General features: G+C 38.7%; 4 protein-coding genes across 4 annotated transcripts in view; 1 reads left to right on the forward strand and 3 right to left on the reverse strand.

Moving 5' to 3' along the window:
* LOC137193385 (phospholipid phosphatase-related protein type 5-like) overlaps window positions 1–212 on the reverse strand; it is a 6,299-nt gene extending 6,087 nt beyond the window's left edge. The window contains exon 1 of the mRNA XM_067604626.1: window positions 1–212. This exon is cut by the window's left edge and continues 553 nt beyond it. The gene's annotated coding sequence lies outside the window, so the exon portion shown is untranslated.
* A 1,994-nt stretch (window positions 213–2,206) lies between these two features.
* On the reverse strand, window positions 2,207–7,251 carry tyw3 (tRNA-yW synthesizing protein 3 homolog (S. cerevisiae)). Its single transcript, XM_067604844.1, has 6 exons — window positions 6,899–7,251; window positions 6,619–6,699; window positions 6,412–6,510; window positions 4,418–4,489; window positions 4,106–4,239; window positions 2,207–3,942 (listed from the first exon to the last, which is right to left on the reverse strand). Exons 1-6 carry the CDS (start codon window positions 7,064–7,066, stop codon window positions 3,681–3,683), a joined length of 816 nt encoding a protein of 271 aa, XP_067460945.1. The 5' UTR covers window positions 7,067–7,251; the 3' UTR covers window positions 2,207–3,680.
* A 6,188-nt stretch (window positions 7,252–13,439) lies between these two features.
* Window positions 13,440–55,624, forward strand: LOC137193612 (phospholipid phosphatase-related protein type 4-like). Its single transcript, XM_067604845.1, has 11 exons — window positions 13,440–14,029; window positions 26,142–26,327; window positions 29,414–29,543; window positions 29,797–29,992; window positions 39,845–39,902; window positions 40,122–40,295; window positions 43,056–43,191; window positions 44,917–45,145; window positions 48,673–49,285; window positions 50,618–50,768; window positions 52,394–55,624. Exons 1-11 carry the CDS (start codon window positions 13,946–13,948, stop codon window positions 53,266–53,268), a joined length of 2,832 nt encoding a protein of 943 aa, XP_067460946.1. The 5' UTR covers window positions 13,440–13,945; the 3' UTR covers window positions 53,269–55,624.
* A 14,627-nt stretch (window positions 55,625–70,251) lies between these two features.
* LOC137193613 (zinc finger protein 625-like) overlaps window positions 70,252–72,089 on the reverse strand; it is a 5,754-nt gene continuing 3,916 nt past the window's right edge. Inside the window, 2 exon segments of the mRNA XM_067604847.1 lie at window positions 70,252–71,333; window positions 71,335–71,676. Of these exon segments, the coding sequence (XP_067460948.1) occupies window positions 71,028–71,333; window positions 71,335–71,676 (648 nt within the window). The 3' untranslated portion in view covers window positions 70,252–71,027.

The raw sequence follows: 72,089 nt of genomic DNA on the forward strand, positions 1-72,089 counted from the left end.
AATCATCTGACTGCAGTGAACCAGGGAATTTGTTCTATGTCACTGAACAATCTCTAAAGAGCCACTTGCAGTCTACTGAACACATACCCACATCAGTACTGAGCAAAATTGGTGAATAATGGAAAAAGGAGGGCTGACAGACAGTATGAGCTCTTGTACTTGCATCAGGGTTTAAAAAAAAAAAAAGGTAAAACATGGTAAAATTTGACTTCTGGTTGTAGCCTATATTATTAAAGAACTGATGGATTTTTTTACAGCCACTTGGGGGCAGCAGAGCAAGTTAAAATCATACCATTGACAGCTAACATGTTAGCAAACACTTCCCTATTTACACATCAGACACAGTCCAACATTAGTATTTATTTGGACTGAATACATGCTAATAATGCAAATAATTTGGAGCCATGTTTATGTCCACCTGCTAAATGTAAGTCCAATATTAATTCTTCTTTTTTCTCTGTTTTGCTCCCCACCAACTCCTGAGAAACAATATCTGGCTCTCTGGCTAAATGATCCACTATAATCACCAGCTAACAAAATAATTACCTAAAAGATGCTAAAGAGAGAGTTGGGTGGTAATTCTCTGGGTTTATAACTATACACTATAAATTAGACACTTTCCACAAAGCTGGATTACCAACAGTAATCATGTAGTGAACTATATGTATTTAATTTATTTTATTTTATTTATTTATTTTTGTTTGTTTTTTTCTGGTAATTCAGTTCATTGCAAATTTGTGACAAATGTTCCACATTTGCACTTACATTCATCAGGTGGACGTAAACATGTCTAAATAAATGCTAATGTTGGTCTGTGTCTGATGTGTACATAGACAACTGCTAATTTTTAACAAATGTTCCAGATTGGCACCACTCAAGTACACTAACAACTAACTTGCATTATTACCTTTTGACCCTGTCTTGTAGTTTTAAGACTCTAATGATTTTAATTTATATTTTTTAGTTTAATCAAAACACCAGGTTGTCAGAGGTTGTCTTCACTGTAATCATTCCTCCTGTTCATACTGGCTATTAAAAGGTCCCCTTCAAATGTGATTTCAATGTAAGTGATGGAGACCAAAATCCAGTGTGTCCACACAGTCAAAATGCATTTAAAAGTTGATGTAAAGCTTATATGAGGCTTCAGCAGTCTGAGTTAGTCATATCCAGTGGATATCTGCCACATTTACAGTCTTTTTAGCATCAAATTCCCTCTTTGTGTTCCCTCAGACAGTGTTTCCCTGTTGAGCTGCAGGTGGAAGTATAGTAACAAAAAGAGGGACTTTGGCACTAAAAAGACTGTAACGTTGAAAGATATCTACTTGATTTGACTCATTTGGACGCTGAAGCTTCATATTAGCTTCAGATAAACTCTTAAATACATTTTTGCACAGACGGAGGACTGTGGATTTTGTCCCCCATCACTTACATTGTAAGTGCATCATGAAGGGATCTTCTAATGGTCAGTATGAACAGGAGGAATGATTACAGCAAGAAAAACATGTTTCAATGTTCATTTGGGCTCCTGACTGTTTTTAAGACAGACCTGAAAATTTGTTTCATGGGGTGGACAAAATATTTGGAATTTTTGTATTGGATTGTACATGTGTAGTGTACATGTGTAGTCTATACTTAGAGGTGACACAATACACATACTGCACAAGTATCAGTCAGTCAGTGAATGTCGTAAAATATGAGTAATACAAAGTGAAACCAAGCAGCTTGTAGCTTCTGTGACGATACAATAAGCACTGCTGCCCTCCAGTGGTATTACTGTCATATGACACTGATGACATAAATTCTAAAACTTCCAAGAGTGATTTCTGACCTTTGTCATCTGATGAAAATAGACTAACGTAACATTTAAATGTCAGTGCTGCTGACATCGCCTTAATTTTTTTTTTTTTTCAGTTTCATTTTTGAAGTCATGGAAAGTAAAGTGATTCTACTGATATATAAAAATGTCTTTATTGCTCTTAATTCAATTGTCACTTCATTGTAGACGCAGCACTTTTGTCCATGTTGGGATCCTGAGGAAATGATGCTCTAAATTATTCCAGAAAGCTGATTGGATAGTAGTGAGTAATAGTAACTTCTGATCCCATCCTCCTCATGCCTGAACCTGCTCCGAAGCAGTTTAGTTATGCAACATAGGTTACCATGGTGATATAAAGACCCCTGCTCTCTCAACTAAAGCACACAAACATTGACAAAAGAAAATAAAATCTCTATTTTTTCCAAGCTTGGTGATGATTTACAATTTTAACGGATTGTCCTGCAAAATGCATGGAGATTAAAACATGACTGAAACATCAGATTTTTAGGACTTCATGAGCAAAACAGTTGAGAAAAAACATAAATCTGCACCACCTGTAAAGCTGTCATCATTATGCATATTCTACACAAACAGCTTATCCTACACACCTCTGGACCGTCACATTCACTCTAATAATCAGTTTCAGCTCAGACAGGGTCTTCTCATAAATTCATCCTCTCCTGCTGTTTGTGTGTCTTGACATCAGCCTGATACCTGCAGACAGCTGTTAGCTAGCATTAGCTATCTGGCAGGACAGACAAACTAAAAGTAGAATGAGCACACTGTTCAGTCAGCTCCCTTCAGCTCTCATAAGAAGAGTGCAGATCAGTGTGCAGAGTCTTTTTCACTCTGTTCCTCTCATAGATGTGGCTGTTAAATTTACTACAAGATATCTAGAGCTGCAACGATTAGTCAATCGACACAAAATTAATTGCCAACTATTTTGATAATCAATGAATCATTTTGACTCCTTTTTTAAGACAAAATGTCAAAATTATCTGATTCCAGCTTCTCCAAATGCGAATATTTTTGGGTTTCTTTAGTCCTCAATGATAATTAACTGATGATCTTTGGGTTGTGAACTGTTGTTGACAAAAAACATCTGAGGCTGCATCTTGGGCTTTGAGAAACAGCTATCAACATTTTTCACCATTCTCTGACATTTCAGAGACCAAACAACTAATCGATTTAGAAAATAATAAACACATTAATCAACAATAAAAATAATCATTAGTTACAGCCCTAAAGATATCCAGGAGATACCTATGCCAAGTCCCAGATCCATACTACGTCATTGCAGTTAGCATACACCTAATGAAGCCTACAAAAGGTCTCATGCTGAACAAAAATGACACAAAGCCTCCTGTGAAAAAGAAAAAAAGACCCAAAAAAATCATCTGTGACCTCAGACAACCAGCTTATTTGAAAATGGAAAGAGCTGCTGCCATTTTGTCCAGCTGTTCCCTCCTCCATTTTTATTGTGATGAGATTCCAGCATGTTGAACACTATGAGGTGTGTAATGCTGCCTTCTACGTGTACAGTTTTTCCCTTCATCTGTTTCCACTGTGCTGCATTGTGGGATTCAAAAACTGACCATATTTAGTATGCGGTGTCTGGTTTGAGTATACTGAATTCTGTCAATTTTCCCTTATAAACACAATACATACTCACCCGCTCACAATTAGTGTGCAGTCTGGATTTGGGACACAGTGCTAGAATCACTTTTTGACTAAAAGTGACCTTGATTTTCAAGACGAAGACATTTTACACAATTCGCCCTGCACTCGATCAAAGAAACATTATCATCCATTCAGTGTCACACTGAGCATGTCAGTGCATGTGCAGAGCTCCAGAGCCACTAGTTCATGTAAACAGATCCAGACAATCATCCAGCTCTGGCACACTGCTGTCTCTGTCACTACGGCAAACGTCAGTCTGATGTTGCTGTCCTCGTTTCCGCCTCCGTTTGTACACACTTGATTTGCTCCTCTTCTCCTCCTCCTCTCCCTTTTCTGTTTCCAGTCTCTGAGAGGGATCTTTAAGTTCCTGTGAGCTGGGAGGATCTGGGATTTGTAGTTTTTGTAGTTTCTCTGCAGTCAAAGCAGACTGGAGGTTCTGGTAGAACCTGGAGATGACAGGAAGAATCAGGATTTCCACTCACATGTTTCAAGTGAATCTTAAAGTATAGAATTGGTGAGGACTCTTGTGTGTTTGTGTTATTTGCACTGCAGCTAACAGGCAGACAATGTTAGCTTCACTAAACGTCACTTAAGAGGATACAGACTGACCTGTGGATCCGTCTGAGGTTCTCTTCCATCTTCTGATTGGCTGTCTGAGTTAGGAAATTGATGTAGTTGTGGTCTACCAGGAGCCTTCCTTGTTGACTGAGAGGAACCTCCAGGCCATGGGTGCTACGGACTGCCTGGAGGGACAAAATATAACACAGATACTGTATATTTATGCAAGCAACACATGCAGCAAGGCAAAGGACTGTTCACACTGCGTGTACTGACAGTTCAAACTCTAATGGTAAAGCAGTGGCAGCCAATTAAAGCAGCACAGTCCTGGACATGCGGTTCATGTTTCAAAGTGTTCAGTACCGTGATGATCTTTCCTGTCTTGCTGGCGGTGAGACCAGAGTTCCTGAAGCCTGAGTTGACGGCCACTGAGTGCTAGACGGGAGACAAGAGATGTAAGACAGAAGCCTGAGCAATCTCTGATAGCACTATGACTAAAGTCCACGCCCCATGTGGAGTTCCACTGAGACAGAATATAATCAACCTCCTCCCAGGCCAACCTATTTCAAAACTAATAATCCTGCTTTAAAAAACGTAACTTTTACCTGTTCCACATTCCAAATGCAGTGGTAGTAGTGGACTCACAGTCTGTATTTAAATGGAGAATATGAAGAATGACTCTACTACATACTGTGCTGCAAACTACATTGACTGGGATGGTGCAGTGAAAATTGAAGTGTCTACCCGTCACAGATTGAGGCTTTAATTACAATCAAGTTTGACAACTTTTGAGAGCACAGAGTAAGATTTTAAACAATTTCCTTTCTTCCAGGCACCTTTAGTTTCAGATCATTTTAGTGAACATCACAGTCAACAATGGATTGCCTTTTTTTGTCAAAGTTACGTCATCATCTTGGGGTAATGGGGATGAAAGCAGAGGCAAAAACTCTCACTGTTGGTGCGTTCGATGGCAAGAAAGAACCATGTTTAAATGTTACGTTTGACAACATTTGCTTTTTGTTTGTCTTCTGGTCATAATTTTCCAGCTACATGATTAATTCATAGCAGCCTCACTGGATAAATAACAAAGGAGGGCTCTTGCACCTGTATTACCATGTAATGGTAACGTAACTGATAATAAAGGAATTGTTCACTGACATTACCTGTCTCAATCAACTTTCAAGTCTCCCTGGAGGGAGGAAAGGAAGGAAATCAATTGAAAAACCTAAAGTGAGGCAAGCTTTGGAAAATGTTTGGTCATAAAGTGAAGGATGTGAATTATTAAATAAGTTAATAAGACTGTCCTGCCTACTGCTGGTACATTTCTTAACAACTTTCATCAGGTACATTGACAAGCATCAGATCAGTTCCATGTACATAAATGCTGGGTAAATTATCCAATCAGAGGACCATAAAAGTTAAGTCAATTGGTGAACCTAAAACCAACCATCATATGGGCACAATAATGCATCTGTTGTGATACTTGTCCATATATCTGATGAAGGTCAAACATACAGTATACAGCATAAATAAATATACCAGTAAGTAACTAAGTGTAGGAGGATTTTTTTCACTTTCAAGTTTAGTTGTGATTTTTGTTCAGTTCTTTAATAGATTTAAGGACAGGTTCACAATTTTTTCAGGTTTGTCAGAAAACAACAGTCAGGAGCCCAAATGAACATTGAAACATGTTTTTCTTGCTGTAATCATTCCTCCTGTTCATACTGACCATTAGAAGATCCCTTCATGATGCACTTACAATGTAACTGATGGGGGACAAAATCCACAGTCCTCCTTCTGCGTAAAAATGTATTTAAAAGTTTATCTAAAGCTTCAGCGTCCAAATGAGTCAAATAAAGTAGATATCTTTCAATGTTACAGTCTTTTTAGTTTTTTTAAGTTCCTCTTTTTGTTACTATACTTCCACCACAGCTCAACAGAGAAACACTGTCTGAGGAAACACAAAGAGGAAATTTGATGCTAAAAAGAAAATGTGTCAGATATCTACTTGATATGACTAACTCAGACTGATGAAGCCTCATATAAGCTTCACATCAACTTTTAAATGACTGTGTGGACACACTGTGGATTTTGGCCTCCATCACTTACATTGAAAGCACATTTGAAGGAGATCTTTTAATAGCCAGTATGAACAGGAGGAATGATTACAATGAGGAAAACCTCTTTCACTGTTCATATGGACACCTGTTGATTTAAGACGCACTTGAAAAATAGTGAACCCGTCCTTTAATGCAAAACGACTGCTATGGCCCTTTAATATCAAGTTGTTCACACTGTGCACCAAACTCCACTGTAAAGGATCAACAATATAGAGACAAACAAACGGTCACTCTCACCATCAGCTGAGCATCTTCCAGCCTCCGACACTGAACATGGAGCACGAAGGGCTCAAACTTCAACACAGCATCTCCACTGGACCTGGCTAGAGCAGACATCTGAAGAACACCAACACACACACACAATGCTGCATTATTAGCCAGACTAAATTCAAGAATTGAGTATTTGGTGGAATATCAGCAGTACAATAATCAATCATGTCTCACCAGGTCGTCACATTTGCATTTATGATGTGAGACAAACAGCCAGACACAGTTCTGTTTCTGGACAGCACTGCTCTCTGGAGCCTGGAGGGGACGACATTAATAATCAGTCCAGATGGAGCTGCTGTTAAACAATATGTGGTAGTATGCAATGTCTGTGAGTTATTTTAAACAGTTCCGTATTAATTCATGATAAAGGAATACTTGACAGCTGTGTGAAAACACACTTCTGATCACAGCTTCCGGCTGTCTAACAGGACTTTATGTGAGTCCAGTGTCTCACCCCGTCAGTGAGGATGACTCGGCCGGAGCAGGAGCTGGTGGTGAAGTACTCCTTACAGCTGTTGAGCAGAGACACCACATGCACAATATCTTCATCCACACTGCCTTTCTTACTCAGGTCCAGCTTGTTCAGGCACTGCTTCTTCCACTGACTGAAATTTTTCTCCATGACGTCTCATTTAATGTGGCTACAGGCGATACTGCGTCACTCTGTTTTTCCCGTAATGTGAATGGACAGAGCAGCAAGGAATAAAGAGGTTAGATATACAAGCGGGAAACTCTGAAACGGGTTTCTACTTTATAAATATTAGCTAGCTTGACTCTGATCAACACACAGTCTTCTTCTACTTCTGTTAGTGGCCGAGTTACGACTCAACAGCGCCCCTGCTGTAGTGGAGAGGACACTGCTTCTCTCGGTAGAAGAAGTGAAGCTTGAAAATACAGTTAATTGTAAATGGGGGTTTTATATGAAGGAGAATTAGGGCCACACTGAGAGGGAAGAAATTTTCGAGAAAACGTCGTAATATTACGAGAATAAAGTAGTAATTTTATGACAAAAAAAGTCTTAATTTTATGAGAATAAACGGTTATTAGGCTGTGAGAAAAATGTAATAGCCTATTGAAGGGGGGAATAGAGAAGCAGTAGCTTTCACAAATAACAAAATACTTCATCTTTTGGCACATCAGCACCAGATTATTATCAGGACTTTGAAGCGATTGTGTCTATTCTGAAGAGAGAACCACACTGACAAATTGCCTCTTTTGTGGGAGAGGAAATGGCTGGAAGTGGTCGACTGTAAGGCTATCAGTGGTTACATCTGATATTACCACCACACCATATTACCACTTTTTTTCTTTTTCCTCGTAGAATTACAAATTTTTTCTTGTATCTCAAAAAAAAGAAAAAGAAAGAAAAAAAAAGTCTCTCAGTGTGGCTCTAATACTGTCATATATCAAAGACTTATAATGTTTCAGATTTTATGAATAAAGAGTCAATGAAGTAAATAAGCAATAAAATATATTCATAAGAAATTAAATGAATAAATATATAAAAGTAGATTATGGACATCCTAACACAATGGATACAAAACATATATATATGTAAGTTTAGTTCAAGTATGTAGCCTACCAGCAGACTGATGGAGAGACACAAGCATGACGGAGTATTAGGCCCCATTGAGGAAAACCCAAGTCCACCTGTTTTTAAATAATTGTAATGATTTCATTCTGACTCACTCAAGGTATTTATCTGCAGGTTTTAATAGTCTTAAAAAGCATACAATGAAGTTCCCTCAAAAAAGAGGCCTTAGAAGGTATTGAAAGGTCTTCAATTTCATTTACAATAAATCAGAGAAAGTGTGCATGAAAGAGAGAGGGAGGGAGAGAGAGAGAGAGAGAGAGAGAGAGAGAGAGAGAGCATTATCCCCCATTGGACTGGCATGGATTTGCTGGCCCAGAATCTATAAGTGACAACAGTCAGAGTAGAGAACAGTAGACTCTGAGAGCAGATCAGAATACGATGACACATTACAAGTACAGCGTCTCTGCCATGAAGACATCATGAGGATCAGACCACAGGTCAGTCTCACTCTTCTTCTCTTGCTCCATTTACATGTCTTGTCTCAGTGAAGTGTCAGGGGGTCACAGCAGAGATCACAAAGTACTCAGATATGAGTCAAAATACATCAGGACTGAGGGAAGAGAATGAGAGGAGTTTTTCATCTCATGGTTTCTCAGTTTATGTGGGAGATATTGCAGTCATGTTAAATGCAGCTGCCCATGCTGAATCAACAACATAACTCACTATAAGTATTGTTTACACATGTAATGTTCCTGTGTTTGGTGACAAGTTGCAATGTACAGACACTACTAACAGTGGGTTGTGCTTCATTTTAACAGCAAGGTTATGGGATGAATAATGTACCATGGTTTTCAGATAGATTCACCTGCCTGTCCCTTTTCTTGAGGGCTGATAGATAGTCTGATAGTTTTAGACAGAGGGTGTCAATATTAATTACTTACAGTAGGTATTTTAACATTATTTGTCATTTGTCATTTTTGAATTGTATAATTTTGAGGTAAAAACTAAGACATATCGTCAAGTGTTTCCCTTCTTGTGGAAATGGTTCTGAATCTGCATGACGCCATTATTGAACACTGGTCAAGATGTCTCATTCATCAGATTCAAAGATAATACTGACTTTAATCTATATGTTTCTTCGTATGAACAAATGCAATAAAAAGACAAAAAAAACCCCAATGTGTTAGTCCAACTCTAAGTACCTCCCCTACCCTGTATGTGGTGCTAAGCCCTAAACTCATTGGTTCCTTCTGAATGCCTGAATCTTTAAAAACAACTCACAAATCTATAGTTTCATCTTTAAAAAAGGCCCAGTCATTTCGTAAAACAGCTGGGCACTTGAGATTTTAGCCACTGTTTTTAGCTGTTTTTGACTACTGACCTTGTTTCCAACATGTAGAAAATTTGATAGTGAAATCAAAAGGAAATTCAATCTAGTATCTGTATCTTTTTGCATAACACGGACAACATGTTTCATATCTTCCAGCTGGTGTAAAGCCTGTCACTTTGTTGCCCGAAGGGATTTAGTCATATTTGATGAATAATTAAATATAATTAGGAAGTGTTCCTCCCCATCCCCACATACTGACATTTGTCAGCAATTAGCCAGGAAGTAGTATTACAATCTATCACGTATTAAAGGGGACCTTTATACTTTTCCTTATTGTTAGTCATATATATATAATGTTACAATGTCAGATGTTCATATTGAATCTGGCCAAAGATGAGGTGAATGTATGTAGAAGTAATCCCTATGAGCAAAAAGCACCAGCTTCAGACTGCTCTGAGCGCTCGGTTTCCAACCTTTTTTTCTACTTTCAGCCCGAGCTGACGTCAGCTGTGTCCGATTTCTTTATACGGTCATTTGCTCAACGCAGAGTTTGCAAGTTCACTGCTCCGCTCCGCTAACACTATGGCATTTTCCATTGTTTTCGGGGTAGTCACGCTGAGCCATGACTTGCGCTGAGCTGGCACACTGAGTGTTTTTCCATTACACAGCAGGGCAAAGTAAAATAAGTAGTTTACCTGTTGATGGTGTGCTGGTCATCTGCACCTCTTCATCAAACATCATCATCACCGTGGCTGTCTCTGCTTGTACTATTCCTCCCTGCATTATTTCTAACTGATCCGCTGAACAAAGAGCTCCAAATATCTCCATATCTTGTTGTGTCGATGCGTTTTAAGCGCTGCTAACTGTTATTTAGTAATTTAAAAGCGTTTACTGTGGACCTAAGTAGCAGTGAGCAGGAAATATGTATAGTTGAAGTATAGTGAGAATTTAGTAGATTTTTACAGTCTCAGTCACAGTTAATTTAATACACAACCATCATCCACATCTAATGTCGTGCATTATGTTAAAGCTAATTTTGTGTTATTATCATTTGCACATTCCACATGATATTTTATACAATGAACATTTGCACATTTCTCAGTCAATATTTTTTACATTCCATTCATCCTCATTTTAAACACTGTACAGCTCTTTTCACTTAAGTATATTCTATACATTTTACTTATTTTTACTGTGCTTTTGTGGTACTTGTACTTTCTCTTACTTTATATATTTTGACCGTTATGCACCCCAACACCAGCGCAGATTCCTTGTATGTAAAAACTTACTTTGTCATAAACCTGCTTCTGATCATTTTGCTGACTGCTATATATTTTATTCTCCCATTTTTGAGATTATGTCTTTTTCACAGCAGACATTTTGATTTGTTGTAGCAAGAACAGCACAGGTGTCACTAATAACATTAACAATGGCTCTGTTCTATTCATGTGTACCAGTAAGTCATGACAGTGTGACAGTGAGCCAGCATGCACAATACGAGGACCATGAAACTGAAGCAGCTAAATGGAATTCAGCCATCATTCATTTTATTGTTTACACCTGATTTTCCTGCTGTCACATGTTAAAACATCTTTAGTGTAACTTTCTAATTTCCCTATTTTTATTCCCAATTTCCCCTATTGTCTTTAGGATTTCTTTCTTTTGGCTCAAGTTTTTTGTGAATTACCAATGATGCAATTAGATCACTCTACTGGCTTTTTTTTTTATAATATTGTATTAAGTCAAAATATGTTTGGCAGTCACTTTAGCAATACTCATCCTTCTTCCATACTGTAACACACTGGCTTCACTCTATTCCTCTTCTTGCACACAACTGTACAGGCAAGGAATACTGATAGGCCTGATCACTTGTATGGAAGTATCTATCAAAACACTGACAGCATATTGCAGGCTGTGTCCTGAGGCCACAACATGGCTCAGTGCTCTGTGCCTGCGTGTCCTGAGGGCTGTGTGTCCCACATATTATCAAGAGTGAGGCTCTCTTGTGCTGGAAGGGGGTGTTCACACACACTCACGCGTGCTACCCGTGCGGAAAATAGGTTTTTAGCACACTTATGACGTCACGCCCACCGATCCATTTTGGTTTTCCTTCGAAGGTCGCACATACAGAAGAGGAATCACTCAATAGGTGAAATACAGACCCCAAATAGTGGGTCAAAAAGATCGGTGTTAAAGTGATAGTCCACCTTACCTACAAGAGAACAAGAGAGAAAAAGAAGGCAGTGATAGGTTTAATCAGTGTTGTGTGAACTTGTTTGGCAAGGGCTTGAATGTAATGGATGTTCATTCATAAATTTTTCCCAAAGATGGTGTCTGTCATCTTAGGTAGTTTTTTATCATGCTGATGTTTGTCCAAGTGCTCATTTTTCAGATAAGTTTGTTTTTAATTAGTTATTTGACGGTATAAAAAGGGAGTGTGACATCATGATTGACAGCTGTGACGGCTGCTCTCAAACCTCCGTTAGGCGGTGGGATGGCTGAGGGGGGCGTCCGACTCTGATGCGCAGAGTCTGGCTCCGAATGTTGTCACACAAGCAAGATGGAAGCTCCTGGAAAGGAGATATTGTGGCTTCACTTTTGCAAAGCAACAGGAAGTGGAGACACGTCATCCATATTTATATACAGTCAATGGTTTAAATTGACTTTGCTATAACTGTATGAGCCACACAAACAACGTTAACTAACTTTTACACTACCCACATAAATGATATTCATGCACTGCCATGTTTAAAATCTGAAATTAGCAAATTTAAAAGCAAGTTGGCTTAGAGATTATCTAATATTAGCCGTTAGCTAGCTACCTAGTTTGTGAGCTCACTAATAAAATTAACTACTGAAACTACTGGCAGTTAACATTATGGCTTGTTCTGAATCAAAGTCAGTGTCTGATAACTTCTTCATCGCTAAGCCTTACGTTAAAACTGGATGATTACAGGGACCTTTCTCTACTTTTTGCTTTGCTCTTCTTGTGAAATACTGGATACTTAAAATCATCCAAATGAAATGATCAGAGAAAGGAAAAATCACGCCATATTTGAACTGCTTTCAACTATTGCATACTGGTGGTGATATGATGCTGACGCCTGAGTTTCAGTAATACAACAATACTTCTTTTAAACCTTTCTTTGAGGAATTCTTTTTTTTCTTAGTTGAGCAAAAGAAGACCAAGTTCATGATAAATGTTCACAACATAAGCAGCTGTACAAGAACTTTGCTTAAATAAAATGGTCTAAAAGAGTTTTTTTTGATTCTCACGATGACACGGTGGTGTTGAAACATTGGTCTGTTTGCACTATTAAAGGCTGCATATCAATCAGTGTGCTCCAGTCTTTTCTCATCTGAAGCTTGCTGTCCTTGACCTGAGAAGCACCTGATTCAGATGCATATTGCTGGAAGAGTTACTGTGAACTTCTTTTTACTAAAAATAGTTTAACTGAGTAAATATCTGATTAAAGAATAAGTGAGGAGGTTAACTAATCTGACCAAATGTGGTATGAACACATTTCAATCAGTAGCCTGCCAAAAAAGTTTGATAACCTAGCCCTAGTCCACTCTAAGATTATAAGCTGTGATGAGGTTGGGAGCCACTGGTGTATTTGGTTGCAGATAGAGTATAGCCTACTTGATGGCATACAAAGTATCAGGACACAAATATTTTCTAACATAGCCCTAGTGGATCCATACAGTGATTTCAGTTTCTTAAGTAAACCCAAAACCAATTGAGCTGAATGGAATATGGTTTGAATTTTGGAAATTTGAAAGACTGAAATTCTTTCCACAGACCTCGCTGTTTAGTCAAAAATTCACATTAAGAACTATTTACTTAAAGTAATTCTCAATGAAAACAGTTCATAAGTCACCATATAAACCTGAAACTAGTTTATCAGCCTGGCTAGAGGCTGTAGGTGCAGAATGACACCTCCTTAAAAGATATCTCATCTTAATTCCCCCCCACTGCCGGACACCTGCTGATGTGCGTCAAGTTAGCGTAAATTAGCCTCAAAAAGACCGGATGTTGTTATTGTCAGTTTTGTATTGTAGACTATAATTCTACCGTCACAATAAAAGCAAAACACATCTGTAAATAATAGTTATAACATAAACTTTGCCCAGATGTCATTTGAAAGTGCAGTGCGTGATTAATTGAACAGGAATCGAAAATGCTGAAGCGTAATAATTGGTTTATTTTGAAAATCTTCATAGGAAATGTGTTCGGTTATTGCGGCTTACTTACCGTACCGGCGGTCACCTGCAGCTGCAGAGCTGGAGGAGCATCACTGACACCCGGACTCTCCTCTGAACACCGCATACATATACAAGATGAACTGTCGCTGTAGGTTTAATGTCACACACAAACGGGGCGAGCAGTTTTGGAGGAGACCGTGCCAGTCCTGCCCTGGAGCCCAGAAACCCGCATTTTAGAGGCGACCACGGACAAATCACATTAACAGGCATCGACACGTCCAGCTCTCATCGCCGGGAGATGGAGGTCCAACGTTAAGGGGTTCGGGGGGGTGGGGGGAACCGAAGTGGGTCGGAATTTCGCCAAAATTACGACGGGAATCAAGTACAGCTCCCTGTCTCCCGGTAACGGGAGAGACCACCGGCCGCTCGTGATGTCTCGTGCCAAGGAGCGGCTGAAAGGCGGGAAGGAGACCAAGGACAGCGTTACTCTGTTGCCGTGTTTCTATTTTGTAGAGGTGAAATACCTATCTATCTATCTATCTATCTATCTGTCTATCTGTCTATCTATCTGTCTGTCTATCTACACCAAGCGGCATTATTTGCATTTTTGCAGAGGTGCAAATATGTGTATGTCAAATTGAGCTGACTGGTTGGTTGACTGACTGACTGACTGAACGAATGACTGGTCAGCTGATTAGTAACTGACAGACTGGTTCATTGACTGACAGTCCAAAAAATAATGACATTACAGTCCTCAGTCCTGACATTTAACATCTGACGTCTACAGCAGGGCTGAACGATTTAACGATTATTTTGACTGATATTGCAATTACGATATGATTTGCAATACTAGAAGGAATGATCATTTTTACATCATTACTCTCATTTTCATTGAAAAACATTCAAATGATTACGGTGTGATTTTGGGAGGATCTGTACCAAAAAAAAAGATGTTTTCTTAAGTCTGTAGAATATGATGTGTAGGCCAGGACATCTCTGCAGCAACACAATATTTAATTTAAAATGATATTTTGACACACATTTTGCCTTTTACAAATATTGCACCTTCTGCGATTTGAAAATTGCAGTATTCCATATTGCGATTTCGATAAAATTGTTCAGCCCTAGTGTACAGCCTATGTTTGTTGGGGTGTCTGGTTTTTGAAGTGAGGACAGCACAGAGGGGTGGTTGCTGACAGATGATGGCCGGACATTTGGCAGCTATTTCAGGGAAATAGAGCTGTAAACTCTTAATGGTCTGCAGTCTAGGGAAGAAAGCAACCACACACTGGGGAAAGCTAATGATATAACATAGATTTTGAGTTATCATTCTGGATATTTTAATATACCGAAAGCGTCCTTTGAGATACCACCACCACAACAACAACAACGATAACAGCAATGAGCCAGACAGGCTGTAATCCAGGTATCAAGAATCCCATGCAGGTTGATAGCATACTGAGAATCTGTATTCACCTCGTCCCTGTTTACCCTGTTGTTTTTGCAGTCAGTGACACTGCAGTCTCCACAGGATATTATGATTCCTTGTGCATACAGAAATTTTGTGGGGCAGGACGCAAAGATTTTTCACTGCTTATTCAATACAAGCGGTTATCTCAAGTGCCTTATCATTGACTCACAACACTCAAAAGACAAATAGTAAAGAGCGTCTCAGTCTTTATAGATGGCTGTGAATGACAACAACTGGCCAAATATGGACAAATACTTTAATTTCATGCCACACTAACTCAGTTTAGACACAATATCCATTTAATCATCTGTATTAAGAAATTAATGGCCACATTTATAGCCTGCCCCTGACAGATCATTGTGTTCCACTGACTCTCTCACATTAATTGTTCCTCGCTCCAGGACTAAACCCTACAGTGATGGTGCGTTTAGTTTGCACGCCCCCAGACTCTGAAACAACCTTATTGTAGACTTGGTAATGCATACATCTCTTTAAACGTTTAAAATCATTATTACTATTATTAATAACAATTATAGTAGTAGTAGTGGTAGTAGTAGTGGTAGTAGACCTTGTAGTGGCCCAATAGGGTCATCTTTTTTTAATGTAACCTGAATTTCCAGTACTGTGACAGTATCATATCGCAATATGAACACAATATCAATGCATTCTATATCACTGCAAACTTACTGACAGGTAGCCGTGGTCTCAGGACCCCAGGTCACCCCCACAATGGACTCAAGGCTAGTTTGGATAAAGAAATACTTGTTAAACTAGATGTGACTGTGCAGGATTTTCCTTGTTAAAGAAAGTGCCAGCCTAATATCTATGTACTTATCAGAGACTGCATGCTTATACTACAGTTAGGCCTGGGCGATATATTGAATTAATTCAAATTGTTGTTTGTGCATGATGTGTAAAATGTCAAAATCGTGAAAATTTAGTTATTACAACATGCACAAAAATGTTTGCTTTTATTCAAAAAGTAACTTAGATGATAGCTGCTACATTAGCTATGTTGAGTCACAACAGTCCCATAAACTGTAACGTGATTAGTTACATCTGGCTATCTTAGTTAATTTAACGATTGCATCTATGAGAGGGAGCCTGAAGATGGCTCTGAACGCTGAACTGTGCTATGGTATGCATTTGTTGACGAGGTATCATATCATCTCTGGTTATGAGAGTTGAAGCACTGCTTTGTCTGTGCTGAAACTGATTATTAAACTGGATGCTCGTGCTCTAGTTGAAGCCTCTGGTACTGACAGTCACATAGCTGTGTGTGATAACCTGTATTTCATGCATAATGTTAACAACCTTGCAGGTAGTGTAGGGCTTTTATTATTCTTGATCAACTGTCTTTCATATGATGTCCTATAGGGCTGTACCCAAAGCTTTGGTCATTGCCGTGATATTTAAATGTTAAAATCTATATATATATATATATATATATATGTGTGTGTGTGTGTGTGTGTGTGTGTGTGTGTGTGTGTGTGTGTGTGTGTGTGTGAGTATACACACATATACATATTTGGGACAGCCCTAATGTCCTAAAAAGTATGACATTTTGATCCTGCAGTGTGCATGGAAAAAACTGATTAAAACTGAGAGCTGACTTCAAGCTTGAATGAGTTTCATTTTTTTGGCCATATTGCCCAGCCCTTAACCTGTTGGCCAGATGGTTTGTTGCACAGAACTGAGAAGTCATCCTTGGAAACTGTTTGGAAAAGGGCAGGCACTTTCAAAAAATACTTAGGTGATTGGATAAACCATCTGTCTATCACCGTCTTTCACTGTCTTACCTTGCGAGGCAGCTGGATTCACAAGATCACACAAGAATCCTCATAGGACACCAATTGGTCCGTACCATTGGTGGTTTGGACACAAACACATAACTTGAAGCCTTACCAGATGGATTCTTGTGTGATCTTGTGATGTGGTGATCTCATGAGTCCAGCTGTCTCGCAAGGTAACCCAGCCTTGCCAACCAAGAATCAATAGATCTCAGAGGTTTCAGAGTTTGATTTCCATTTTGCTGTTTTACAGCTTTAAATGGTAAAAAGAATGATCAAAAGTCTTGCTTGCTCCTGCTCGGTGTCTGCTTGCATCATCAGGTGGCATTTGGGGAATTTGGAGGCAGAGTCTTGCTATGACATACTGAGTGAAATGAAAAGTCTAGTTGCAGGTCATAACTATGACAAATACAGACAAATAAGCTAGTTACCAGGCAACCTAGATTAATGAAATTATTCAGTTTAGGCATTCATGTGTTTCACAGTGACTATAGTTTCTTGATAACTTGTTTGATAGTTGAGTTAAGAGAGTACTCCATAGATCTAGTATTGCACTTTCATTAAGTTGGAGGATTCAAAATCAAAGCAGTAGAGATTGAGATGTTGTATCCTGACTTTAAGTCCCTAATATAGGTTAAGCTCATAAACCACTGGATCTTTAACTTCCCACAATGCAACCCAACACTGTCTTTTATTATACCCTTCAGGAAGGGGGTGGGGTGTGTGAAGAAAACCTTCTATCATGGAATGTGTAATCGATATTGATAATTTAGTGGAAACTCAATTGAAAAGCAGTTAAACAGTATAAAAAATACGCAGATGAGAATGTCTGAATCCAATGAATTATATATCTGACAGATCTACTGTAGATTGATAATGTTATTGATACAAAAATCTGGCAAATCCAATATTGCACACTGAATTGCAACGCTGCTCACAATGGCCTAACCAGAGATATAAAAAGGGAACCCTACCTTGGTATGAAAGGGTTGACAAATTTTATATCGTCTAATGGTGTATTGTATATAATCATATCGTCCAACACTCACATCTTTCAAAGTTCACGCCCCCAAGTAGTTCAGACTTTCTGCAAGCTCAAGCCAAGATAACAATGATGACATCACTGTGTTCACGTTTTACTTTACTTCAAATTTCAACAGTTTCAAGTAACAAAAGATATAACTATATAAAATATTTAAGAAGTATAGAAGATTGACATTCAAAGAACTATATCTCCAGGTAGACTATTACTGGACCACACATGGTGCACTTAACATTGTACTGATACTGGCAGTAGGCTCAAGCAGAGCACTTGTTCTCAATTTATCAAAAATGCCACAAGTTCTTACTCTAGCACGATGGACAGAAGATACATTTTTAAGCAAGGGACTTGTTGTCCTCCCCTTCACCATGAGTATCTATGCACAAATATTTGCAGATGTTTCGTTGACTTTGTTGAAGTGTACATTTTGGAATGTTTAGGTCCACCATTCAACTGTGTCTCTGAGTTAGCATGGGTTTGTTTCTGTCATAGTTTTTGTTTTCGTTGCAGACGCCTGCAGTGTTAAAGGAAGGCAAAAGAGACTAACTAAAAAGAGACTGTGAATGACAGATTTGACGAGGGATTTGTTGGCCAACTGAAATCACATTTCACATTCTTTACTTACTTGAATGAAGAAAAAGGGTATTTGAGAGATATCAGAAATGCTCCTTTTTGTCTCTTTTAGCTTGCTGGGGGTGTGTGTCAGTGTCTTGTTTGATTGACAGTAGCTGGCATGCTGTAAGACTGCTGGTCTTACACAGTGCAGAACAAGGGACAAAGTAAACAAACTGCTGTAGTTACATGTAATGGGCAGACAGAGTGTTATTATCAATGGTATTGAAGAGTAAGAACGACACCATCATCTAACGTGTCCGAAGCAACATTTGCAGGTATGTTTACATGCTGTTTAATGTGCTGCAGCTGAGCCGCTAATTAGCTATCTAGCTGCTAACTGACGGTAGTGGTAAATGTTTGTTTGGTGGCTTGTTCAAGAAGCTATGGTGCAGGACAAGATGTGTTCTCATGTTTGTCATTAAGTCAAGTCAATTTTATATGTTTGTAAATTAGATAAGGAGACTTTAGCAGGAAGCTAATGTGAATTGTTCAGAGTCTGTGACTTATGTGTTAGCAGGATGCTATCAGGCTCAGTGTCTCTCTGCCCTGCCTATGATAGAACAACATGTTACTGCTTTATGCTAGATTTGATTTGCTGTATTGAGATAATGTATCCACGTTATAAAGAATATTGAGAATTTAAATTATAAATTTCTCCCTTTTGGATTCTGATTCTTTCTCAAAGAAGAACTCAGGACAAGTGATTTACAGAGCAGATATATTGCTGTAGTAGACAAAAAATGCTATTTAATTTCAGCTGGACTTAAATAAATCCAGGTATTTTACCCACTTTGAACTGGATCCAAAATGGAATTGGTTATTGGATCCCATCCCTAGTCACTTTATATATTTAAACAAAAGTTCCCACTCGGTAATATTTCAGCAGTGTGGTAATAATTTCAAAAATTTGTGGTGTGGCAGCAGAAAAGAGGTTCTTGCAGGGAAAAAGATTAAACTTAACTTTCTGATAAGTTTGAAAATTAGACTGTCTAAACTGTCACACACAGTCTCACTGATTGTTGTCACAACCAGTGTTCACACTGTCAGTCAAAAATCTTGTCCATTGCCTGTGTTGTCATAAGACACAGGCAGCACCACTACAGCAGTCAAAGTGAGCTGAATTTGAACACACTCGCTCAGTGGGATGGAGTATAGAGAGAACACTGACAGTCCAGCTTAGAAAAGAGCCACTCCACTCCTCAGTGCTCCCTCTCCATACCACTTATGTACCCAGTTTTCAAGCCAGTTGATATTTACTTGATATTTTTCTCCTCTGTGATACATTGTTATGTTTTTATATCACAATATATTGGGTCGCAGTATATCTTCACATTGTTGTGAATGTTATGTGCTGATGGGTGATGGAGTGTTTATTGACCAAGCTATAGGAAGTGTTTGACACACTGAATTAAGGATGACTTACTAGTTATGGGGTAAGCCTGTTGGCATGTAGTTTTTGCTGATTTCATGCTCTTCCTGACATTGTGCCATGTTAAAGAGGATGATTAAAGATAGTTTCACCTTGGCCTCTTTTTCCAGAATCAACAACATTGTGAAGTGTGGTGAGAAAACACAACTGCACATCAGTATTTATTAGTTTTTGGTGACAGGGCTGAACCGTTCTTGCCGCCATTGGAGAAACATTCTGAATCTAATAGAATTATTGCTCATTCCTCCTTTCTTTTTCCTGACAGAGCTGCTCTGTGTCTCCTACATTTTCTATCTCACACACTGTCACACCATCCTACCCACTAACTGGCTGCTAGGCAACATGGCCCTCTGAATGGGGTGTATTTTTATATCTGTGTGTTCAGGGCTGGAGACGTTAAGAGAAGAAAAACATCCCTGCTGCAGCCTGGTTTCCTCTGTGTGCACAGTGGCCACTAAGGCTTTCGTCGCCGAATGGTTGATATGTCTTTGAAATTATCATCACGATGCATTCACTTCATCACATATGTGTGATATAGTACACCCCACGGGATTAAACGAATAGATGATGTCATTTACTACATCAGGCATTAACTGGATTCAAACCACTGATGCTACGAGGATATGATGTAGCATTAATGCCTGTATATACACCTGTGTGCAGTGTGATGTCATGCAGCTGTAGCAGACGTGCCTCTAGTTTTGGGGCAGCTATTGGAATCAGTGCAATAGGCTGATAACTATGCTGCACACACGGCTAACAACATATCTTGCCAATGGTGGGAGCGCTACATTGTTGCTGTGAGTGTTGCCTTCCTGATGTTCTGAATATTGCACTGACAATAAAAGCCAAATCAAACTGACAAACAAATGTCTACCTTTTTATTTGAAAAGTCATAGATAGATGCTAACCTACAGTAGCTTGAGTTTGGAAGAAAAAATGCAACAAAAGCTATAAACATGCTGAGAATACACTAAGCTCTTTCAGCTAAGCTGGAAATGAGAGGGAATGAGACCCTTCTTAGGAGTGATTTTGGAAAGTTCTCAAAGACAAGAACTTTCATCTGCCTGCGAGTGTGGCTATTTTGAAGTGGAAAAAACACTTCTGCCTTCGAGCATTTGTTTGAAGCATATTGAGGCCGTAAATAGGTTCAGTTTGTTGTTTTGCTGTTGCAAAATTAGGCCTATATGAGAACTGTCAGTTAGGATAATAAATCAACAACTACCTATCTGTGACAGAATTATAACATCATGATTGTTTTTGTAGATTTTGCTCGTTTATTGAGCTTTTAACTGGAACAATATATCAATATTCACCTTTTTACATAAATATATAACATGAAAATGATGATATGGATCATTTAAATTGTTTATTTAGATTGTGTCTGTGTTCTGGAAAGAGCCCCTCCAGACATGTTTTAAGCTGTGTATAAAATACTCTACTTTGTATAATAATTTGTGTCTGATATGGTTCTTCAAAAAAAGTTAAATTAATCTTGTTAATATTCTTAAAATTACATCTACTCCTTCTTCCTCATTAAAAATCCCAGAATCTATAAATATGCAAAGATATTTTATTTCTGAAGTTTAACTGTTGGACACAAAATGTCTCCTACTTCACTGTAAAGTTCATTCTCAGTGTTTGTGCGCTGGAGGCCTCAGGTTTCCACATCACACTTGTGGAAGTTGAATATTGGACCAGGATTGGCTTCCAAACCAGTTGCGATGTCACAAATCATGCTCATAGACCCGCCCCTTAATACTGGATTTTCAATGAGCACAGAGAAACTTTCCACTTTCAGCCGATGAATGTTAAAACTGTCAAACTTATCATACATCTTTCTGTACAGTGAAGCTCAAACATTCAATTGTAGGAATATAAAAAACATATTTTTGGGTCAAGTTGATTAACCAGTATGTAATATACTGTATATCCCAGCTGAGCTGGCCACAGCAATTTCAGTTTTCTATGAGGGGAGCCCTAATGCCAGAAGCTACAGTTCAGCTTGAGGACCAAATATTTGAAGACATTCAGGCTTCTATCTCATCTGATATTTAGGTCTGTTATTTTTTGTGAAGTGCTCACAAGCTGATGCTTAATCACTTAATTAGTTTGGATACAGTATTATCTTCTTATTCATTTGACATCAAAAGGCAAGGAAAATGATTCAGTATTTCTAGCTCATATTAGTGAGCCTGTTCATTGTGTGTGCTGGAGTTATGTGTCCAGTCAATGACCTTGATAACACCAAGAAGTCTGCGGTATTCATCAATGCTTTTCTGTCGGCTTGTAGGTGCACACATCCATTTAGCATGAAATTACTGAAGCTGTGAAATACAGAGCTGAAGTGCTAATTAGTCAAAGCTAATTAGGGATCTATGACATTACAGAACATTTGTGCACTGCATCATACTTTATATGTCAATGTTGTCTTTTCAGCTTGTTCTGCTACTCTCAAGTGGCCAAATAACTAATGAATGTAGCTTTAATAGTGGCCTTTAATTTCATTTAACATGTCACTATAATAGTTACCATGCATGTTTTGTTAGGACTTGTGTACCTAAGTAAAAGAAATGCAATTTGATCTGTCTTGAGGCTGTTGGATCTCATCATGGCTGTGGTGAATTGAAAACTTTACTGATCTGAAATTAAATTACATTCAGGTGTTATAAAGTTTCATATGTACTGTATTTAACACATAGCTGATACATGGACAACCATCCACAGCTGATTATTTTAATTAGCACCACCCATAGCGATTCTGTCACTCTGCCACACACCTTTTGCATTGCTGAGAAACATTAATGTTTCCTACCCACAAGCTAAAGACTGTAGTGTCCAAACTGTGTTGTATTAACGGGCCACTGACCAGTATGACCAGCATGGATTATTGGCATCTCAAGGTTTCACATGATGATAATGTGATGTGTTGATACAGATTTGAAAACTCTGTCTATTTCCATGAAGAAATTACAAGTATGAAGAGTTCTCCCAGAGTTTTCAAAGCCAGAGTATTGAAATTCTTGTAGGTGGATGAGCAGCTCCTCAGGGCAGGAAGCAGGCTTCAATACAGGTACTATTGACTGATAAGCATGAAACTGTTTTTTAAACCCTCCTACACTTAAATGATTTGTTTCATCTCTCACCTGAAATAAAAACACAGTAGAAACATTTATGAATCCTGTCCAAGCTGCATTTTTTTAGCCACGCACATAGCTCTATGGATCACTTTTTGCCATCAAGTTTTGCACAGACATTCATGGTCCCCAGAGGATGAAACCTAGTTTATTTGGTAATCCTCTGATTTTTCCTCTAGTGCCACAATGAGATTGACATTTTTGGGTTTCAGTGAAATATCTGAAATATCAACTATAGGATTAATTGCCACATAATTTGGTACAGATATCCACGTTGCTCTGAGGTTGAATGCTAATGACTTAGGTGATCTTATTTTTCTCCTCTGGCAGGACAAACCTTTCTCTTACCCAGTGAAATATCTCAACATTTACTAGATAGAGTGGCATACAATTTTGTAGACCTTTATGGTCCCAAGATGATGAATCCTAGTGATTTTGGTAATTCCCTGACTTTTCCTGTAGTGCCAACAGTAAATATCTTGGCAGCAATTGGATAGACTGAAACATCATGTACAGACATGGTTCCCAGATGACAACTCTTAATGACCCACAACCTTCTCTCATTTGTTTTATTTTAGTGAAATATCTTTACAACTATCCAATGGATTTCCATGAAATTTACTATAGAAATTCATGTATCCTACAGTATCAATTGTTATTGCTTTGGTTATCATATGACTTCTCTTCCAGCACTATCATCAGGTCAAAATTTTAATTTGGTTTATGATATACTTGCAAAACTATCAACATTCCTATCGGCCTCAGCTGTACTTTGTGCTTAGTGCAAACTAGCAAGTGTTAGCATGCTAACAGGCTAAACTAAGATTTTGAACACATTATACCTGCTCAACATCCGGATGTTAGCATCGTCATTGCAAGCATGTTAACATGCTGATGTTAGAATTTAGCTTAAATCACTCTTGTGCCCATGTACAGCCTTACAGAACTTCTAGCATGGTCTTGTCATAAAATTACTTAGCCAAATTCACATGTTTGCATACTGCATACTAACATTTAGATATTTGATGTTGTGATGCTGTCAAAAGGGAAGAACTGGTAAATGTGTAATTCTAGTGATCATGAAAAACTTGCAACAACCATGGTGGGTGATTTGGCTTGCAGGCTGTGGAAACAGAGCATTTCACAGTCACTGACAGGTCTTTACGTAACTCTTGCAGTCGGAAATGTGGGCGCCTCAAGCAAAAAGGCAGATCATGTAGTTGATAATTTGAACAGCAGGGAAGCAAGGCAGGCTGCCGCCTCCAACTCCAGAAACAGCCACATTTAGACAATATCCATCATTTTTCAATTTGTAATTGCTCATAGGCTACATAGAAATAAAGTCAACATGACATACTACTCAGGATTGTCATAATGCATTTGTGCAGGGGTCTAGAGAAGAGTTTGGTAACAATCAAGCATTTATTCTTCTTTCAATGTTACCAGTTAACCATGTTTTTAAATTTTCAATAGTTCATTCTATAAGTGGAGTCTGATGTGACATCCTCTTATTGCTTGTTTTGTCTTACCAACAGTTCAAAACTCAAAATATTCCATTTAAAATGATACAAAATTGAGAAAAGCAGCGATTCCTCACATTTGTACTGCTGGAACCAGAAAATGTGTGGCATTTATTTTTGCTTGATAATTGATTCAAAACAATGAATCTGTTATCAAAATGTTGCTGATTCATTTTCTGTTGACCAATTAATTGACTAATCTGTTCGGCTGTACTGTATGAAAGTTCAGATAGAATGCTTTTTAAGTGTGGAGGTGACATTACTACTCTGCATTTAAAGTAGAAAATTAAAAACTTTGCATTATTGCCTCAAGGTTGTCACACAAGGTTGTTGAGATGTAGTAATTTAACTTGTGTAAGGACAAACCACTGTAGGATGACGATCAGATCTGAATCCTATCAAAACTCCTCATGAAACAACCAAGGTGATCCTCTAACAATTTTAACAAAAACTACAAAATGTTATAATCCTTAAAATTTTAGTCCTGGTTGATTTGGTGACAGCTGTGGCTACTGATGGTAATAGTACGTGCATTTTACTGCTACAGGTCCCAGAGTTTTGTTTGAAATGACCATAGACTGTAAAAAAAATATTGGACGTAGTCACCATGACGTCACCCATTGGTTTGTGGACTCCTGTTTTGAAGCCTCGAGTTTGCCATTTTGACTGTCACCATCTTGGATTTTTGGAGCCAGCAGTGACCATATTTGGACGAGAGGGTGGCCCTGACTCTAACGTTAGCTGCTAGTTTGGTTAGCACAGTGTATTTACAGTCTACTGTTAACTATGATGATGCTAACGCTAATTTTCACTAGCGAAAAACCGGCTCAAAACCATTAAAACAAAATGTACATACTGGAAAAACTGAACACCCGACTGCTTAGAGGGTCTCTTAGTACAACCCAACGCTTTAGGCAACCAAAATGTTGCAATTAACTTTCATGAACTGTAAACACACTGAAATAGCGACGGCTTAGGCTACACCTATACTCTGTGAATCTGGGGTTATGCCATAGTTATGTTACCAAACCAACATGTCACCAGTCACAACGTATCCACCCAGGAGGCTGCAGTGAGGACGTAACATCAGGCTGCACTGCTTCAGATTTATAGAATGCTGTACTTGCAAGTGTTTCATGAGGTTGCTGGTGTTACCCCCTTTACAAGCAGCTATCCGTTTACACGTGTTGCATTTAGCTGCATTTTCATTAAACTTTTTAAAGTAAGCCCAGACTTTTGAATGTTTTACCCTGTCAGCCATGACTGGAGAGGACAGAATGCAAGGCAAACATGCAGCTACGCAACGTCAAACATAATCACCTGATGCAGGCAGTTTCATCGTCATTAGGGGACAGTTAGAAATTTGAAAATGCTGGCTATGTTAGAATGAATTAACATTACATAAATACTGATAGCAGCACCGTTTGTCCAGGAGCTTGTCAATATTGCAGTACTGACCAATCAGCAACCGGTATCAATTTAGTACTGGTTCTCAATATCCATCCCTATTCAGAGAGTTGTTTATGAAAAACATGTTTAAAGTCCTAGTACCAAGGCATCATTGAACATTATACTTTTTGGACTATTATCTAATTTATTTTTATTGTTGTTTCTTTACCGCAGCTCCCTATCCTGGCTTCCTCTGTTGTCAGTCTTTACTTCTTGGAGCTGACGGATATTTTCCAGCCGGTGCATTCTGGGTACAGTTGTAATGACCGCAGTCTGTCTCTGCCCTACATCCTGCCCAGACAGGAAGTCTGTCCACTGCCTCTGCTCTTCAGCCTGGCCTTCGCTGCTCCCACCGCCACTGTGAGTAAACCTCTCTTTAGTCTCTTTAGTCTTAACACTGAACCTCACAGTAATTGTCTACATGTGGCTAACATGCTCATTGACTTGGCTGTGATTATATATGTAGAGAGTGACACAGATGTTGTTGATAATGATGCTTAGGTCTTATTGTGACTACCCTTTACCATGAATAAACCAGGTAACAGTGTTCTTCCTCTGATGTAGCTTAATTTTAATACAGGGAAAAATATGATTACTGGTAGGACTACTAAGTGCTATTCGCTATTTTTTTTTTACATCAAAATGTAGACAAATATATGTAGTAAATGATTTTTCCATGGGAAAGCCATCCTCCCACAGCCAGAAGTGTTCTCCTACACATTGCTGTTTTTAAAATGTGCCCATAATGCAGTGGGAGAGAAAAACAAGTGAAAGCACTAAGCTGTTTCCATGCTACACTAACATTTAATGTGAATAAACCAGCCAGTGTCACCATGTTGACTAGAATTCTTTTAAACTAACTGCCATTTTTTGAGTGAAATTGCCTGGTGAAGCTCTCAGTAATGACTTTGTGTCTATTTTCAATTCAGTCTAAAGGTGCTATGGTATGTGACAGAAAAATCCCTCTTTGTCAAGTAATGCTTCAAATACCAGGTTCCTGTCTACCTTAAAAGCTTACTCAATTGATAAAGAAAGTCTAAGTCTGCTGGCCAGTTCTCTTGTTTTCACTACTCACTCTATTCATGAAAACCACTTAAAGACAACCACAAGTCTCTCAGGGCGAGTTAGTCAGGGTTGCATTGGGTTTGAACCGCAGAGCACATTTTGGCAAACAGCCATTTTAACAGCTCAGGTGGTTACCTTTTAAGTAAAGAGCTATACAGCTTCACTCCATGCATTATTTCAAAGATTGCCTTTGTAGTGATTAGGGAAGTCATGCCCACCTGACCAGAGCTTGCGTTGCTGACTTGTTCTTTCTGAGGTTTAACCAGGTATCAGTTCTTTTAGGTTCTATGCTACCAGGAATTGGACTTGGAAGTGACTTTTGCACATTAAATGATAAGTAACCACCATAATATAAAAAAGGTCCAATTATGGTTTATGGGAAATTTGGAAGTATAAGCTTACCCTGCTGATGTCACCAAGTCCCCTGCACTCTACATCTTTGCTATCTTTAAGATTCAGAACCACAATGGAAATAAGTCTTTGACTTCATTATCCTTGACCTTCACAGATGTTTGTGATTTGATATTTCTTGCAATGCCAAATACCTACACTGACCTGAAATCCTCTTGCATGGAGACAACTTCATAAAAATGTTATTATTCCTGTACCTTCGCTTGTCTGAGCACATGAGTTTGTCAAACTTGATTCAATATTAAAACTGTCTGTCCCTTGAGTAATGTTGGCTGTTTGATGTCGATGGCTGCTGCTGTTGCTGCTCACCATGTTGATTGTCATTCTGTGTCCACTGGTGATGACTTCCATTACCATCAGGGCTTCTCCACAAACACCCACATCTGAAAAAGCCAATTAGAAACCAGGTTATGCATAGGCATGGCCAAGAAACTGGGTTTCACCAGGAGAAATCTATCCGTAGAAATCTGGTTCTCTGTTCCCTTTACATGGTGTTTAAGAACCCAGGTTACTTAAACCTGCAGTGCGGAACTTTTATGTATAAATGAACCTCTGTTACATTCAAGCCCTTGCCAAACGAGTTCACACAATGCTGATTAAGCCTATCACAGCCAGATAGATCTCTCTGTATTTCACAGTATACAATTTTAAAATCTCATATTAGGAGGGACATTCCCACGCTGGCTGTTTGAATGTGCACCCAGAGACTCCCGCTGGCCAAGACAGCTACCTTCCAGTTAGCCCACTGCTAACTTGAATGGGGATAAAATAATTGAATTGTACGGCTCATCTAGACTTTCCAAATGTTATTGGACCGAATGGATTAAATTCTGATAGTGAAATGAGTCATTTCGCAGGGGCTGCGTGATGCTCGTGGCAATGTATCCACTGTTTTACAGCTGCAACAGTAGCGATGGAGTAGGCTACAGGGTAGTCTATGACGTAAGCATCTGTCGACAGTGTTTTTGTAATTACTCTCACTGCAGAAGGGGGAGACAAAAGTCCTGCACTCCAGCTTTAAGAAATACGACTGTAACCTACTTGCTGAAGTGCATCAAAGCTCAGTGCTTTGAACGCTGTGATGTGCTTGAAACAAACTGATGTGTACAAAGTGTCATCTGTCATGATTTGGCAAAAGTATTTACAACTGTTCTGAATGGCAAAACTCAAAAGCGGGGTGAAAAGCCCATCATCATAGAGAGGGGCGAGACAAGAGGTGCGGTGCACACTTTCGGACAGTCTCTACTCAGGTGTTGCACTTGGTTGAATGTAAAAAGACCAATCACTGTGTTAAGTGTTCATGATTCTCAGGTTGTTGGCTTCGGAAATTGTTTTAAATTGTCTCCCCAATTCTGACAACGTACAGGTGTGAGGGTTTCAGACACTGTTCGACAATGCAACACGTGCTTTGTTTCAAGTATGCTGGCGGCTTTAGCTTTGATGTTTAAGGCTGGTGTATACTCCCTCAGAACTGCTTGTCGGACAGTTGAATAGCTTCAGAAACTCCCTCCCCCCCACACCTTTCTGAGGTCGGATTAGGGGGGCTGTTTCCAACAATTCTTGCCACGTCCAAAACCAACAATCTGACATTCACACCAACTTCATACCGTGATTGTGCAGAAGTGAGAAAGGAACTAGGGTTTGAACCTCTCCCACTAGCTCTCCTCATTCTCGACACAACTATTGACACAACACTATGACTGCCTTCTAGGAGAGACTGCCTGAAAATGTGCACCATTATCTTATATTTTAACAACATCACCTCTTCCCCCTCTCTATGACAACGGCTTATCATTCTATTTTTTATTTTAATAATTAATAATCAAAACCGGACACTAATTCTGTTGTCAGTCTTGACAGTGTGATATTAATAACAATATATTTGAATAATTTGTCATATTGAATTAATTCAGCTGATCATTGAGACATAAACCTGAATCATTCTTTTCTTTGTCTTTCTCTGTGTCTAGATTCTGATAGGAGAAGCCATTCTATACTGTTATCTATCTAGGAGGTCAACAGCCACCCAGACTGAAGCCAACATCAACGCTGCAGGCTGTAATTTCAACTCCTACATTCGTAGGGCTGTACGCTTCATAGGTAGGAGGACACATATATTATACCCACAGTAGATTATTATATGCATGCTTACAGTAACTGCAATGAACCAGGGAAACAGAAATATACAAATAAAACAGGCTAGTAACATGACAGATAAATAGTCAGGATTCTGTATAAGATGTTTACTGATGAGGCTAGCATGAGGTTAATGTGATAGTGAATAAGATTAAATAAAATAGATATCCAAAATGAGACATATATTTGCTATTGTTACATGTATTGTTTTTCACAGGTGTCCATATCTTCGGCCTGTGTGTGACGGCACTGATAACTGACATTCTCCAGCTGTCCACTGGTCAGCACACTCCCTACTGGCTGGATGTGTGCAAACCCAACTTAACCCACATTAACATGTCGACCTGTGATGAGGCTTTTATTCTGGAGGATATCTGCTCTGGACAAGACATCGGTCTCATCAATGCTGGGAGGTAAAGGCTTTGTTTGACTGAGCGTGGGAGAGTGTGTGAGTGAGCTAGTGAGTGTGTCTGAGGATGTGTGTGGGAGTTTGTGAGTGTGTGTTTATGGGAATCTTTTTCAGTGTCTGGTTTTAGCACACACACACACACACACACACACACACACACACACACACACACACACACACACACACAGGCTGTAATCTTCTTGTAGCTCTCAATCCTAGACTAGCTTTCTGTTGTTGTTATGGTTACCAATCTGCTCTCAAGGCCATCACTGAAACATGTAAAACATGAGCTAAATAGTTAAACACTGTAGATCATGCACAACCAGTGTTACAAAGGTGACAGCAAAGGTTACAACTTGGCTGTTCTACCCTGACAAGATAGCAAAATAAATACGTGTTAATACTAACTTAAAGCACCTACACACCCGTGGTATTCTTCCACATTCACAAAAACTAACTCCTTACTCCTAATGTAGCTCCCGCTGAGTTGGGAGAAAAATCCAAAAAATAACTTTGGGAATTTGGGGCTCCTACATTTTTATTTTGCACTTAAAGTAGCAGTAGACTCCTCAGTCACTAAAAGACCTTCTCACAGTCAGTTACCTGCAGCAGGTAATAAGGTTCGTCATGTCAATGTTTTGAAAAAAAATTACAATGATAATAAACTTTTAAAAGCATATTTTCATAGTGGACAATTAATAGGATCCCACCAGCTCACTCAACAAAAACAATCCAGTAGAGTTGTGAAGTGTGAGAGGTGGGGGGCTGGTTCCAGAAATGTGTTTCCCCCGTTCTGTGTTCCCACGTCAAATTTTTCTTTAAACAATGTCCTGAATATTACTTAACATAGAAACACAAGACTGTCACGGATAATGTAAGGTGTAGGTTTATATTATGACCACCAGTTTTAATTATTTCTACTTCGTTTCTGAGAAATCATGTTTTGTGTGTGATTTTGGAATGGTGGATGTCCAAAAATACTACAAAGCCCATGAGCTTCAGATACCATTGCTATGGAGAAGAAACCAGTTGGAGACACAAAACAAAATATGGCACCATAGCAGTTGAATTCATTCAGAAGTTACCCAGGAATTAAAAGTGAACTGTTGTAGAAGTTAACTTCTACTTGAAAGTTTTTATGTACACAAGCCACAACTTTTTATCAAAGAAGCAGAAATTTTCTAATGCAGTTGTTTAACTTTTGTACTAATGATTTAGTACAGTGAGTTTCATGCCAATCCAAGCTGTAGAAGAGGCCCCCAACATTGTCTATGGGAAAAATGAATGAGATTTTTATGTCCAGATAATAGGCAAAAGGAGTAAAAAAAGTACATAAAAAAGCTGATGTCATGGTCATTGTTGGACTAGTTGGTAAAATAGATGCTATATGTAGAATTGCACCATCAAAGATTTGTTTGGTCAACTGGGAGGAAAATCCCAGTATCAGCAGGCAGATGGTGTTAGATGCCATATAACCATTGCTAGCTGCAATATACCAATAGAATTGATTATTTAACACAGGTGGATTAAACACCTGGTTTACAATGGCTAGGTAAAAGCACCACATTAACGGTGTAGCAGTAACTTTAGTCCATCAGTGTCTAAGCATTTAGCCACAACTTTCCAGAGTTGTTGTAAAATCTGGCCTCAGTGTGTTATAAAGCATCCTGCAGTGTTTTGGCATCTGAGAAACCTTCAAACTGTTTGATTTGTTGCTCAAACTGAACCTTTTGGATTGTATTTCATCATCTCACTGTTACTTCGTGTCTAGACTGCAAGCATAGCGTGAGCAACATGTTAGCAGAGCAGCAGCAGCAGTGAGTGCTCCATCTGTGTGTCTACATAGGAGGCATTTAGGTACAGTGTTGAGCATAGGTCACTCACATTTTGATCAGAGCCCAATACACAATGACTGTAGCTACATGCGTAAAATGGAGGAAAATAGACTTGAGGCATAAATAAACACTTCAGGTCAGGGTTATGCCTGTGAGACACAGCTGAGACATGAGCATGCATGGAGCAGACAGCTGCATAGATTACAATGAGAGCGTATCTGTTGTGTTAGACGTGCAAGTAAAAAATGTCTGATACACTTGCGGTCTAGTCAAGGGGTTACTCAAACAACATACCCCCCTGATGCAGCTGCTTGCATATATGTTTAGTTTTTTTTACAGCAGGGCTGTTTTGGATCTGAATACCTGCTAAGTTCATAGAAAATAGACTCCTCAGGTCACAGCTATGCAGCAGGTGTAAACAGCTGCATTGATAAAAGGTGAGACACATATGAGACAGATGACTGAAAAATATAGCTGAAATATATCTGGTGTAGACAACCTGTCAGGCAACATTGCCAAATTTGGCACAATGTTGGCAAAAGGCTGGCAGGGATGCCAACATTTAGGAATCTTTTCCACCTGTTGGGAAAGGTACAAATAATTGTTTTACCAGCACTGCAGGCTGAGTATGTACTCTAGTACAGTGCAACAATTGCCCTGATATAGTTTATGGTAACTGTTCATTTTACATCTTCCATTAATTGTAAGGTAGTTGGTTTGATCCTTGGCTTCTCCTATCCACATTTTTAAAAGAGTATTCCACTAATTTAACATTGCACCCCTATAAAACTGTTGGACTCACAGCCCCAACCGATACTGACTCAAGTTTTCACATATGCAGTAGTACTCCCCAACACCTGTAAACAGACTTTGATGTGTAAAATCAAAAACCAAATGGCTCCCAATGTGTGTGTGTGTGTGTGTGTGTGTGTGTGTGCGTCTGTGTGTGTGTCTGTGTGTGTGTGTAAGGAAAAAAGTGTGTCTGCCAAATGAGTGTCATGTAATGTTCTGTAGCCAGCTGCTCCAGAAACCCAGATATTTTAGCAGAAATGTTTTTCAGCAGGTACAAATAATAGCAATCCAATATTATTATACAGCAACAGATACTAAAATGTAGCTGCTTTCACAGCACAGCATCAGAGGCGGATCGACAGAAATATTCCAGGGGTGGCAAGAGAGTGGCATGGAGACTTTAAGGGGTGGCAGAAATATATATATTTGGATTTAATCGCAAAAAGTCACATATATCAATTAGGGTTAGGCTGATGGGTGATGCCATCATCCATCGTCGACCTGGCTCGACCAGGTTCACTGCCTCTCCTCTACTCTGCTCAGTAGAGCTCACACGCACGGAGCTCTCAGCCCTGCCCACAGTGAAACAGAGGAGAGGAGAGAAACTCAACATGACATATATGACAGCAAAATGCAGTAGACACTCACACTGAGCTGAAATGAAATGAGTGCACATAAATTAGGTAGACAACATAAATAGTCTCTACTGCGTTTTGCTGTTGAGTTGATGACAACTACACTTGTTATATTAATGTGTAGCAATAAAAGTTTTGCAAGTAAAAAGCCAGTGAGAGTAATTTACTAATGTAATCCCCCCCACCCCCTGATATCATCATCCATCACTGTGGACATTGTCATGTGCCAATTCTGTAGACATCGCCCAACCCTAATATCAATATTTGCTTGGAAAAGCCCCCAAATGAAGATATTTTAACTCAAAAACATTAGATTATTGTGGCACAGGAATAAAGCATTGAATATAAATATCTAAAGTTGGCATTAGAAATCAATATTCTTTTTTTCGTTGAACGTTAGCCCATCACTTAGCCTAAAATGTGGCCAGAACAGTTTCTTAAATAATTTAATATATGCCGACCACTTAACCTGTGTTGCCAACGATCCAAGATATCCAGTGTTCATCCAGTAATGCTGATTAAATGGCAAAAGTCCTTTTCTCTGAGCTTCAATTTGAAAATGTGGTAAAGTGCAAACTTTCAGGTATGTTTTGAATGAACTGTCACTGCATTGCTGACTAATGTGGCTTTTGTGGCTGTTTGGGGCTTAGAGCAAGTGATTTTAGTGCTTTTTACACTGGGTGCTTTTGTATGTTGTACTTGCATGCGTGATCTCAAATTCGGACATCTTTGTCTGCAGAAAGAGCAGTTTCAGAGATGTTGGTAGCTGCAGGCAATCCAGAGACACCCATAAGCACTGGTGAATATTTGGGTTTAGTCAGGTTTAATTTGTCCCTCTCAGAATCAAACACGAGTTACTATTACTAAACAAAACATGCTTCAAAAAAACAACCCCCACTATCCATCTGTTGCTGTTCTGTATTTATACTAGTGGAAGTTGGCAACCCGACACACATTTAGCAGGAAAAAAAGCCATCAACAGTCATCTTGTGCAGCTAGGACCTGGAGGGGCTGCACAGAAAGCTGCCAGGGCCAGGAGAAACGAGAGACGACTAGTGGCAGCCAAGCGAGGCTGAAAAATGAAGCCGATGCTGAAGTGCCAAAAACTGCAGCTCCTCATGTGGCCACTTGAGGCTGACTCCAAAAGCCAGTCAATCCCCATAGACCCCCATGTTAAAATGCCCAACTTTACAGCAGTTTACTGCCTGGTACAAAAACGGTTTTGGTCTCTATAGCTAATTTCCCCTTTCATGACAACTGTACAGGGGGTGAATTTTTTTATAACTCACCTGTTTAAATTTTATTAAGCCGTAAAGGTGTCTACGTGGCTAGGTGGCTTGTTTCAGCAACCAGGCTTCTTCGGCCCACCTCAGCTCTACAAGCTCAATAATAAACATAAATTGTCACCTTTCTGACAATGTCAACAAAAACTGAAAATGTATAAATTTCGTAAAAGTAGAATTTATGGCTGTTGTATTGGATTGCATTAGATTGCACAGGTGTACCTAATGAAGTGGCCAGTGAGTGTATACCATTAATTGTAAGTGTTGTGTGTGGTTGTCACTGATTAAGCCGTCTCTTATGTTCAGAAGTTATGCAGATGATGTACACATCCCTCTGCTGCTTCCAGCCACACTGCAAGCTGGGGGTTGCTCTCACTCTACTGTAAATGCCACTTCAACTCTGGAGACTACAGCTTTTCACTGCTCTCTCCATCGTCAGCTTCAGTGATCACCAGCTTATTTACCCATGGCTTCTATACCCTTCCTCTACACGTGCATGCTGTAGCCGCTAAGAATGTCTGTTAAAATTCTCAGTCATCCAGGTCATGGTTATCCAAGGAAAGTTGAATCAAGGGCAACTGACTTGATTGTGGATACTTGAAGATGTTTCACCTCTTATCCAAGGGGCTTCTTCATCAAGATCATTGATACCACTTGGTTCGTTAGTGCTCCTGGCTGTTGTAACGACGTAACAGTTGTTGGCGTTACCTGAGGCCAGGTGTAAATGACAGTCGTTGGACTCGTTACATGAGGCCAAATGTGAATGGTTGTTAAATATTCTGGGAAGGGATGAAAGGACAGCATTGTAGGTGGGGGATAAGTGGTGTCATAGACCTCCTCCTCTGTTGAGGGATGGTTTCTCTACTTTGACATAGATAGCCTTCTTCACTTCTTTTTCAAACCATCTGTCTTCCCTATCCAAAATATGTGCATTGTCCTTGAAAGAGTGTCAAGTACTGTAAAACCGTCCGTCAACAGAGGAGGAGGTCTGCAACCCCACCTACAATGCTGTCCTTTCATCCCTCCCCAGGACACTTAACAACCATTCACATTTGGCCTCATGTGACAACTCCAACAACTGTCATTTACACTTGGCCTCAGGTGACTCCAACAACTCAATCACCTTGGTAACAACCCCACAGAGGTTAAATACCTGGGACTGCCTGCCAGTCAGTTAGAACTGAAGAAGCCCCTTGGATGAGAGGCGAAACGTCTTCAAGTATCTACTACCAAGTCCAGTTGCCATCAATTCAACCCTCCTTGGATGCCGCTAAGAATACAGAACAGTGGTCACCTCTGCTTCACTTAAGCCCCTTTCACACATGCACTGCAACCCTGAAATTTTCCGGAATATCCGGAGGAGCTGTATGTGTGAACGCCTAAACTAAACAGTGTATTTCCAGTAGGTGAGAACATGTCTGACACAGACAATCTCCTGTTGTGTGCTACTTGTGTGAAAGGGCGACCATTTTCACATATGACTCCAGACAATGTCTGGAGAATCAGGTCCAAACATTGTCTGGAGTTCATATGTAAAAACGACTTTAGGGAGGTACCATACAGTATAGGCTCTGCACAAACTTCAGTTCAGCACTCATTTTTGCAATGCAGTGATTACTAAGTTGTTGCCTGTCTACTGTACCAAATTGCAACTTTGCAACTCTGAACATGCCTACTGCCTGTTTAAGGTTAATTAATGCAATGCTTTCCCTCAGATCTTCCACTTATCAATAATAGATCAGACATATGCTTATGATATTTTAGCCTAAAGCTTAGGAGCTCAGGTGGAACTGTAGTTGTTACCTTTTAAGAAATAGTTTAGCAGTGCCTGGCAGTCTCTCATTGTCACAGTACTTATAAACATTAAGTATCCTTCTGAACAGATGTGCTGAGATGTGCTGAACATATGACATCTTGGGCTACTCATGGCTCAAGATACATTTTTTAAATATCTGGATAATCCAGCAAGTGATGGATGCTCCAGTGTGCAAGTAGTTTAGTCAATGCTTGTGACGAAAGATTGTGACACAATATTTTGTTTATCTAAAATCTCATCTGAAAACATATTCATTCTTAAAGGCATTTTATTGATGGGAGGAAAGTTTTTGCTTGTGTTTGCTGTATTTATTCAAATGGTTTGTGAACTGTGAAGCACTTTGTAACCTTGGTTTTTAAAAGTGCCTTATAAATAAAGTTCTACTTACTTTCCTAACTTTACAGAATGTTAGATTGGCCAGTAACCAAGTCTCTGTGCTGAAACAAGAAAGCTTCACAGTTCACAGTTAATTTATGTAAAACTAACAACCATGTAGCACGACAGAACAGAGTGGACTCTATTTTTATACTGGTTCTAACCCACAGGGGGTTTAAACTCAGGTGTAGTGTCATTTTTGTTGGTCACTTGATCGACCGATGGTGTGCTACAGCTGAGTTTGTCTATGTAGATATCAGGGAGCATAGCGCAACTTTCTCACCCATTGTTACTTGAATTTGCACCCACTAAATGATCTGTCATTGCAGAGCAATTTTCATGATATTATATGGAAGATGCATGCATAGACCTCACTAACAATCATATGGCTTTACTATAGCACTGCACAATTGCGCACATCCCAAACAGTGTGGATGCCTGAATTAAACCTGGTGACACAGCAGCAGGCTTTAGCTAAAATGGTACAGGATGTTCTGTGCTTCTCTACACAGACTGTGAGCTCTTCCATACACATTCTTAGTTTGCACAGTGAAATTATCTGGAGTATAGCAGGCGTCCTCGGGATGCGTCCTCCTGAGCTCCATCCAAAATCTCAGGATATTTTTTTATTAACATGATTTCTCATGCATAATCAAAATATAATTTTTTCTGTCTGCATAATCAAAATATATAATGTAAACAGGATTATTATGGAAAGCTTTCTTTATGCAAATTTGTAAAGAGATTAAACAGACTGTGGCTTTTCTCTCTGTATTTGCAGTTTGTACTAGTGACATTATTGTGTATATGTAATTTGATATGACTAACTGAATACAACCCATTAAAAACTACAAACAAACAAAACATTTTGTTACTACAAATTACTGTAGTTGTAGCTTAACTACACAGATATCATCATCTAATTACATTGTTCAACACAGACAGGATGGTTACTAGGGTTGAAGGTTTTCTTGTGATTTTTAAAACTATTGCTTCCTGGGAATATGTTACTCTTTTCTCCAGAATTCTCAGGATTTCGTGAAATAATTAAAAAAACAGAACTGCAGATAATTATCATAAAATGTGTATTCCAACTTTATGAACAATTCCTCCTAAATGTATTTTATCTTTGAGGTGCAAAACGCCTGATTTACCAGTTTTATATCTGACGGACTTATGTGGAAGTGTTTAACTGACGAGGTAATTAATGGGTACAGTGGCAGAGAAGGAATGTCCATCGCATTCAAGCGTATTTCAGTAGTTTCAAGAACAGAAGCATTTTTTGAGACATTTAGTTGTAATGTTAGTGTTCCTCTGCTCCAATCCGCTGCTCTGCATTTAGTCCTACTGTTCTGATTAAGCCACTTGTTGAACCATCTGCATAGATTTTGCATTCTGCTTTATTCAGTTAATCTAAAAGGTATTTTCCCACACAGCAGGACTGTAAGCTGCCATATTAGAGTGAAAAGTAATTGGAAAAAGTGCTGCAGATGTAAATTTGATTCATTGCTGTAATAACAGCAGTTTAAGGCTGGACCATATCTACAACAGTTGCGTGGAAGTCTTAATGCAGTTTTTGAGAAAGGTGTCCATTTTTCAGTACACACACTGGTCTTCAGTGTATGAAAACGCAGGTACAAACATGGCTCTTCCATGACCCCATAAATGACCCTGTTTTTATTATTAAGCTACTATAATCACTATTTTTATATGAACAATGGATCAAATGACAATGTATAATGTGAAAGGTTTTGCTTGTATTGACAAACCCACAGAGAATTATCACCCAACTCTGTCATTCCCCTTAACTCTAAGAAGCCTTTTTAGTGTCTTTGAGCTCATTATTTTGGTTTTCTGGCCCACAACTTTTTGGTTTTGATTCACTCTCACCGCTGTCATCAGTCATTTCCAGACGCAGCAGGCAGCTGTTTTTCAGAGAAAAACCTCTGAAACCCCAATGTACACTACCTGCTCAGCACCAAACAGCAGACACACACAGTTAAAGACTAGCTAGTGAACATAGTGGAGCATTTAGCAGCTAAAGATCCAGATATTTCCCTCAGGAGCTGAAGAAGACCAAAACAGAACTAAAAAAAGTGAATATTAGACTTTCATCAGGTGAACAGAAACACGACTCCAAATGAATGATAATCCATTCACTAATGATAGTTGCTCCATGTCTACTGGGTGTGTAATTTGGCAACGGTTTGCTAAAAAAATTTTACAGTTTGTTTCCGCTTTCCTCAAAAAAATCAGTTAGTGCAAGTTTAAATGCAAAAATGTGTGTGATGGATGCCGTGTCCCATGCAGTATGGTCTAAATGTTATTTAGAGGCTTCGATATTTGTATGACAACGCTCACATATGTACACTCCAGCCCTGCAATAAATCCTACATTTGTGGAACTTAAAATGTTCAGGTTTTGCTGAAACCTTGTTTGAGTGTTGGACTGCATTATACTGTATCAATGTTCTTGATATTTTGTCTCACCCCATTCAACATGCATGACAGAGAGAGAGAATGTTAAAAAAAACATATTTCAATATAGTGATATCCAATGCAATATAAACACTAACTACAAAAACAATCATAGAGATGAATCAACGCCTCTCTCCAACACAGTATCAATGTTATAGGTTTCACAAAGATTACGCAGGTGTATTTTATTGCATTTGATTGTGCAGGTGCACAAATATCTGAACTCAGTGTTAGCTCAGTATTAGCTGAAATTCTACATGACCAGTAGCGTCAATACAAACATATTAGTATCACTATCAGTTTTCAAAAGCCCATATCAAAATGTATAATAAAGTACACTGTAGTATCAGCACGATGTATAAAATATGCCTGTTAGTTTATTACTAGAATATATTTCTTTGTATTATCTGGCACAACACACATGAGAGGTCCAAACCTTATTGCCCTCTCTGTTATCCTTCATGCACTCATGCACTGCATTTATTAAACACACCTGCTCAAGCTGCCACACACACACACACCTCCAAGTTTCTTTGAAAGTCACTTCGCTGTTGCAGATGAATATTCAGCATTGTCCTTAGATGTCTGAACATTATAATTAGCATAAAGAACATTCTGTCTTTCTCTGTTTCTTTCTTTATAGAAAGTCTTTCCCCTCCCAACATGCAACTCTGGCTGCCTTTGCTGCTGTCTACATCTCAGTAAGTGAACACACACACACACACACACACACATTAGAAATTGAACTAGTGTTCAACTGTCCAGATTTGTTTTCCTAAATGATTTAAAAATGATGAAGTGCTCAAATGAACTGTGAATTAATATAACATGATATTATTAATACGTGGGATATGTCACAGGTGTGGGATTATCTGTTTTTTTGTATTACATTAAAAGTTCATTTAATCTGTGTATTTCAGATGTATTTCAACACGGTGCTGACAGACTCAGCTAAGCTGCTGAAGCCTCTCTTGGTGTTTTCTTTCGTCATGCTGGCCATCCTGGCCGGGTTAACCAGGATCATCCAGTTCAGGAACCACCCTGTCGATGTCTACTGTGGATGGTTACTGGGAGCAGCCATTGCTGTTTATCTGGTAATGCAGTCAACCAGTGGCAAGTGTTTGGATGGTTTTTGCAGGTTGTTGTTGAGCAGAATTTTGAGCAAAGACTGTTAAAAAGCTTTCAAACTTCCCCAAACTTCTTTGTGTAGCTTGAGCTGTCAGAAAATACATACTTTACCAGCAGAGGAGAAATCTACTAATTGACTAATCTTTGAACATGGCAGCATCGTTTCCATAGAGCACCTGCTGACCTCAATGCAAAGCCATCCTACTCTCAACCAATCAAGGGAGAGGCCCTGTCATGGATTAAACAGAGGAGGAAAACTTCAGGAAAATTAAAAATGGTCTCTGTACAGATGCAGCCAAGATGTTAATGCATGCTTTGATCTTTCCCCACATGTCTTATTGTGTTACATGTTGGAGACAGGCTGGAGAACCAGTCATCCTTGTACAAAAAACTTAAAACATTCTGGACAAATGACTTGAACCCTCCTACGTTACATGACATTGTTTACTTGTGTTCATCTCCCATAAAACTGTACTATACCTTTTCATTGCATTTGGGCAGTCAACATTCTCTGTGAAAGCCATAACTCAACGGATCACCCAATCAGAGGACATACAGTAAAGAGGTGCAGTTCTGTTACTACAGTAGCTTGAGATCTGCCTTTGGGCTGCAGATGAAAATGGCCTCTGTTACATCAAATTGCAACATTTATATTGAACATGGTCCCTTACAAATAAATTAAATAAAACAAGGAAATGAACATTGCACCTCAACTGCTAGCATTAACTTTTTGTCAAATAATCTGTCTCTCATTTTACTTTCCCTACCCTGTCCGTTTCCCCTTAGCCCCAAGCCAATCTTTTAAGAACGGCTCACAAATATGTAGTTTAATTTTTTCAAGAGGCTCAGTAATATCCTAAAACAGCTGTTCACTGTCGTTTTTATCAAACGTTATTTAAACAGGAGGAAATTGTGCATTTTCAGCGGTGGATTTATCCACATCTGATGCTCTACTGAGTATTTCTGGTAGCAGGACGGTGTGTGTCCTTCCAGTACAATAGTTTGCTTCATTGATGTGTTCTTAATAGTTTTTGGACAACAGTGGAGCTTTAGATAGAATATCATCAGACTTCTCCTTCTAGAGTTAGTTTGTAGTGGTTACCTAACAGGCAATGTGATGGGCTAGTATATCTGTAAGTTTCAATTGAGCTTACACACAGATTTAGACTTGTTAAACTGGAACTATGTTTGAGGTTGCAAAATAAAACATTTCAATATGTTTGTGCTAGGTTGCATTTTAAAATTAATAGTTAAACTGGAGATATCTAATTCCCACAGAGGACATATTATATAAATGTAATATGCTCTATTGTTACTGTAGTACATGTGGTTCAGTGTAGTTTCATGGACTGAAAGGAGACATGGTTGTTCAACTCATGTGTGGAAACTGGTGGATACGCATGCAGTATATTTAATACCTCCCACACACCATCACCCTCCAGCCCACACACACTCGGATAGACACGCCCACACACAGACATGAGCTGAACTAAAGCAATTACACTTGTGAGCCAACATGCACACACACCAACACAGCCCTCTAAACCGGCCTACTCATTTGTTGTTCAGCCTTCTCCTGCAAGAATAAACGTTTGCTACAGATTGGTGAGGTTTTAGTCCAGAATATCAACTATACATCAGATGATGTAGAATCACCAGTTATTTAAACTAAGAACATTATACATACGGGATGATTGCAATTGTTATGCAAATGAGTGTAAACTGATATAGGAAAGGTAGGATTTTTATTCTTCCCTTATGTGTTTCTGCACTATGTAGAGTTGTTCTACAGGCAATAATTCTGCACAGTACAGGCTTCATTTGGCTATTTTAAGTTGCTTTGTTTGGCATTGCATTATCATTAGAGGAGCAATTAAAAGAATAATACATAAATTGAGGCAGATTGGCAGCCTCCACTCTCTGTACTGCAGTGCATCAGTGCTACTCTGGCTCATTTGGCAGTACATCTGCTGACCACTTGACAACACAAAACAGAAACAGTCTTATATCTTTTTGAAGAATGGTGTTCATCCCTCCAGAAGAGTTCAGAGACTTGTAGAATCAATGCCAAGGCTGAGAAACATCATTCTTCATAAAGATATTCCCTCATTTGATGTTTTGATGATGGTGGTGGAGAGCGCTGTCAAACATGTCAGTCCAAAATCTCCAAGGTGTTCAACTGGTTTGAGATCTGGCGACACTACTTGAATGAGGCATTTTGCAAGAAGTTAGCTGTTGTTTTGTAAATGGCCTTCACTTGTTCACCAGTTTTTTGTTTTGCCTTGTGGGATAATTTGAGTCTTCTATGTAGTGTATAATTAGTCTCAGTAGAGAATTCAGCCCACAAAATGCCAGAGCCACAGAATGACTGCAGACAAATCTGTCTTGATTTTGAGAAACAAAATACTTAATGTACCACCTTGAAGTTATAGACTACATGGCCCAAACCTCATCTGCTATTCTGATACAGAACTGTCAGTTCAAACTAGGTCATTGTTACCTCTGACTTTGCTGACAACCAGTAAATTATTTGTTCTTAATGATTTTCTCTGTACTTTTGGTAATGATTATGTTGCATAACCTCCACTTGCAGTGAAACAAATCCAGTTTTGAATAATTCTTTAGTAAAAGCTTTGATGTTGGCTTGAGGATTTGCCAAACTCAGTTCTATACTTATGTCTTTGCCTCATGCTCCTCTATGGCTCACTGTGTATGTTTGTATGCAGGGTGTGTATGCAGTGGGGAATTTCCAACCCAGTGAAGATCGGTCCAGAAGTCAGCCGCCACCCCCCACCCTGAGAGAGCCCCCACTCTCCTCTCTCCCCAATGTGAGCCAATCAGCAATCAGCAACAGCCACCCAGGTAAAGCCATGGATGCCACGTGTTTGTTAGAATTACAGATCACATCACTCAATATGTCAGCTGCTAGAATACATTTCCATCGTGCCAAAATACTGCACACATAAGCATGTTATGATATGACCAGTAAAAAACCTCTGAACATGTGTACTTTAATGTGGTTCTTGTGCTGCGACATTGCTCAGTCCTACAATTCTGAGCATCATCTCAGTGTGCTAATGAGCACAGGTACACTGTGTACTAACAATGCAATGACTTTGAGCAAGGTGAAATGCCATTAAAAAATTCAGTGGAGATATATGTTTGCCCTAATACAAATCTGAAAAAAGCAAATCACGGAGACCAAGACATTACATCGAAACTGACTTAAAAAATGGGTTCACAGTTTTTCAAGTCTGTCTTAAAACAACAGTCAGGAGCCCAAATGAACATTGAAACATGTTTTTCTTGCTGTAATCATTCCTCCTGTTCATACTGACCATTAGAAGATCCCTTCATGATGCACTTACAATGTAACTGATGGGGAAAAATCCATAGTGCTCCTTCTGTGTAAAAATGTATTTAAAAGTTTATCTGAAGCTAAAATGAAGCTTCAGCTTCTTTCAACATTACAGTCTTTTTAGTGTCAAAGTCCCTCTTTTTGTTACTATACTTCCACCACAGCTCAACAGGGAAACACTGTCTGAGGAAACACAAAGAGGGAATTTGATGCTAAAAAGACTGTAAATGTGGCAGATATCCACTTGATATGACTAACTCAGACTGATGAAGCCTCATATAAGCTTCACATCAACTTGTAAATGTATTTTTGCACAAAATGACTGTGTGGACACACTGTGGATTTTGGCCTCCATCACTTACATTGAAAGCACATTTGAGGGGGATCTTTTAATAGTCAGTATGAACAGGAGGAATGATTACAGCGAGGAAAACCTCTTTCACTGTTCATATGGACACCTGACTGTTGGTTTAAGACACACTTGAAAAACTGTGAACCTGTCCTTTAATTAAAGAAACAGTACTATAAGACCCAGTGGGGCCTGCCACAAATTGAAAAATGATATCTGAACATCCACTAAATATCACACAGACACTATCCAGTAAAGTGTCACTTAATTGTAAACTAACTGTAAACCTAAAGGTTTGCATCAGCTGCTTACATTTGTGGAAGTGGAAGACTACCTTGCTTTGCAGATCTTGTTTGTCTTGGTGTTATGCCTCATTCAAATAAAACCAAATTACACCAAGATTGGGTTTACCGGTTTTAGATGTGGCACCCAAAGCAGATGTTAGACTGTTAATGATGCAGGTGCTAGGAGCACCAGGAATAATTATGAGGATCTCCAATTTGGGGTCATTCAACCGTAGGAAATATTTGGACATCCAGCACTTGATATCAGCAAGTTAAGTTATAATGAAAGGCATATTTGTTGTAAAAGGCTGGCTGACTAGTACTCTACATGACCAGTAAACTGATCATGATATGTAAAATTAGAAGACTAAGATTAATTAACTTGAAACTGAAAACACCATACCTGCATAGAAAATGAAACCCACACTCTCAGAATTTAAGCAGAGAATGTAACATGGACCCTTTGTTTCAAAACCAAGCAGTCTTAACATTTTTATTTTAACTATATGATGTTTTTTCATTCACTCACCAAAATCATCCCCCATTTTTTTGACTTGACTTCAGCAGTTTGACCTTTCCGTGCTGTTCTCTGATAGGCCACCACACCCTGGCTCCCAGCCAACCAGAGCCCATCATCACGAGGACCTCATCCCACACCTTGTCCCCCAACCAAGCAGAGCCGATCCTCACACGAAGCTCCTCCTACCGAGAGCCCTCTCTAAGCAATCTGAAGAGAGCTAGTGCTGAGGTGGAAGTGATAAGTCCGTCCAGTCCCCTAGGCAACCGTGACAACATGATGACCTTCAGCAGCAGCACACTGCCAAGGTAACTGTTTTTAATTCATCTTTTATCCACAGGTTTGGTATAAGAGAAAAAAAGGTTTTCCAACTTTGCTTATCCATAACACATCAGCTGTGTCCAAAATACCATGGTCACTGAAATTTCTGTATTCTGATTGGATGGAATTTATAACCAGACACCAACAAAGCAAGAGTTTGTTTGCATTTCTAAATTAAAGCGCCAATATTCAACTGTAGTTAAGAACATCACCAGTGGGGTGTAGCTAAAGAGCTTGGAGTTAGTGTTATTTGTGCAACCACAAAAGAGAGCTTTTGAAATAACATTAGCAGTGGTGAAACTGCAAGTGCGCATCATTTCTACCTCGCGTGTCTTGTGTTCCTCGGAGCATTGGTTGTGCATGTTCTCAGAGGTCAAAGCTACGCATCCGTAAGATGCAATTTAGCACATGACCAGCGAGGGGCAGTATCAGAAAGTAAGGTCAACAGCAGACTCAATGGTGTAAACTGTTGAAGAGAGAAACTCATCAAGCTTGTCCACAACTGCCCACATCGATATGATGTCACTATGCCGCTCCACAGTGTCAAATATGCATGGCAGAATAGCAGGTGTTAGATTGCTACAAAGTCGCCTCTGCTTCTGTAAAAGAAAGCATGTATATCAGAGGCCTAATGTGACCAGAATCTGTGCGTGTGAGATAAAGTTAGTTTAATATCCAAGTGGTTAAATTTGGTCTGATCTGAAGTTATGAATGCATGTATTAGCAGGGAAGGAAAGTCCAACACATGCTGCCATTTTGGTGTGTTGTGTCTGTGGTTTAGGGAACAGGATCATTAACTTCAGGTGATTGTCTACACTTGATGCTCCACCTTTTGAATGGTGCTTTGCAATCAGCCCTGCTGCTCTTATTTGGAGCTAGAGGCCTGCTTATCTGAGTGAGCCACTTGTTTGAACCATCTGCATAGTTAACCTTTACAGATTTTGCTCCCTGCTTTGTTAATGTCATCTAAAAATATTTTCCTACACAGCCAAACTGTAAACTGCCGTTTTGGTATGCAAAGTAATTGGAGGACACTGCTGCAGGTAATAAGCTGATCCAGTTTACTGCAGTGACAACAAGTTAAGATCAGACCATGTCTACAACAGTGGCATGGTAGCGTTAATGAGGTTAATTTCCTGGGAAATGGCAGCAGACTTTGGTGAGAATTACCAGGATTATTCATTCCCAATATCAGTTTATTACTAGCTGGCCTAGCTAGCTACTAATTGTTTCAATGTGGTGGAAAAATGCTTTACAGTTTACACAAAGCAGCCAGAGGAAGTAGATTTTTGGGTTTATCTACTGCAGGATAAGCCTAGGATTTATCAAGCAGTTCCTTTGAGTAGTGTTGAATGTAGTAACAGATGCATACAGTGCCCACGGGATAATGTTAGCCTCAGGAAGACACTTTTTCAGTTTGAGTCTCAAATCTTGCCTTTTTATTGTTGATATAAATATTAACTAATATTAAGCTAATATTAAGCTTTTTCTTACAGCTCTGCAGACAGCAGCCACTACCAGCTGCAAATTTTTGTAATCCTCTTTAAGGACCCTGGGTAGAACATTATTTGGCCGAAGCTTTGGCTATGGCTAAGTAGCACTGAGTTAGCTGGAGCTGGAGGCACGAGGATTTTGCAGAAGTGGTTCATACACAAATGAAAGTTTTTGTGAATGATTTGTGGACATTTTAAGCTGTATCTCCCTAAAGGAGTAGGAGGGGAAGGTCTGGTACTTGAGGGTATGGGCGGGCTAAATGCTAACTGATGATGATGAGTCCTTTCAGCCATCCACTTCATTTAGCAGTAATACCCCACACAGTGGCTGAGACAACCATCTTTGACTCAAGCATAGCTACACATTGAGACTGAAAGGTTTAATTCATCTGAACAGCTTGTCTTGTCACAGCTGTTTGTCCTCTGTGCCATAGCATGGAGGGAATATCATAATGAATAAATTCATCTACATGATCAGACCATTTATCAGAGTAGATCATTCACTGTTTGCATATGGTGCAAAACATCATATAATCACTCGTTATTCAACACAATTGACTCAGTCTGACCATGTGGAGACAATTTATTTTATTGGAATATACTGTATACTACTGCAAGCAATCGGTTTGTTCCCCTGTCATCTTTGTCTTTGGTAGAAACATGGAGAGAAGCAGAACAGTGATTCAGGATGTAAATTGCCTGTTCATCTGAAGATGAAGCATGAAAGTCTGTGTGGGTGTAACTGAGAAAACAACTCATTTTAAGTATTTTTCAGAGCACCACACTAAAGCAACACTGACACACGAGGCTCTGTGGAACATGGTGGAAGTTCCTCAATTAACTGGAATCCTCCTGGATGACACACAGATTTTTGAGTAACTCACCAAAGTCCTGACTGCCCCAGATTTTAAAAAGAGAGACAGTAGGGGGTGTCACTAATGACTTAGAGAAACAGTGCAGTTTTGGTATGACGTATGTGCACCGACACACATGGGAGTTGTTGAGGTGGTACTGCGATGTGGATTCTTCCTGTCATGTAGTCAAACTGCCCCTGTGGTCCTGTTTGGCTCCTCATTTTAATTATTTTTTATGGATCTGAAATGGTCCAGAACAACGCAGTAAGCAAATGTGTTATTTACTCCCCAAGCTCATTTCATTTCAGGCATTCTTTTTAGTTGATAGCGATTCTCTCAGACACAAGGGCATCAGTGGGAACTGCTTTCGTGCTGGGTCATTTTCTCCATCACAAAATTCTGAAGTGCTGTGGTACACAATGTACTGCTTTTGAAAGAGAGGGCAAGAAATGATTTGATTCATCATGATGTGCAAGACTCCACTTTCTAACTGTGTTATACTGTAGTTGCTACTGGCAAAATCAGTCCAAATTCAGCCATTCACAGCACAACAATAGAGCTAATAATAAATGTTAGGCACTATAGTAGCTTTGCACAAACAGTAACAGGCTACAACATATACAGATATGCAGCTGGAGTTGACCAAAATGTGTTTGTTGTTTCTTTTCCTTTATCTATGGATTCTGGTAAGGTGTCATGGGGGAAAATGAAAATTGTGCCCACAAATTACTTCCAGATATGGTCAGGCTCTATATGTAAGGAGCCAAGATGAAGATTTCACCTTTGTGTCCAAGATTTATTCGAGAGCACATAATGTTAATATGTTTCATCATTTGGGAAAACAATTTGTTAATTTGGGTACAAATTAGTAATTTGTGCCGCCACTTTATTAATTTGAGAGAACAGTAGATTATTTCAAGAGCATGAATTTGTAATTTATGTGCACAAATTTGTCTTCTTTCTGTATGACACCCGCCAGGCTCCATAATACTCCCCCATTGTGGTTGTTGTTCATTTCAGCTAATCAGGTTGTGGTTAGCACAATGGTAACTTGGCTGTGGTCAACACTGAGCAAATGAGCACACAAGGTCTCTTCAATAAAATGCAGATGCACTCTTGCCACAATCTGTCTTGTTGCTCACACAGTTTCCTTGGCTCTTCCTCCAGGTCCCATGGAGGCTCTTCACTGGAGGAGGGCCGCATTCCTCGGCGTCACGCCTCCATCCACGCCTCGATGGACTCAACCCGATCCAAGCAGCTTCTCAGCCAATGGAAGAATAAGAATGACAACAGGAAGCTGTCCCTGCAGGTGATGGATGGAATAAGACCAACCTCCTCCTCATCTCCTCAGAGGAACATGGAACTGCGCTGCTCCTCTGAACCCTCTGCCATGGGCCTGGAGGCAGAGCTCCGCGGTGTAACCCACCTGCCTTCAACTGGCCAGGAAACAGAGTTGCGTGCTGGGGGCCACATCCCAGCTCAGTATATGAAACTAGCAGCTAGCTCTGTTCCTATGGCCAATCATAACCACATGGCCCATAATGGCAGCACAGGGCTGGCTGGTGGGGCCAGAGTGTCCATCCAGTCCCGGCCCGGATCCTCCCAGTTGGTTCACATTCCTGAGGAGGAAAACCCCAACTGCAGGGATCAGGAAAGTGAATCAGAAGACAGTATTATGGATGGGGGTGGGTCAGTTAGAGAAAAGTGGCTGAGAGTGGCGGAGAAGACCACCATACCCTGCAGACCACTCAGTGCTGGAGGACAGCCTCGTCTCATGCAGGTTCATCCTTCTTTTTCTCTTCCGACTTCAATCTATCTATCTAGTTGACTTGATTAACTGATGAACATAACAGTAAACCAGCAACAGTTCTGATTAGATTAAATCGGCCAAAAATTTGAAGAACAGAAATGCCAAAAATATGTTTCGAAACAGTGTCACCGTTGTATAGTTTGTCCACCAGAGACTAGTGAAGAGTTTATTTTTCAACCGTAAAATGTCCTACCCAGCATATTTCACGGTCACAACGGTTAAAAAAAAACAAATTTAAGGGAACCTTATCAGAAATGTTTATTTATGTTCTGGGTTGTGTAAAAAAAAATAATGTCAGCCAATAGATTATCATCAGATTTGTTTGAACTCTCCAATATACTATATCGGGCGGGCTATAGTTCTAATAATGGGTTACTAATTGAAGTCATTTATCAAGTAAATTTCTCAGAGGTCTGGTGGTTCCAGCTCCTTAAATATGAGGTTTTTCTGATTTTCATTGCAAATTGAATGCCATAGTTTGTGGCTTTGTAGTTCTGACCGTTGGTCGGCCATGTATAGCCATCATTTTTGGGCTCTGATAATTTATTTGTCATGTCATTATTTTATAGATCAAATAATTCAATGATTAATTCACAAATCAGATAAAGTAGATTAGTCAATAACAAAAATAATTTTTGTTTAGCAAAATAATCTTACTCTATGGCCCATAGTTGATATGTCTGCAACTGGAGTTGGCTCAAAATAATTCAGCTGCACCGTGTACACAGGTCTGATGAGAGCAAAAGACTGAAGATACTGAAGATTTGCTTACAAGCAAATAACGGCATTTATGTGCTATAATCAGTTTTGTGATAATAATCTTATATGCATAGTGATTCAAAATTATTTGAAAAGAATATTAGAAAAATAAGCATAATATGCTCAAACCTGACAGATTTAACAACCGTGTGATGATTAACTTTTTAATACAAATCGAATAGTTATTTACAGAAAAAAATGGATAAAACAAACTCTGAAGTAGCAAATACTGAAGCACTGAGTTATGTAGTTGTGTTGATGCTCTAACCTCCATGTGATTAAGATAATGATGTACTGAGTTTATTTGCTGTAGAGAAGAGTGGTTTGTTGACATTTTTTCCTACTTTTTTCCTTACTTTAATTTTTAGTTTTATCACTGTGAAATAACATAACTTCAGTACAAGCTGTATGTTTTGTGGACAGCTGTAACAGTATCATTAGTAATACTCCAGCAACTTGAAAAGCAGGTCAGTAATAATGAGTAAGTATTCCAGCAGCAAAATTTGGAATAGCTCACATTTCACTGTATTTCTCATATTCCAGGTGATAGCCTTATCCAAACAGCAGGGCCTGCTCCACTCTCCTCGGTCGGAGGATGGCGGCAGCACCGTCAGCTGCACAGGATCCATACGGTACCGAGCGCTGACGGACCAGGACCCATCACCACCAGCCTCCACCACCGGAGCAGTGGGAGGTCTGTACCGCTCAAAGAGTTGTCTTATATACATATATATGGTGTGCGGTGAAACAGATTACAGATTACTACATGTAGAATTTTAACATCAATGAATCATTACTACATTAATGAGAAATCAGTGTCATTAATATAAACAAATTAGCCACCCACAGGGAAGACTGGCAGTCTTAACTGCCCTTCCCTGCACTTTGTATTATTGCTGAACACTACAAGATAGATTGTTTATGACACAAAATAGAAGAGAGTCCTGCTCTTCCAGTGAGATGGAGATCAAATTTTATGACCATGGTAGATGGTAGGAATAAAAGTTTCTTTCAACATATGTATCCTTTCTTTTCATTTCTGTTTATTAGACAAATATAAACAGATGTTTGAAAGTGATACACAGAAAAATTTCATTATGAACATGTACATTTTAGTGGATGAGCACATTTCATAGCCTGTTACACCCATTCATTTGCAATGTCTGGGTATCATTTAAATTTTTCCAATTTGAAATTTACCAATATAACACCTTTTCAACACCTTACTATGAGATTTATCAACATGGTTTTGTTTTTTCGTTTTAATAAAAAAGCAAAAAGTTCTCAAATGCTAAATGTTGTCTAAACACAAGCAGCTGTATAAGAACTGTGCCTAAATAAATAAAAAACTAAAATTAGATTAGATTTTTTAAATCTAGAGCAGATTGCATCAGATTTAGATGCCTGAACTAACATGACAGGGACATAAAACAGAGCCAATGATCAGTTAAGTTCAGCATTCAGTCATTTTCAGAGTCAGATGGATCTCAGTATCAACTCTGTGCTCACAGCACAGTGGTAGGTCTTTACTTAATCTTTACACAAAGACTGGAAGCAGAAGGAAGCAGCTACTTTAGCTATGTACTTTCTATCTGACATAAGACTGATTGTGGTTTGGACAGTATGAAGGATGGCAGGGAGTGAGGCCTAATTTATCATAGACTGGACTCTTCTTAGCTCTTCTTGGCCTCTTAGCAGTAGTTACAACATTATGAGCACAGAGGCTTTATTTTAGATGGCCAATCAATTTATTGGTTGTTTTACCACTTTCGGTCAGAGCAACAACCTGTAAACACAACACTGACATATTATCACCTTATACAGGGTATTAGGGTATGTGTTAGCTAACAGTTGCCTATCTACACATCCAGCAGACACAAAGCAACATTAGCATTCATTTGAAGTCATGTTTCTGTCCACCTGAGCTAGTCAGTAACTGTGTCTACTGTTTGGTGCTGGCAGGTAGTGTATGCTGGGTTTATTAGTGTGTTTCACCTGATAACAAGACACTCACTGCTGCTGGAAACAAATTTGGTGAAGGCATTGAGACTGAACCAAAACAGTAAAGTTGTGGGCCATAAAAAAAAACAATGAGCTGAAAGATGCTAGAGGGGAACTGCAGAGTTTGATGATAATTCTCTGGGGGTTTCGTCCCTTCTAGCGACACCTTTCACATTACACATAGTCATTTGACCCATTGTTAACATAAAATAGTGATAATATTGCAGCTTTAAATATTCAAGATCATGATGATTATTGCTATTACATTGGCAGTAGAAGGCCATACTATTGAGTCACTAATTTCTTTTGTTCTTTTAGGAGGAGGTTTGGAAAGATCTGGCAGTATAGTCCGTGTTGAAGCCCACCCAGAGTCCAGATCAAACAAACCAGTGGTGAAACCTCCAAGCACTGATGGAAGTGGCTCTTGGCGATGGAAACCACCAGAGCAACGACCGTCACTCCGACAGTCAGCTTTCACCCTCAATGACCTGAACAGACATACGGACAGCTGTGATTCACTGAGAGATGGAGGGTCATTGGATGGACGGAGGAGTGTGACAGGGACCGAAACGGAGAGTGAAGGTGGAGGAGAAGGTGGTGGAGGAGGTGTATACACCAACCATCCACATGTTGTACATCCCTTACATCCACTACATCCCAATAACCCCAACAACTTCCAGCACCCCAACTTTAATCCCAACAACCCCAACTTTAACAACATTCATGCTAACTTCAATTCCAATTTGCCGTTTACCCCCACCGCCATCTTTGCTCCTCCTTTCCATCCCCATCCTCAAGCCGTCACTACCATCAGGGTCACCCCGGTGGAAGGGACAGCTGCCAGCAGCGATGGCGGCTCAGACTGCCAGTCGGTTGCCTCGTCCAGCCGTGAATCCACCCTGAGAAGGAAGAGTGGCAGCAACATTGTCCACATCCCCGATCGAGGGCCCACCCCCGACCTCCACAACAACCACCGTCTTTGTGACGACAGTAACCGCCTCGACAATGAGAGCAGCAACCGTTTCCATGAAAACCTTCGAAGTTTTCAAGACAACCCCATCCACCCCAATCATCCCAACAGGCAGTTGCAGGGGATGTTTAGCCGCCCGGGCCCAACTCCTCCCCCTACCTTACCCCGCCCTATCCTGACTCACACTCCACCTCCAACTCTGGGCTTGGCCTATAAAGAATGATATGCTCAGTGTTAAGTTCATCCATCTACACCTGAAATGAAGATTTGCCCTGACTAACCAGTGCATACTAGCAGTGGAGATTTGCTTCTTGGGCCAACATACAGAACTTCTGTTTTGGCCAAAAATTAAAGGAAATTCAGTTAAATCAGTCCACCACCCAGGGTTAGCCAACAGGGCTTCTTAGCCCTATCCACAACCTCTCACCAGGCCAATTAGGGCATACTATATGGCCATTTGTGTCCCTCCAGCCTCCCAACTGGTTTAGTACCAAACGGAATAAAATGTGTCTTGCTTGGAGAGGGGCTGTAGGCTTATTAAAACCTATAAGGAATAGGTCCATGATCTACTTAAGGTCAAAACCCATAGAGTATGGACACAATTAGCCCTGCCCCCAGTCTCCAACTGGTCTATAAGGATGGACAATAGTCAGGGTCCATCTTAAGTGGTGAGTTTGATTCAACTTTTCTTCTACTTCTTTTTTATCTTGCTGGACATGCCAGTTAATTTTTTGTAAATCTAACAAATTGAGTGCATTTGCTTCATAGGCACAAAGATAATGGGCTAAATAAACTGCTGACCGTTGACTCACTTTTAAGGAGAGACTCCAGCCTCCTCAGGCTGTCCCATAGCTCCCAGCTATCAAGGATGAATTCAGCCTAATGACATTGCCCCCTTCTCCTCTGACTGATAGGTCAGCTGTGTATGGGAACATTTCTATCACTAATATTTATACATATATTCTCAGCTTTCATCCTGTTGTCAAACACAGGTCACATATCAATATATAAACGTTACAGTGTAACCACATGCCATTAGATGGGGATTTGCATTTTAAAGCCCATAACTGTGCTGTATTTGTACATATGAGCTTGGGTGGCCACAGTGAAAATGAAACCCATGGTCTTAATAGTGTCTGGTGTTTGGGCTATGAGGGGTCCCTTTTGGGCAATAACAGTATCACTTTGTTCACAGTGGTATTGTGTTTGTGTTGAATGAGAACAATATCATGGGGCATACATTGTATTTAAATATAGTAAAACAAATGCTTTGTTTTTTACATGCTGTTGTTTAATGGTGTGCAGTATATAAAATATCCTTACTGTGTAGTAGCTGTACTGTACACTGACACATGCAGCATGTGAATCATCCAAAAAAAAACAGACCATACTCATACTCACAAGACTGATGTTAGTTAACCATTTCTTTTTCCAAGTTTGATTCATTTTACCAACCCTTCATGTGCCCCAGCATTGTGGGTGTAATTTAGCCAAGGTATTAAGGCTACTGCTGGGCAAAAATAATCTGAGATTTCTTGAATTAAGTTGTAATATTTTTAGAAAAAAGTCACAATGTTATGAGATAATTTTGTTGTGAAAAGGGTCATATTATATTACAAGAATAGTCTTAATTTTACTATTACAAAGGAGAGTTTTAATCTTTTGGGAAAAAATATAATATTATAATAATAAAGTGTAATTTTACAAGAAAATACATTATTACAAGAATAAAGTCATACATTTACAAATGTATTAAAAGAATTTTTTGAGAAAAGGTCATTATATTTCAAGAATAAAGAGTCATATTACAAGAATTTACAATTTTGAGACATCATGAAGCATAATTTTACATGAAACAAATTTACAATATAAAGTTATAATTTTACAATGATATGTCATAATAGTACAAAATAAGTTGTAATTTTGCAGTAGAAAGTTGTAAGATTGCAAGAATAAGGTCAAAATTTTACAATGAAATGTAACATTACCAGATAACATCATACTTAGAAAGAAAATTACATAGTATCACAAGAATAATGCCTTGATTTTATAATATAAAGTCAAATCTTTACAAGAATAAAATCATGTATTTACAATAATAATATGAGAAAAGTGATAACATTACAAGAATAAAGTCATACTTTTAGGGTGGAAAAGTCATAATATAAAGATATAGTATACAGAGAAAAAGGTTGTTTGTATTCAGAAAACAGCAAAATTATATATTTATTGATTAGATTGGGTAGATTAGATCATGTATGCATGTTTTACCATTGCCTAACTGTCCATAAGGTTACGAACTTTTCTTGCAAAAGTCTTGTGTTTGTCTATGATATTAAGGTGCTTATTTTTTAAACCTATAAATGCAGATCCTCCACCATCCTCATTGTGATGCACAAGCTGACAAACTGCTCTCACCTGGTTACTCCAAGGGAATCTTAAAATAAAAGTTAGTGTCAAAATATTTTTTCTTTAAAAAAATCACAATCTTATTTTCATAATATTACAACTTTCTCATAAAATTACAACTTCATCTTCATTTATAAACTACAACATCTCATTCTTGTAAATGTATGACTTTTTCCCTAATATTTTAACATTTTTGTAAAATTATGTATTTATCTCATAATATTACAACTTTTTTCTGATACAATCATGACTTAATTCTTGTAAAATCTTTATTTTTTCTTTATATGCATATTACAACGTTTTCATAAAATTATAAGTATTCTTTCTTCCCCTGAAACTGTGGCCCCAATATTCTGTTTGTCTCTGTGTAATATTCCACACAAAATTGCATCAGTATTTTGCATGTGGGATTGAATTCATAAAGTATAAAACAAAAGTGTAAAGTATAAAACTTTCTGACATTTCTACTGAGAGGATGTTAGAGGAAAAAAAATTGAATTTTTACCTTTTTAAATGTTTTGTTTACTGATTACCAGACACAGCACATCATTAGGACAATATTACAGACATTATTTTCTACTTTTCAGTGTTTACATTTTTTGTTTAATGTAGTGCCCAAGTGCCATCAAAAGAAAAGTCATGTGGCTGTGGGCTAGTCACATAGATATACTGTGTAAGTACAGAACTGTATGTAATGACTGTCAGCAGTCAGAATTTTGATGGCAACCTACCTGGGAACACAAAGATCCTCATGTTTGGATCACATAGAAATTATGTACCGTATTTCCTCAAATAGTGGCCGGAGCCTTTATTTACCTCAACTGCAGAAGGAACCAGGCCAGGAAGGCAGGTTTATATTAGAGAGAGGCCTTTATTTCTAATCCCTTCTGTTTGATAATTATATTTGCTCATATTTCAGTACGAAGCCTCCTTGTTTTCTGATCTGCTTCCATTTTCTCTGTTAAATTTTTGTTACTGCATTACCAGTAATCCACTTACTTCAACGTGTGGAACAATAATTCTAGTGCTTGAGTTCCACCTGGAACATTTTGGCAGTGCACCCCTTAGCTGTAGCATGCTCATGGATGTATGCTTGCCAGCTTAGCCAAGTTACCCTGGTTACCCTGGCCACCCATGCTCATGTAGTGTTGCTGCTGTCATTATTAGTAAAATATATGCCGTTATCCCGGTATTTAAACAATATCACGTCTCCTCTGTTCCCCTCCCCTCTCTGTGATGGTCGGCTAGAGGGCTACACATGTACTCATAGAACTGGAGTTACATCTAGGTAACTACTATTGATCTTTAACTGGCATGAACATTATATAACAGGCACCAGGAGTTTATCCACCCTTGTTTTTTCACCGGCCTGTTTTTCGGGCTGGCCTTTATTTGTTCGTGTTGACCACGCCCCCCGCCATTATCAAAAACCCAGCTTTTAATTGGCTACAGTCTTTTATTTGAGGAAATACAGTAAGCACAATTACTGCAGCTTGATGACAGTGTAAAAATAATAGTCTGACAGATTACAGTGGATATTTATAGCTATTCCTGTGTACATATCTATATAATTTATGTAAGCTTTCACTTCTGGTCAAATGTGTCTTTGCTTATTACATTTGTACTATAGGGGTCATGATGAATAATTAGGTGATGGTGCTGCTGGAGATGATGATGATGATGCTAATGGCATTGTAAGGAGCTATCAGTGTTTGGATGTTTTTAATGGAATGCACAATAGGTGAGTGAAGAGAACTTATATTCTATATTTCAAGATTGATTATATTGAGTTTAGTTAAACAGGCTGGTATAACAAGAGTATATGGTTGAATGTGACAGATGCTTTTTAATTCCTACTCAACTCATTTACGTGTGTTAGTGTGTTTAGACACATTTTCTTTTCTACCTAACAATAAAGAATGGACACAGATAAAGCTTTCAAGCAAATATCCTGATTGGTTTGTTTGATGAAATGGATCCAATAAGGTTTCTGTGCCCATTCTTGTGGTATCCAGTGATCTAGTTTGGTACGTTCTGTGCCTTTTGGTATTGTTGCTGTCATTATTAATATTAGCAGGAAGTTTGGAGAGAGCAGGCAGTAGCTGTATACAGTAAAGAATACTGTAGTATTTACTATTTTCACAAAGTGGCACAACAAATTATTTAATGAAACAGATTAAACCTTCATTCAATATGCCCAGTGTTATTACATCTCCCTCACTGTCACTAGTGGTTTTATACACATAAACATATTTAATCTATAATTGAAATATATAATATATACACACTTGTGAGCTTCTTAAAGCTGCTGGAGGAAAATTCAGAAGGATATTTAGTCTGCTAAAGGAATGACATGCCTCCTATTCCTGCTGGCTCCACCCCTATATGCAAATTGAGTCACTGACAGGAAGAAATCAGACTTGTCTGCTTATTTACTGTTGATTAGTTTTCCCAATTTAAATTTAAATTGTAATTGAGATATTAACTTTGAACGAAAAAATTAAAGAAAGTTCCACTTTTTAAATGGTTTGACGACAGGAGGGAGCCATTGAGGAAGTAACTTACACTTGCAGTTGGTAATGAGTTTAGTGCACAGGCAGGGTTTTAACTGTCCACTCTTAGCTAGCAGCTGAGGGGCTTAGTGAATCTGGGTCTGATAGTCAACATTTTGTACAAAACAGGCTGAGAAAAATCACTATATTGTATAATGAAGTCAATATTTTGATATGGATGTAAAATTATATTTGTAGATGATTTAAATTTGGGGTTTATGTTCCATTGTTAGGCCCATAATGAGAAAAATGTGCCAAAATCATTGTGATTGTGCCACTAAAGAGTGGTCATTCATGGACCACATGTTGTGGTTTTCATGTTTAGAAGGTTTATGTATGTCTGTAATGCAGTCTTATTGTACCAGTCCAGATTAAGAAATACTTGAGCTAAATAGGAAGTAAAAGTGTAACGAGGACAAGTGGTGAAAGTGGCAACACTGCAGCTGGGGCTGAACAATTATTTTTCTAAATTTTTTAAATCAAAAACCAAGAGCCACAATTTAATTAGGCTATAGAATACATTTTAACATCTTGACAAGCTCAACTTTTCTATAAAACTAGTTTACAGAGTTTACTTGAAGATGAACCTTTGGAGGGCCTCAACAACACACTCAACGAGAAATATCAGTGTTTCCCCTAGATTGACTGCTTTGGCCTAGTGGGGGGTGTGGGGTCGGGGTAGGCTAACCCATTGTTGCTAACTTTGGAGCTAACCCCCTTCACTTTTCTAGACCTTGGGGAAACAACATGTGACTTTTTTTGGTCTTGACAAGCTGCAGCATTTGTTAACTGTCACTGTAGTCTGTACTGTACATTTACTGCCAGACTGACAACTTACTGCAACCTTTTCCTCTGCTCCGCTCACATTCACCGTCACTTTTCTGCCGTTCTCTCTCTCATTCAATCACGCTATGCTATGCGCACACATTACGCACTGCCCTATTGCTTAAAAGGAGCTACGCTACCAAGAGTTTCCCAGGCAACAACACAGAGGTTTACTCTCGTTTTTGAACAGCGCTGCACAGAGGCTCCCAAACATTATTGATTTACGAATGAACGAATATTTGGTGTTATTATTGGCATTGAAAAAATACTTTTTTGGCCTGGCGGTCTGCCAGGTCTGTACAATTATAGGGGAAACACTGACTATTGCAGTTAGATATTTTCCTGCATCCTAGTGTCACTGGTAAAGGAAGCAACACTAAGCAGTAGTTAACCACAGAAATACTAAGGTGACTAGGTGAACTGTCATGGACAGTTGCAAGTCTTGCCAAGAACTTTATATACAGAAGGTCTTAACCATTTATCAGTTTTACTTGTCTACACATAACCCGTACCTTAACCAAAGCTGCTTTACTTTCCTTAACCATTTGCAAATATTTTCACATGACAAAGACATGTAAATGGCAGGATACAGTTGTGTTTTTATTGTCACAAAATCTGGAGGAATGTAATGGATACAATATTCCCATAGAAATTCATAATTTATGTGTACAAGTCCGTGTATATTTGTTAATTTCCACAACATGTTTCCAGAGTTCATACTTATTTAATAAATTACATTGAGACTCTGTTTAACATAAATACTGTGATACAGTGAAACAGTCTTTATAAAAAGAAATAACCCATATACATAAATGTGTTTATCCCAGTGTATGTCTTGGAGACAAAAGTATATTTTGATATGATAGATGTTGTGGAATTTGGTTTTATAATCAAGTGCAAGAAATGTTAACTAGTTTGTAAAGGGCATGTCAGTGGAGTATGATTTCAGTTCATATTTTAAAGTGAAAGTGAAGGCTGGATTATACATTTATGTGCTTTTAACAAGAGCAACAATGAAGTGTGTTGTGATGGAAAAGATACATTTGACAGGAGCCTTTCCTGAGCCTTGTAAGATGCAGTGCAGTTCATTTTGTTTTTTACTGTTTTCGGTTATTTGCAATGAAAACCTTTGTATTATAGCATATTAAGAAGGCACACAGTCAAAAGTCTAATTATTGAGAGTCTTTGTGGTGTCTTTAAACTGAGTATTAAGAATGAGATAAAGTATTTAAATTCTAACCAGATGTATGGTATGTGGTAATTTTCCAATTTCAATTAAAGAGTAACATTAATCATTGTAATTATTGCATTGGGTTAATATAAGTTATCTAATACATTGTCATTAATATGTCTGTATACATTTAAAAAGGTCATGGTGGTGCCAACAGCTAGGTGTTGATAATGGGAAACATAACCTGCATAGGAGAGGCTTGTGTGAGAATCCACACCTAAATCCACAAACTTATCAAACTTAAGGTCTGCATCTGTGCTAAAATATGGTTTAAGTAAGCAGAGGCACGTTGCAATCATAGTGTCCAAGAGAATTTCTGGATGCCAAAATGGAATTGTGCCAAGATTCAAGTATAGTGACTACATCGACACTCCCCCTTAATGTGCTCCCTGCTCATCTCATATTGAGCCCAAGAATTAGCATTTGCTAGCAGAGTGTCACTTTGCCTGATTATTACTGCCACATAACTGAAATCAGGGGCTAAACCTGATTTAACCACAGTAAACTACTCCTTTTGCGCTGTATTACTCAGACTTAAACCACTTGTACATGCCATGTAAGACATCTGTTTGCACGAGTGGTTCTTGCACGTGGCTCAACATCATTAGTTAGCTGCATTATTAACTTCAGCTTGAAAACCCTGGAATACTAAAGTAAAACCTGTTTGTAACCTTAAGCAAATTTCAGTTTAGCCCTTGATAGTATTAGGTATGTTAAAATGTGTTAAACTAGCTAAAGTTGCAGTTTAAAGGAGAGTTTTAGTTCAGGAGTGGTTCTTGTGATAAACTAAAGGGTAAGGTTTGATGTTTATTATGCTAGCAACTACATAGCTAGCTATCATACTAACTAATGTTACACAATTAACGGCCTGCTGGTTACAACTCATACTGTATGTTCATAGGTTTAACCAGCTGGTCAAAGTTTATCATAAAAAATCAGATAGATTGAATGTGAATGATGCACAGAAAAATATTTAATAATGTCATATTTATAATAGTTATTTTGTCTTTTTCTTTAATTGAATCTCTATTGATATGATATATATACTGTAGATATTTTAGTGTAAGTGAAAGAGAACCTTTTATATCTGTTTGTCAAATTTGTTGCTAATTGCCACATGGACAGTATACCTAACAGTTTGTCCTACAGTGAGCCAAGAAGGAAATCTTATACTAACATGACACTGCTGCTGTAGTGTTCTGCTACTGCAACTGTTGCTTGAGGATTCTGAAGGCAGTCGAATGTGACTGACACTTTGTGTTACTGCTTTAAGTCAATCAGGAAACCAGCTGCTGGAATTCAGTTCATTTTCTATGACTTTCTGTGAATCACCAGTGTTGCCTCACAGCAGCCAGGTATGGATCAGCACTGCTGTAGGTCTTGTATGCTCTTACAACCCCACTGATACAACAGATGGCAGTTCATTTTTCTCCTCAGACAAAGGACTCCAGTACTACGCAGAGATAGAAAGCAGACTTACTTTTTGTTCAGTCTTATTGGAATAAGATATATGTAGAAAATAGTTTTAAGCAATAGATCAACATTTGGTGACATGTGCAGTCTTTCTGAGAGTGAGATAAAATTGATATATTGTCTGTGTCTGCGCGTGAAGAACGGAGCTGAAGTCAGGACATGGTTAGCCTAGCTTAGCATTAAGACTGGAAGCAGGGGGAAACAGCTTGCCTGGCTCTCTCACAAATATGCCTATCTACACCTCTAAAGCTCAATAATTAACACATATCCTGTTTGTTAAATGCATTAAAATGTAAAAACTTGCAGATTTTGGGAGTTATGTGATGGAACAGTTCTGTTGGGAAAAAATGACTAATATATTTCCCAAAATGTTCAACAATTCCTTTAATATGATCAAGACAGTGCTATTGGATTGTCCAGTAAGACCATTACCATGTTACTGGACTGTGACACTATTATCATTTTATTCTGTTTACAAAATATAAAGAACTGATACTGTAAAGCTGTCTTATTGGATTCTTGGTGTAAGTTAGTTGGTTTTTTTTCTATCAAATTTATAATCAGTTGACATGAGCTATTAGCTGTTTATAATTATCAATACTAGTAACAGTTTGCTGTTTCTATTGCTGTAAATAGACATTTGTATCTTTATACTCATCAGTATATCCTGTATGCGAACCCAGACTGCAGGTTTGGGTTGTTAGATAGGTGGTAATGCTAATGTTTAGCATAGACTAAAAAATATTTTCAGCCAGTCCACCTCTAAATCCATCCATTCACAATCTGAACAAAAGCCAGTGTTCAGTATAGAGCCCTCAGATTTTTCTGCACTGTTTAGTTGGCTTAGAAGTCTAATGCCAGAAACATTCCCGTAATTACATTTTTAAGAACACCAATTTAGGTGTAATTTTCCACATTGATTCATAATCCAGGAAATCATTTAAAATGTCTATTTGTATAAAACACCAACTGTTAATCATGAAAGCCAGCTGTCTTCTTTTTTATAGCTAGTTTTATTTTGGGGGGGTATGAGGTTTTCACTTTGGAAATTTAGGACCTCAGTTATAAACCTGTCAAAGTTACAAATCTGTGCTGATAGTTGTAGGAAACATTGACACAATAACTGCAGTTTGAAAGCATATTTTGCCAGCGTTTGATTAAAAAAGTGATAAAAGTTGGCTTTCTGCCTTTCATCATCAATATACCCAATATCTACTTTGCTTGCTGCAAGACCCTAAAATGAGTCAACTTGGGTGTGTGTTTGTGTTCTCCGTAGCTATCAGCATGAGAAGTAAATGAGAGATACAATGAAACCACAGAAATCCCCAAACCTTTTGTGTAAGGGAAAATTGGAGACAAAAATTTAAATTATGTCACAACTGGTATTCGGTGAATATTTGTGAAGCTCAGTATTTCATTGGTCACTCAGTGACTATGTTTACATGTACATGATTATTGCTACCATACTGTATTCCACTGCACTGCAGATTTATTGCATTGTTGGCTGTGTCCCATTTAGAGTAACTCCAAAGGCTCATAGCCTGCTAAATATTGCTTTATTTGTTATTTGTCATCATATTAATTTTAGTAGTGTTTTAAAGTGTTATCTCACATTTCATTTCACATTAGCTACCTAATGCTAATTATCATGCAAGTTACTGTCAAAGCTCACACTCAGTGTCCAGATCTTAACTGGGATCCAAGTCAATATGTCAAATCATGTACATGTAGAAATAGCCACTGAAGTTCGGTCATTCAATCTGTGACTGTAACACTACACTTCATATAAAATGCGGTCCACTCCTTTATTTTTCCACACATCTGCACAGTGTGTGGACAACAGAAGTGTTTTAGCTGGACTGGTTGATTTGGGCATCTTTCTAAAAGATGCTCTTGCCCTAAATCATGGTCCTACATTGGGACTAGAGTTATATAAGTGTCCCATTGTATTTGGGCTTGCTGGACTATGTTGCTGATGAACTGCAGAGTAGATGACTGAACTGTGACTATTAGACTGAACTGTAAGATATGTGATTGGAACACATACAACCATGACAGTGTACTGATAATGACAGACATCCTCAAGTCTCTGTTTTCCAGTGGTGTCTCTGTAACAAAATAAAGGTTTGATATCAAAATTTCTCAGTCTGTTGTCTGCTTTCTGCCTGTGTCTTTCCGCATGTTTCCAGAACTCCAGGAGACATAGAAAGTTCTGAGCTTGTGCTTGATTGTTCCTAAATGAATGTGTTTAATCATATGACTGCACATTAAATATATAGCCGGGTGGAATTATAGTATAGTCAAACAGCAAAGAGTGAAAGGAACAGCTTCCCCAGGGCCCTGTAGCAGTTAAATACAAGCACGCACATACAACGTTTAAAAAATTTAGATAAAAACAGGTCATGAGTTCATTCTGAATGGTCTTATTTTCCTTTCAAAATTTAGTAGTTGGACAAGAACATTTTAAATGTTAAACTGCAATCACTTTAGCAATTTTATGTCACTTCATTCATTCAGTCTGACCTCATGTTCATATTAGCTGACTTGACATTGTCTGAACATCTGGCTTTTTTCCTACATTCCAGCTCCGAGGTTGGTCCATAAACATTGCAAAGGACTTAAAAGCCACAGTTTGCATCACACGGTATCCTGAGTATGGAGGCACTCAAACATGTGTTTTTCTTTTTGTTCCTACAGTTGGATGTTTGAGCTTCACTGTGCAGAGTGATGTATGTGCAGAGTGTGATTTTACATTCATCTGCTGAAGGAGGAAAGTTTCTGAGTTTAAGGAGCGGGCCTATGGGCATGATTTGTGACATCACAACTAGTTAGGAGCCAATCATGGTGCAGTATGCAACTTACACAAGTGAAACTTGAAGCCTCCAGTACAAAAACACTGAGAATGGACTTACAGTGAAGTAGGAGACATCTTGTGTCCAGCAGGAAAACATTTGGAATGAAAAATATATAAAGTGCCTTACATCAAGAAGGACATAAAATGAACATGAAATATGTAAATGTACATCAGATGGAAAATAAAACCTTTTAATAATGTTAATAAACATGATACATAGAATGAGATAATTAATGGGATAATTTAACTTTTTTGTGGAAAAAATATCAGACACAAATTATTATTCGAAGCAGAGTTTTTTATATATTTAAAAACATGTCAGGAGTGGATCTCTAACCTATACAGGCACAGTATATTTTTCATTAAGGAGTGGCTTTGTGTTTTGTGTGGGCTTTGTTTGGTGTTATTTGGCAGCGTGAGAGCAGGTGTCCCACACCAAAACTGATATTAAATTGAGTCGTACAAATATTTTTTCCCCCTAATCTGCTGATTTAAGAGTCATCCCTTTTGTAAGTTGACTTACAACTGTGCAGCTGCAATCATTTCATCCACACTGGAACCATTTCTGCAGATCCAGCTTGGTAGCTAAGAGCATGATTTTAGAGACAGCTTACTGAGGTTATGAGTTGAAATTCCCCCGAGCACCACTCAACTCTTCTAAGAAAACTTGACAAGCCATTAAAAGACCAAACACAAAGCAAACTTACACCTTGTGTTATTTGCATGTATTTGACTGCTGGAATGTTTTTACAGTTGCGCCGAACAGATATTGTCCCAAGTTAAGAAGATGATGTCACTGTTCTTAATTACCAATCATCAATTAGCACACCACCAGACTTTAGAGATGTCGGCAGAGATTCAGAGGTCTGGAACCAGGCTAACAATCACAACAAACATCCTCCATATTTGAAATACTGCTTATTCCCCTTATAGCTAATTATAAAATAACAGTCTGTGTGAAGTGGTGTAGTGCAGCTTTAAAGTTGCCAAGTCAGAAAATGATCACCAGTAAGACTCTCACAGAAGGGGAGGGGAGGACAGGAAGTGGATGTGTTAATAGGAGCAATTCAGATTATTAATAGCATATTGAGTGACAGTGATAAGGCCTAGTTATAACGTTATAAGGTCATTTAAATCAGGATCACTCTTGATCACTAGAGGAGGGGACAAAGACAGGGATGTTTACTGAGGCTAAACTCATTATGTCATCATCGTGGGTGGAAACAGTGCTGTAAAATCAGGGGTTTTGATATGGAGGGAGAGAGGGAGGACAAAGATTGAAAAAAAATAGGTTATACGAAGATGGGGAGGGAAGGAGACTCTGATCAGCAAGAAAGTCAGATGACCTGAATATGCCTACAGAGACTCAATAAACAGAGGGGAGGTGGGGATAATACACAGTACAAGTCTGGTTTGTTATTGAAAAGATATTACATTCCCTTTATAATATTCTCACTATCTGTCCCAGTTTACTTCCTCTGTCTCACCCATTCACCCTCAATCTACACCTATTCCCCTCACTGCTGCTGCAACACTGCAATCTCTGTTGAGTTTCCATGGCAATAACACGACGGGAGCTGTGAGATGAACAGACTGGGGGTGGATAGTAGACACAGAGAGGAGAGAGATGTGCTTTATTACACAGCGCTGAGCAGAAATGCAATATCTGTGCTTATGTGTGTCTGTCTTTATATAGTATGTGCTACATGTTACTTTGTGTGTATGTTTGCACAAATACACACTCTACGGACAAAGCTTTGAATGGCTGTTCAGAAATTTACCATGGCAACTACGCCGGGGAGCTCAGTATGAGTTGAGCACAATGGAGCACACACACCTTTCTGACATTGAAACTGAGGGAGATGAGTCTGACAATTTCTGTAACTTTCATTACGTTCGTTCCCACTTCACACCGCGATTGGCGAGCACAATTATTTCCATCAATTTTTGTGAAGGAAAAATGATGAACATAGGTTGTAAGCATTTAAAGAAATGAGCTGTGCTGTTGTTTTTGTGTTGAGGACCACCTCTGGTAGATTAATCTCCTGTAGGGCCAAAGGGTATAGGTTTGTTGTTTGGGCCCCACTGACCCCCACTATACATGGTACAGCTGAAATAATTAGTTGATTAATTGATTAACAATTTTGATAATTGAGTAATCGTTCAAGTTATTTTTTAGCAAAAAAAACAAAAACCAAACAAAACAAAACAAAAATTCACCTTGTAGCAGCTTCAAAAATGAGAATATTTGCTAGTTTTCCCAGTTTTCCATGATACACTATTAAACTTCTGGTTAATAACATCTTTGGGCTGTTGATCAGACAAAACGAGCCTGAATGTGTTAACTTGGGCCTCAGGGAATAAAGATGGTATTTTTCACTATTTTCTGACATTTTATACATTAGAGAATCAATCGATTATTAAAGGAAATAATTGTCAGACCTTTTGATAATAAAACCAGTTGTTGGTTGCAGTCTTGCTGTCCTACTGTGAAGCAGTAATACTACATTGCCCTCCGTTTTCTGTGTGCAATTTGATAAAACAACTTTACAACAAATGAGCACAATATAACTAAATATATAACTAAAACAATTAATTTATTAAAACTAGATTTTGACACAAAGTCCCTCTTCAAGACCAGGACCAGGATGGAGGAGTAAGCCTGGGGCTTTTGGGGCCACTGGACAGTTGCCTGCTTCGCCTGGTTGGTGAGCCAGTTTTTGGTGGACTCCATTCCTGTTTCCTGTCCACTGAGGCCTTTCCATGTTTCGTTTACCTTCTCAATATAGCCATGGTACTTAAATTGTTACTTTCAGATGTGGCCATCCAACCCCAGTCTCTGCTGTGATGTCTCTCTTTCTATGAACTGAGACGGCTGACTTCAGCTTTTCTTGGCTAGCTTGTTGTTTTGTTGCTTGAGTGTGTGGGCTGCAGAAGTCTCCTGAAAAGTCTCCCACAGAAGTCTCTCCTGCAGCTAAAACTGTCAAATAAGAAATAGTTCACAAACTTTACATGCAAGACTACAGTGACATTTTTCAACTCCCCCAGCTGAGTAACAGTGCGTATACTGCAGGCTGAATCTCAGACACGCAACACAGGGGGGCAGGGACTGACCAAAAAGGCTCTTTGGCTGACTAGGGGGTAACCAGAGGGCCCCAGGGTGACATCTGGGGGAAGAAATGAAGCATGGATGTGACACCTCAGAACAGATATATCCTGGTTAAATAAATAATTGAAAAAGTGCACTAAAGGTCAGGGTCAGTTCTCGAAGGATAATGTTACAGACACTGGCCGGAGAAAATGTAACATTAACAGAAAATAGTTTCATTTTGTAGTTTCAACTCACAGCATTGGAATGTTAATTGGTAAATAAATCATCATTTTAGCTGAATCAGTGAGTAAAGTGAGAAGCCTGTAAACGGGAGCTACTTTGGTTATATTAACCGGGCAAAAAGCACCATGTTGATATTAAAACATGTGAAGGTAAGCTAAGCTACATGCTAAATTTAGATTCAATTGTGGCTTTGATGTTACAATATAGTCTGTTTAATTTACAGTGTCAAATCAGCATGTTTTTTTGTCTTTTTTTTCTCACAAAACATCATGATAGAAGACATACAGTACAATGGTAGAGCATCAATGGATATGTCCAGCGGAGGAGGGGAGTTTCATCATAATATACAAAGTCTCACCTTCATTACGACATTATGTTTCCTGTCATGTCCTCAAAATGCAGCATGCTGGTGACTTCACTATAGGATCAGAGAAGTGACCCGTCTCTGCACTAGAAACAACCTCCTGCAATTTGTGAATCAAATTATGCGGAAAGTTTCAAACTGACAAACCCATCTGTTCTGCCCCATGCTTCTGAACACCATGTTGTTCAGAAGCAACACAAAAGCCCAGCTAGCACTGATGCAGATACATGCTGCTGAGGACACTGGGGACCCAGCGGAGGCTGTGTTGGTTGCTGTGTCTCTCTCTGTTTGTCAGCCATCGGTATCAAGGCTCAGAGTGTTTTCTGAGGGCATGAGTCATGTTCAGCATGTGTAGCTGTCTGTCTGCCTTTCAGACATAGTGCTGCTCTGATTTCTGTGGATGTTGATGCTGACCTCTGAAATATGTTTCAGCTCTTCCTTCAGCATCACTGGCTATGTTATTGTCCATTTTACAGTTTTGTCCTGGCACAACATACAATATAAATCCATTCATTTGATTTTGTTTTTAGCCATGCTAGCAACATATCTCTATCAGCCACTCTGGCTGTTGGTCCACCACTTTAGTCCAGACTGAAACATATCTACCAGATGGGCCATGAAACTGGTCCAGACGTTCATGCTACTGATGTAATTGTAATAACTTGATGGTGATCGCTCGTATTTCCATCTAGCATCATCATCTGGTCAAAATCTCAGTTTGTCCAATAATTCGGTTTATGACTATAATATTGGATCATTTGAACATTTATTGAAATGAAAGCATGTGAGAAGTTTAGAGGGAAAAATCACTATTTGGTGGAGCTGTTAACAACTCATAGACATGTGAAATGTGACCCCGACTACACACTGCTTTTTGTAAGACGTCAAAAGCCAAAAAGGTTGGAAACCACTGGTTTCATCTTTAACAATGTGTTGTATTTTAAAAGCTTGTTATATTATTCATTGTGTCAAATCTTCATCTGAAAAGTAACTAAAGCTGTGAAATAAATGTAGTGGAGTAGAAAGTACAATATTTCCCTCTGAAATGTAGTGGAGTGGAAGTATAAAGTAGCATCACATGGAAATACTTTTCCATGTCTGGGAAACAAGTACCTGAAAATTGTACTTAAGTACAATATTTGTAAATGTACTTAGTTACTTTCCACCACTGCTCGCATGTCTTATATTTATGGCTTTTTTCCCCGTTATTAGATAGAGTGCAGTCAGGTTTGAATATTGATGAATACATTGCTTGAATATCTGCTCTCTGTGTAGGTTTGTTCAGATGTTTTCTTTCTCTACTTGTTATTAAGTGATTTTATAATGACCTATGGGCTTGTTCTTGTTCTGTTCTTTTTTTCCAATTAAAAAGTTAATAAAGAGTTACATAAAAAGACCAGTCCTTTCTCTCTCCTTAGGTCTGAACATTTCTTTACACTGGAGCCTAAGCTGGTGTAACTAATTTGTTATCTAACATGTGCTACATCGCACAAAACAAAAATTTGAAACTTGACCTCTTAAATTTGAAATAGTGATAATTGGCCATCCCACTCACAACACTCTGTGAAGACCAAATGAAACTGACAGGGGAACGGAGTTGTTGACTCATGTTACCTCCAGCTATGAACGATCTCTGAATCATTCTTGTCTTCAGCTTATGTTGGTAAGTTGTTTATATATTTGTCCATATGTGACTGGAGCACTGCAAATCTATAGTCTTACTTCAATCAAAATCAAGTCTTACTTAGAACACAATACCATAGTAAAACCTTGAAAACTGAAATAATGGAGCATTTAAAAATCAATGGTTAAAAATTTAGGTCAAAGATTTAAATTATAGTAAGATGGGTAAATGTTAGTTACATTATTGATACCAAGATATATAGAATTTATATCTATTATCAGATGTGATATCAGTAATAATGTCGATATTAAAACCTAAAATATTCATGTCTAATATTAACAGTAACATTGACACCATGTTGTACATAATGTTGCAATTACTGTCATTTGAGACTAGATGGCGCTGACAGTTTCTGTCATTTGTTTTCCATTGTATTATAAAATGGCAGTCAGAACTGATACATAATATAAAACCCTTAAACAATATAACAGCTCTTCCTCTATGAAGCTAGAATGTTGAGTTTCAATCACATGTGGGTGTTTATTCATCTGTCAGATCATAGTTTATTATGTTGTATTAAATTGTACTTTGTGGTTAAAATATTTTTTCTCCTGTGAGGTTGGACAGAATATAGTTTTCTGTAAATTTTCCCAAAAAGCAACAAATATAATTGATATAATGTGTTCATAAACAGATTTGTATCTGTGTTTTTAAAAGAAATAAACAAATAAATATTCAGCATATAAAGTATCTAACTGATTTGATAAAAGAAAAGAGAGGCCATTGAATTTATAGTTGTATAAAAAATGCCAATAAAGACATAACTATTACTGTCTGTGTGGTCTTAAACTCTGCTGAATGAAATAAACCTCAAGCACTATTGCAGAGAAAATCTGGACCTGATTACATTAACAGTAATAAGAAAAAGTAAAATATTAAAAAAATAAATAAATAAAAAAGGACTGATTGATCACATGCATATGCTGCACCATTAGTTAAGTCAGTACATTTAAGAACTGGTTGTCAGCATTTGGCGGCCAAATCTGGTGGCCACATGTCAGTCAGTAACAGATCTGTGTAACTGTGCTGTTATCAGTCTGTGGAAACCGTGCTTTAAAGTGTACAGTCAAGTTAGGACATTACATGGAGAACTGGGGTTGATATACTCCTGACTGGGAACTCCAACTTCAAAAAAGGGACATTTCATTATATTTTTACCCAACAGGAGGTAGTAAATCCCTTGTTCTGGCTAGGGTTAGAGTTAGGGTCAGTCCCACTGGTGTCTCTTCAGGTTACTTAAACTGGTGAAGGTTTTCTCATATTCTTGACACTGATAGTTTGGCAGCAGTGTGACTGTTCTTGTGCCTCCTGCATGAGGACGGATCACTGAAGGTCTTCCCACAGCGATCACAGCTGTAAGGTTTCTCCCCAGTGTGGATGTGTTCATGTAACGAGCACTTGGCTGCAGAAATGAAGGTTTTCTCACAGTGTTGGCACTTGAACGGTTTCTCCCCGGTGTGGAGACGTTTGTGTTGCCTTAAAGAAGCAGCAGAACTAAATGTGCTCTTACATTTGTCACAAGGGTACAATTTCTCTCTAGTGTGGATATACTTGTGTTCTTGGTAAGCGGACGGATCAGTTTGCCGGCGACTTGAATGTTTTCTTGCAGTGCTGGCACTCATACGGTCGCTCCCCGCTGTGGTTTCGTTGGTGGATTTTTAAGTTCTCTTGGTGACTGAATGCTTTCCCACACTGCTCACACTGGAACGGTTTCTCTCCGGTGTGAACGCGCTGATGGGATCTGAAGGTGTGTATCTGAGTGAACACTGTCCCACACTGCTCGCAGTGGTGCAGTCCCTCTCCACTGTGAATCTTCTGATGGTCTTTCAGGTGCTGCGATGATGTGAATGCTCTGTCACACCGCTGACAGTTGTAAGGTCTGGGTTTGTTTTTGCGACACTGTTTCTAAGGCAACAGAGAGGCAAAGATATGGAGGTTAAATGAGGTGCAATGGTGGAACAAGATAAATGACATGAAAAAAAAAGAAAAATGTATGAATGTTTTGGAAAGTCTCCCACATTATTTAATAGATGAGTATATATCCAATGAATTTGTTGATTATTCAGACAACTTCATATTTCCTGCATTTTTGTTGTTAACATGTTAGAAGTTTGATTTTTTTTTTAAATTGAAACACTGTGAAAGACCTCATTGACAGATATTTGGATACATTCCTATGTCTCAAAATTCATTCTTGGTCCACTTGTTGATTCAAATCAGCAGACATAATTTAGACTATCATACATCTGTACATGTCAGAGCAAAACTCAAGCCATCAAGCTCCAGCTCTCCATAGACCTCCACAACAGAAAGATTAG

This window comes from Thunnus thynnus, chromosome 12, assembly GCF_963924715.1.
Source record: "Thunnus thynnus chromosome 12, fThuThy2.1, whole genome shotgun sequence".
NCBI lineage: Eukaryota > Metazoa > Chordata > Actinopteri > Scombriformes > Scombridae > Thunnus > Thunnus thynnus.

Coding starts and splice junctions, on each gene's coding strand:
- tyw3 (XM_067604844.1), bottom strand. CDS start 7,066: ATGGAGAAAAATTTCAGTCAGTGGAAGAAGCAGTGCCTGAACAAGCTG. Junction 6,700..6,898: donor GAGTCATCCTCACTGACGGG/GTGAGACACTGG, acceptor CGTCCCCTCCAG/GCTCCAGAGAGCAGTGCTGT. Junction 6,511..6,618: donor AATGCAAATGTGACGACCTG/GTGAGACATGAT, acceptor GGTGTTCTTCAG/ATGTCTGCTCTAGCCAGGTC.
- LOC137193612 (XM_067604845.1), top strand. CDS start 13,946: ATGTCTCGTGCCAAGGAGCGGCTGAAAGGCGGGAAGGAGACCAAGGAC. Junction 39,903..40,121: donor TTGCTGCTGTCTACATCTCA/GTAAGTGAACAC, acceptor TGTGTATTTCAG/ATGTATTTCAACACGGTGCT. Junction 49,286..50,617: donor GACAGCCTCGTCTCATGCAG/GTTCATCCTTCT, acceptor CTCATATTCCAG/GTGATAGCCTTATCCAAACA.